Below are 72,089 nucleotides of genomic sequence, written 5' to 3'. Positions count from 1 at the left end.
AGTACATGAAACCAAGGGCTGAACTGCATCTTCCACAAATACAACATCACGGCTAACCAAAATGCGCTTTGTCTGTGGATGATACAAACGATAGCCTTTGCTCTCAGCACTATATCCAACAAAAATACATTTGACAGCTTTGTCATCCAATTTTCTGCGATGTTGCACAGGCACTAATGCATATGCCAGGCAACCAAAAACACGTAAATGGCCAACAGATGGCTTGCGGCTATGCCAAGCTTCATATGGAGTGACAACCTGTAATGCTTTGGTGGGACACCTGTTTAGTACATAAGTGGCACACATGACAGCCTCAAGCCAAAAACCATGTGGTAGACTTTGACTCTTAACCATACATCTTGCCATTTCCATGAGAGACCTGTTTTTTCTCTCAGCCACACCATTTTGCTGTGGTGTATACGGCACTGTACATTGGTGTTTTATCCCACGCTCAGCCAGAAATGCATTAAATTCTGAAGACATATACTCCCCCCCTCGATCTGAACGGAGGGTGCCCATCTTACTTTCTGACACATTTTCAGCCATAACCAAAAACTGTTCGAAGCACAAAAACACTTCGGACTTTGCCTTCAAAGGATATACCCATGCATGCCTGGTAAAATCATCAATGAAAGTCACGAAGTAAAGGTAGTTTCCAAATGATGGAGTTTGCATGGGACCACAAACATCACTGTGAACAAGCTGCAATCTGCGTTCAGCTCTCACTGATCCATCTTTGGGAAAGGAAGCACGCTGCATTTTACCCAATATGCAGCCCTCACAAACATGCTTGACAGGTGCTTCAAGCTTAGGCAAAGAAGACACCATTTCAGATTTCTGCAGGCACAGCAAACTTGCAAAATTCAGATGACCAAAACGTGCATGCCACAGTTTTGCATCTGAAATAGCCTGCGTATCCATAATAGCACATGCTGAATCCTCTACACATTTGCCATCCATATTGAGCTTATACAGCCCTCGACATAGTGAACCAGATGCTACAATGATGTCACCACAAGAGAGATCATGAACAGTACATCTGTCATCCACAAATTTTACAACCAAACCTGTTTTGGCAAATGCGGAGACTGACAGCAGATTCTTTTTGATCCCTGGCACATACAATGCATCAAAAAGTGTAAAGGTGTTGCCATTTGCAACATTCAGCACAATCTGTCCAACTCCTTCAACGGGATAAGAGGAGTTATTGGCACAAGTGACAGTATTCCCTGTGGGAGCAGACTCAAGGAAAGTGAATAAACTGCGCTGCGAGGTGATATGCTTAGTGGCACCACTGTCAAAGTACCATACATCTGAATCTACTGCAGACATACATGTGTCATGCAAAGATGGGTCATAACTGCACTGCGCATTGAATGCCCATTCTGTATCTAGCACAACATTAGCAGATTCATTGTTAGAAGGAGAGGCATCTGCAACAGCCATACCAGCCTCTTTCTTCTTAGCCTCTTTCGCAGCCAGCTTAGGACACGCTTTGATGACATGATCATTTCCCTTACAGTACTTGCAAAATGTCTTCTGTTTGTCACCCTTGTTCTCATCTTTGTCTTCCTTCTTTGGTTGCGCAGCATTTGCAGATTTCTGCTTACTAGAAGAAAAGCCAGCTTTACCTTTCCCGCTTCTCTGACTAGCAACGAAAGCTTGATCTGCGACACGCATAATATTCCTGTTTTGCCTTGACTGGTCTTCTTGCAGCAAAACAGAAACTAACTCCTCAAATGATAAGGCATTGGGATTGCCTTTCATCATCAAGCGAAGAGTGGAAGCAAAACCCTGATAAGAATCTGGTAGACCATTCAAAACAGTCTGCACAAGTGAACTGTCTGACAGGATTTCATCTGCAGAAATGAGCTGCTCTTTGAAATCCTTGATCTTTGTCAAAAAGCTATCCATAGAATCACCTTCGTTCATATGCTCACTCTCCAACTGTTTTCGGAGATAAGCAACACGAGCCTCATTTCTTGCCTGATACAATGTGGCAAGTACATCCCAAGCATCCTTAGAAGTCCTGCAGGAGCGAATATGTGGGATAATGGTACGTTTGACAGACAGCGCAATCAAGGCATGAGCCTGCGCATCTCTACCATCCCAACGAATCTGCTCTGCTGAAAGTGGTGGTTCTCGAACAGCTGCTACAACACTTGTGCCTGCACCATCATCAACAGTACCTGTTTCTGATGTGTTTGCAGCATTCCCAGCCACAATAGGACGTGCATCAATACCCTGCACAATGTTCCATAACCCCTTTGCTACCAATACATGTCGCATCATATATGCCCACAATGGATAGTTGGTGCCATCCAACTTATCCTCAGCAGCCAACATGCGGAATACATCATTGTTGTCAGCCATGGCCAATGACTGTACTACTAGATGTAAATGCTGTCTGTAAGAGGTAAACCTGTATAAAATCGACCTGTGCTATGTAGCACAGCCCAAAACAGACGAATGGGCACCTGTCCTGCAGATTTTAATCTTGACAGAAAATCTGCACAGTAGGACGATTTTGCCTGCGCAGTACTTGGAATGCAAAAACGGAGGGCGAAATGACTTCAGATCAAAATTCTGAAACGACCGAGCCCTACGGCCTCGCCCACGGCATATACTAACCTGCAGACGCTCGTGAAACCTCGTCGCAATCGGAGGAGATGAAGCGGCAGGTGCCGGTGATGCTGCCCGGGAGGAGGAAGCCTGCTCTGATACCAATTGTTGGAATTAGGGTTGCAGGAATGCACACACAACTTCAAGAAGATGAGGAAGCTTGAGCACAACACAGTAGTGTATTATGAGTGCCAAAAATGAAAGATAACAAGCCCTAGAAGATAATGGGCGTATATACAATGCACGGGGGAAAAAACCTCCTAGTGAGGGAAAAAGTGCCCCGGCGGTCCTAAGTGTGTTCACACACATCACTACTATAATATGGTAACAAGTCTGCTTTTCAAAATAAAAAATATAACTGCACCAAAGAAGTAAGGAATTTAACAATTTCTCTTTCACCACTTTTTTGGTTTCACCACTGCAAGGCGTAGATGTAATACTTGGCATGCCATGGCGACACCAGTATAATCCATATATTGATTATGACACACATTCATTGTATTTCATGTTCAATGATCAACATTTGTGTCTTAGGGGAATGATGGAAGACATGAGTGCACCTTTCGTTAGCCATACCCAGGCTAAGAGAGCACTAAGAAAGAGGGAGAAGACATTTCTCATCTTTGTGAATGAGATTACTGCTCATGAACCACCTCCCAAGGACACCTCGCATGTTTCCTTCCTTTCTCAGTTTTTTGATTGTTTTCTTGATGACCTACCCCCTGGCTTGCCTAGCTCTAGACCTGAAGACCATAAGATTGACATTATCCCTTTCTGGTAGTATACCTCCCTGCAAGGCACCTTATAGAGTAAATCCGATTGAGCAAAAAGAAATTCAAAGATAGATAGAAGACGTTTGAGAGAGGAAACTGATCAGGCCTAGTAAGTAGTTCACGCTACGGAGCTTCAATTCTTATAGTAAAAAAGAAGAATGGAACCTACCGTCTATGCATTGACTATAGAGCCCTCAATAAAATCACAATAAAAAACAGATATCCTATTCCTCGAGTGGACGATCTTTTAGATAGATTGCGAGGAGCAAAGGTATTCAGTAAAATAGACCTGAAATCTGGATACCACCAAGTGAGGATGGTAGAGGAAGATATATACAAGGCTTCTTTTAGGACATAGACGGGTTATTATGAGTTCTTAGTGATGCCCTTTGGACTCACTAATGCTCCGGCTACTTTTAGCCGCATGATGAACCGCATCTTCCTCAAATATCAAAACTTTGTGGTAGTTTTCTTCGATAATATTTTTGTATTCAGTGATGGTATTGTTGAGCATGAGAAACATCTGGAGATAGTGTTTAATATGAATGAGTTGTATCTCAATCCTAAGAAGAGCTCTTTCTTTCAGATAGAGATTGAATACCTTGGTCACATTGTTTCTGATGGTGTTCGTGTGGACCCCAAAAAGATAGAGACTATAGTGACTTTGGCCAAGACAAAAAGATATTCATGAACTTCGATCATTTCTTGGTTTGTGCAGTTACTATAGACGTTTTGTAAAGAATTTTGCTTACATTTCTCATTATCTCACTTTTCTTTTAAAGAAAACAAACAAGTATGTGTGGACTGATAAACAGGAAAAATCTTTTAATGCTTTAAAAGAAGCACTCACTAAAGCACCAATTCTGCAATTACCAGACTTATTGCTAGACCTTTCTTTATTGACTGATGCTAGTGGTACATGCATAGGGGTAGTATTAATGCAAGATGGTCACCCCATAGCATTTGAGAGTAGGAAACTTAGACCCCCCAAAATGCAAGTACAGCACTTATGACAAAGAATTGACTATTGTAGCCCATGCCCTAAAGATTTGGAAACACTATTTGATGGGATCAGAATTCATCATTAAAATAGACCAGCAAAGTATCAGGCACGTGCTTACCCAGCCTTTGATATCTGACCGACATATCAAATGGGCTACTTTTATTCAGAGTTTCTAGTCTACTATTCTTTATTAGCCTAGAAAAGAGAACGTAGTAGTAGACGACCTAGTGTTCATCACATCACGACTGTAGATAGCTCGACTTTCGATGCTATGAAAGACTCTTATGACCAAGACCCAGACTTTTCAGACACTTGGACCAAAATGAGAGATACTGGGTGGACTCCCCACTCAGATTACTCTTATCATGATGGGTATCTCTTCTCTTAGAGGAGATTATGCATCACGAGACCTAAGCAGTCTGTTATGGAGGAGTTGCACCAATCCCCATATGCAGGGCATAGAGGAGTATCCTCTACTTTACAGACCATTGCTCGAGACTTTCATTGGCCATCTACGAAGAAAGATATAGCCAAGTTTGTGGCCGAATGCATTACTTGCCAGAAGATTAAAAGCTATAAGGGGAAAACTCAAGGATTACTTATGCCACTCCCAATTCCTAATGAACCATGGGAGCAAATTTCAATGGATTTTATTATTGGTTTTCCGCTTACTGCTAATCAGAATGACATGATTTGGACAGTAGTTGATAGATTTAGCAAACAGGCTCATTTCATTGCATGTAAAAAGAAACTGACTGCTCATCAAGTTGCTCATTTATTTTTAAAGTATATATTTGTGCATCATGGTTTGCCTAAAGTCATTGTATCAGATAGAGATTCTAAATTGTGTAGCGATTTTTTGAGAACATTGTTTGATAATTTAGGCAAAAATTAGATTTTTCTACTGCTTTTCACCATGAATCCAATGGCCAGACTGAAGTGACCAATAGCACTATCCTAGACCTTCTTAGAACCTATGTTTCATCACAGCAGCCTAGGCAATGGGATAAATATTTACATATTCTCCAATTTGCCTACAATAATACTCCTCACTCTACTACTAAGAAAGCACCGTTTGAGATAGTGTATGGAAAGACTCTTCCCACTCCGATGACTCGTCTTTTCCACACTATAGAAGCTATTGATGAATTTACCAGAGACTTTAGCTCTATCCAAGTTAAAGAGGCTATTAGGAAGGCTCAAGAAAAGTATGTAAAGCAGGCCAATAAGAAAAGGAAACCCATGATTTTTGAAAAAGGAGACCATGTACTTTTGAGGATAGAAAAGAGGAGACTTTAGAGTGTAGAAAAGAATCCTATTGTCAAACTAGCACCTAGATTCTACGGTCCTTTCAAGATAGTAGACAAAATCAATGACTTGGCTTATAGACTAGATCTTCCATCCCATTGGAGGATTCATAACTCTTTTCATATTAGTCTATTTGAGACCCTTTAAAGGACCAATCCCTACTCATCTTGTTTATGAAGAACCTCTAGTTGATGATGAAGAGTAATTAATACCTGATGAAATTATTGACCCATGGGGAGACTATTACAAGAACTGGCAATTGTTATAATAGATATCTTTTGACCTTCAAGAACCATCCGAGAGAAGATGCTCGTTCGATGCCCGAGCGGTTTTTCCACACATGCCTTGACTTAATCCACTCCTTTCAAACACGCAATTGAGGTCAGTTGCTAACCTGAGCAAGAGGGATGTTACATTATTGGCCCTCTATGGTCTATTGGGGACGCCCATTCGACCATTGTGCCATGCTTGTAATTAGTATCATGAGTGATGTCATATTAAATACTACATTGTAAGTGTGATTGGCATATGCTTTGCGGGTCTATGCTATGTATGATGTGATTGGGTGATGCCATGTGTACGCATGCTAGTTTTGTTGATATTGGTGTTTGATTGCCTCACCTAACATGTTGACTTGTTGAGTATAGGTGTTAAGTACGAGGATGTCGAATGAGGTGTCGTACTCGTGCAAGGGTCACCGAACGAGGTGTCGCACATGCATGAGTGTGCAAGGGTCACCCAACGAGGTGTCGCACAGGCATGAGTGTGCAAGGGTCACTGAACGAGGTGTTGCACGCGTAAGGGTCACCGAACGAGGTGTCGCGCGGGTTTTGTTATGTTCATGGGCATTTACATCGCCTTGACATTTATGAGTTATACTTCACTATTTTTGGTTGGCCGCATGCCATTTATTTGTACTCGAATATTTATGCACCCCAATGTGCATGGGTGTATTGCATGTGAGCTAGAGCTTCAATATTATTTTTGGTACACACTAGATGTGTGTGAACATCCTCTAGAAGGATTGATTATTTTTGTAAAAGAGCCCTATTTTTGGCAAAAGCTTCACGATTGGCTTAAGGGCTATTTTGGTAATACATGATTAAATACTCATGTGGTGCAAGGAGCCACCACGCATGAGGGGGAGATGTAACCCAATCCTTGTTGATGGTGATGTTTATTTTGCGCATAGTTTTCAAGTCTATGGTTTATCTTCCATGCTTATTTCCATGTCTATGTTTAATATGTTTGAATCTAATATTTGTTTGGAGTTGAATAGTTATTCGTGATTATTGTGTGCAATTTTGGTACTTTGATTCTCTTTTGTGTGGCAAGTTCCTAACATTGAAACCCAATTGAAAGAGGAGTGCCATGGGAAGCTTTAGCCATTTTGATCTATTAGCCCCCCAATGTGTTAGATCTTTCTTTTCCCACACACACAATGCTCGTTGTGCTAAACTTTGACAACAATGAATGTAGATTGGCTAGTCCCACACAAGCTAGATCATGAATATGTCATGTGCCATTGTGTTTAGCATATGAATGCTAGTCACCCTTGTGAGATTACATGCATAAGAAAAACAATTTAGTAGAATGATCACATATAAGTTCTTTGTTCATTTTAGACACATGAATGCTAGTCACCCTTGTGAGATTACATGCATAAGAAAAACAATTTAGTAGAATGATCACATATAAGTTCTTTGTTCATTTTAGACACATGAATAACAAGATTAAAGTCCACTTTACTTGCTTATCTCACATAGAACCATTAGAAACTATGCCTCCTCCTCCTAAAGGAATGGAATCACCCTATAATTCACCTTTAGAACCATGTCTCTGTCAGCTCGTGTGGTTCTTACCCATCTTGTTCTTGGAGTCTTGGACATGGAGTTGAGCTTAAGGGGGACTATTGAGATGTTAAGCTCAACACGAGTTGACCATCATGATGTGCTTGAGTGACCATTCCACCTTTACACCACTTGCGCATTTGGTAGCTAACATGATGGATCTTCGCCAGCGATTCTACAACTGGACTACACCTACCTAGCCCAACCAAGTTATGGCATACTTATCTTTCCAACTCACCTACTTAACGTGTTCACATTATGGACTGCTTGTACATAGTACTCTTATGTTGGTTTTCACTTATCTTTTATTGACCTATTTTGAGAGAAACAAAGAGAATAAGATTTTAGCCTTCCATCTTGGTGTGTGTATTATTGTGAGAGTGTGTATGCTTACAACAGCTCAAACTCACTCTCCTCCCCCAATCTTTTCACATTTTGAGGATCTCTACTTCCCTACTTGTATTCTTCAGAGACAAAGATGGTATTATAGTCATAGAATTAGTGCCATGGTTAGCATTGAGATGTGGTTGGAGAACATCTCAGTTACAATGATTTTGATTCACATTGTCATAGTCTCAGAGATCATACTTTATTGACCTCTAAGGTGCGATCTCAAAAATTATCATAGGGCCTATAGAGGTCTTTGTTACAATATTCCAGCTCATAGGATTAATGTAGCCCATGTTTCTCAGATAGGGTTTATCGAGGGATGTTTAAAGGTATAATCTATATATTCGAGAGTCTAAACCTTTTCAACCAAATTGAAAGTTTTACAAAAATACTTAATATAATAAATATATGATGTTTCTTTCTTCTTTTGTGTGTATATTGTCTTCTGTGTTAAAATGTGTAAAGTAAATAATGCACCAATGCTTGTGACAGCAAGAAGCTATTGAAGTTGTGTTTCAACACATCCAATAATAAAGTGCCAACAGCAGAAGCTGCTTACTATTGGAGCTATAGAGAGTACTAGATGCGCCCAACACGAGAGGCAGTTACCTACATTTGGAGCTATACAGAGTACTAGATGCCCCTAGTAAGGGAAGTGGATGATGAAATAGAGTTAATTCATGGAGCACAACACAATTGCTAAGAGAGCCTACAAGATGGTTGTTCCTAAGGCTATCAAACTCAAAGAGCAATTGAGGAAACTCTTAGAACATAAGTTTATCTAGCCCAGTGTATCTCCTTAGAATGCACCAATACTCTTTGAGAGGAAGAAGGATGGGACCTTGAGACTGTGCATTAGTTACTATACAAGAGATTGAATTAATTATAAATGAAGAATTGTAATGTAGGAAATTATGTACACATGTAGGATGAGGGCCTAGGCACATGATATGGGGCATAGACTTGGGTTTATGGGCAGCCCATGTGTGAAAGCCATTTACACAAAGATTGTTTGCATTTGATGGTGAAGGAGTCACTTGCATGGGACTGGATTCGTAATTGGGGTGCCTATTTTCATGCCTTTCCTTATGGCCAAAGTGAAGAAAGTGACTTCTCATTTCAAAGTAAGAGCTAGATCTTAGTGGTTAAAGGAAATGCACAACTATAAGTGGGATTGGCAGAATTTGGCATATGATGTTGTGCAATACTTTGTGACCACCCAACAACAAAAATGCTTTAGAGATCGATGCATGGCATTCTTACATGAGGACTCTCTATCTAGCTATATGGAGAGATATTGGTACCTTTCCTTCTTTTCCCAACATCAAAGAGAAGAAAAGTATAGAGGGTTTTGTGCACAGATTAGGCAAAAACTTTATGCAAGTATCTCAAAGTATTTTGCAAATTAATGAGGACATTAGTCTTGATGAGATCGTGGTGTTGATGGGACTTGTCCACATGCATTATAAGGGCAAGTTTGTTGAGCTAAGGAAGATGGAAATGAATGAGTTGGTAGTACCCATTCTTGGCTATAGTTCATGCTTGAGAGGGGATGGAATGCTTCAACTCATATTAAAAGATTTGGATATCAAAAATGATAAAAGATATTACCTGCTCACTCAACATTTTGGTCATTGTATGGACTATAATTATGTGGGTCTTTGTGGGTTCATTGAGGGTATCCTTGGGGTTGACACAATTGCAGAAAATTCCGAAAAGCAAGTGATTGCAAAACCATACAATCAAGTACAAGAATTTTTGGACATTATCTCATGAACCAATTGTGTTCCGACATGAACCGATTGTGTTTTGGCATGCATAGATCTTTTTCCTATATTGGAAAAATCCATATGTGTTGATGTAGCGGCCCATTGTGAGCCAATGATGAGCTTTGTGATGGCTAGAAATTTACAGCTTGTTGATGATTGTGTGAATAAGCCTCTTTCACCTTCTTCAAAGACTTTTCACTCTTGGCTTGGTGATGCATGATGATAGTTATGGGCAGTATACACATGTGGATTAGCACCAAGTTTCTTGTGGTGACTTATCTTTTCTTTGGGTTGATATTGAGTCATCCTCAAGAGATATCGATATTTGTGAGATGATGGAGTCCATATGTGTTATGGAGGTGGATGGTTTTTCTTTGGGAACTACACCTTCTATTGATGCATGTATCCACCATGGGTATGATGACTTTGGAGAAGAGATGGATGCCTATGTTCACAAGAGATTGGATAGTTGTGCATCTACTTTGTGTGATGCTCATGATGTGGACATATGTGATATTCATAGTGTGGACATCCTTTTTTTTGATCCACCTATGGTAGGTGTTACACATGCATTGATTGGTATGGACAACCATACTAGGGATTCACTTATGGATGCTTTGAAGAATGGTCCGTAGACTATATTCATGAATCCAATTTATGATGCTTTTCTGAGCTCAGAGTGGAAAGTTTATGATTGTGAGCTCTATGAGACCATTTCATGTGTGGATGCCTTATCGGAGTCTAGTGTTGATGATGATTATGCTTGTGATGGTCTTGAGGATTGTACCTTGGACACGTGGGCAGATTACACATGTGGTGACGGTTATGCACATGATAAATGGACATGTATTGATCAGAGTGTTGTGCATTATAGTGATGCCTTACACACACTTATCGGAGATTCTTCTTGTTTCTGTGATGTGTATGGCGACTCTCCTTATACATGGGATATTGACAAGTGCTGTGCTCATTGCTTAGAGGATGACATGGAGAGAGTCATACCTATGGAGGGTTTGCCAAATTATCATTGTACTACCACTATCATGAAGATGGGGATGATTATGATGATGCATTCTTTATACTTGATGATGGAGATTTCAATATGTACAGTGAGCATGTGTATTTGGATGATCACACCTATGCCAATACAGATGTCATATATGAGGTGTGTATCTTTGGACTTTGTGGATGCCGACATGACATGATGGTTTATGCAATTGGGGCATTCATTTTTGGATGTACTTCACGCCATTTAGAGTGTGGTTTTGATGGAGAGCACATGACTATCTTCACCATAGATGATGGCCCTTCACATTTTCCATTTGATCCCGGTGGTCATATGGATCGTCATTTTGGTAGATTATTGGATGGTGCTTCCTTCAGTACGTGGTTATGCATGTGTGCATATGGACCACTGGTTCTTTGGACTTCCATTTGATCAAGGAGACTGTGTGATGATCGAGGATGCATGGCTACATCATCTTTTTGACCCGAGCGACATCATGTTCTAGAGCTTGGGAGTTGGTCCATGGAGTTTTCCATTCAATCTAGGAGGTTACGAGGACCTTTTGATGTTGATATTGTTTGCGCATCTACATTTGAGGGTTTACATTTGATGTTGGTGTGGCAACTTGGCTTATTATATAGGAACATGTAGTACTATTAGCACTTACTATAGTCTATGACTCCATGTGTTGTGGGCCAGTTTTGGTTTGTTTTGCACAACCACCCTTCAATTTTGAGGACGAAGTCATTGTAGGAGGGGATGGTTTGTAATGTAGGAAATTATGTGCACATGTAGGATGAGGGGCCATGCACATGATATGGGGCATAGACTTGGGTTTATGGGTAGCCCATGTGTAAAAGGTCCTAGGAGCAAGTGACTATATAAGTCACTTATGGGATAGTTTGTATACCTTTTTGATATCTTTGATACATGACTATATGGTTATCTCCTTGCCTTGAGCAAGATTCCATGGTGAGCTTCTCCCACATGAGATTCTAGGATGGTGACCTACACCCTTGTTGTCTACTCCATGTGATGAGTGGGCCTTCTTCTTGCAAGAATAAACATCCTATCCCCAAGATCAATGAACTTTTGGATCATCTACATAGTGGATAGATATTCACTAAGATAGTGAACTTTTGGATCGTCTACATAGTGGATGGATGTTCACTAAGATTGATCTGAAGTTTGGGTATTATCAAATCAAGATTAAGGGACAAGAAATCCCAAAAACATACTTCAATACAAGATATGGATATTACAAGTTTACTTAACGCCCTTTGGACTTATAAATGCTCCTACAAACTTCAAACGCATGTGATGTAGAAAATCTTCAGATAACATCTAGACAATTTTATCCTGGTATTTTTTGATGATATCTTAGTCGACTCTAAGAATGTTGCCGATCATGTGAGAAACATGTCCATAGCCTTTGCCAAAAAGAGTAAGTGCACTTTCTTTATTGATTGCATTGAGTACATAGGATTCATTGTGTCGAAAGATGGAATCTTAGCCAACCCTGCTAAGGTGCAAGGTGTCATTAAATGGCTTGATTGCATTGAGTACCTAGGATTCATCATATCAAAAGATAGAATCTCAGCTGACCCAGCTACAAGCTATCATTGACCCGCTTGAGCCAAAGACTATAAAAGAAATTAGATAATTTCTTGGTTTGATAGGATGGTTCTACGGAATATTTATCCCAAGGTATGCCAAGATTGCCTTAACAACTCTTCTTAAAAATTATATACCCTTTAAATGGACTTTGATGTGTCAAAGTTCTTTTGACAACCTTAAGGTCACTTTAGTAACCAACCGGGGTTAAAGTTATTGGAGTTTGGTAGGTCTTTTGAGGTTATCACAAATGCAAATAGATTTGCTATGGGTAGGATCATTCTACCCATAGCAAAGATCTATTTGCTATGGGTAGGATCATTCTATAGAAAGGATGACCTGTAGCTTATAAGTCCAAAAAATTGAAGCCTCTCATAAATAATTATGTAGTCCATGATCAATAACTTTTGGCAGTCGTACATGTATTGAAATTATGCAGGCATTATCTTCTTAGATAGATATTCACTCTGGTAACTGACCACAAGAGTCTAAAGTGGCTATTTGCTAAGAACAATTGCAACAGATGTCAAAGGTGGATGCAGACTCTACAAGAATTTAATTTTGAGATAAAGTTCAAGTATTGAAAAAGACAATGTGGTTGTTGATGCTCTTAGTCAAAAAAGCTTCCATACTTGCAATAATCATAATCTTCAATCTGCTGTCTATAGAAATAAAGGAAAAGATTGGGACAAATGAATGCTTTGCCCCAATCATTACCTTGTTAATGTAGGAAAGCAAGATCACCCAAGATTTGAGGAAAATTCAAGGATACAAACTTAAAGGTTGTTGTTTGTACTTCAATAACTGCATGTGTGTTCCTTGGGAAGGTGAATTTACTAGAGGATTTTGATTAAGGTATGATAGCCTAATTGTAGGACATCCTGGTTATGTAAAGACTTTCATGGCAATTTTAGCCAAGATCAATGTAGTATACACTTCAGCATGTTTATCAATGCCTTATATGCTAGAGAATTAAGGCTGAAAAAGAGTAAAAATGTTTGGAAATTTGTATCCCTTGGATATTCCACAAATGAAGTGGAAATGCATAAGCATGGATTTTAATATTGGACTACCATCAAATGTAGGGTATGATTGCATATTTGTAGTGATTGATAGGCTAACACATTTGATCCTAATGAAGAAAACCTTTACTGCACTAGATATCGATAAGTTTTTTCTGTAAGAGATATTTCGACTTCATGGGTTACCTTACAGAATAATAAGCGATAGGGATGCTAAGTTTACCTCTCAATTTGGACGATATGCTTTGAAGAAGTGGAGACTTCTCTTAATCTTAGCACAACTTATCCCCTTGACTGATGACCAAACTGAAAGAGTTAACCAAGTTATAGAGGATATTCTTCATGCTTTATTGCAACCATGAGCTAAAAAGATGCATATAATGCCTCTCATCACCATAGCATGGTATTAGTGTTGTGAGACTGACAAGAAACACTAAAAGGTAAGACTAGGAAAGTTAATTTATATGTAAAAGGTTTGCATATAAATAAGGTTCAGGGGATTTCAAATTGGAAATACCTAAGGAATGGTGAATATGAATTACATGAAAGTAAAAGGAAAGGTGAATGGTGTTAAGTGGAAGACCAATAGACAAAAAAGAGGGCGCCCTTCTTTAGGGTAGTTGAAGTGACATTGGCTAGTGAAAAGGCACATTTAGCCAATGAAGGGTCAAGGGGCTAAAGCTGGAAGGTCATACACCATTAGGGTCTATATAACCATGAGCTTGGGGTCCATTTGGGATATGGTTGGGTGGAGAATCAAAGCACTAGTCTTACAAGTCCTCAAGCTTATGATGCAAGGAGCATTACATTGGTATCAAACCCAAGCTCTCTCTCTTCCATGTTTCCATTGAGCCACTTATTGCTAACTCTAATTATACTTATACCCATTAATCTCTACACCTTTATCTCTTTTCTATTCATTTCCATAAGCTAATCCCTATATTTCTTAAATCTTCTCCATATAAAATACCTCTTGCCTAATAAATTGGGCATACTTTGGAGTTCTACATGGAGCAAGTGGAGTACAAGATAACCATGAAGGATCATTGAAGTAAATATCAAAACAAGGAGGAATCAGCGGAATTGTTCTTCACATCATTAGGGACAATTCATAATTACCCAACCAAGTAAGATCATTGTGACACTCTTTTTTTTTTTTTTTTTGCTTTGATTTTTTTTCTTTCCATTTGATTAGTGTTAGAGTAAATGGCTTCTCAAGGTGGGGAGAATGAAAATGTTGAAAAGGGGGAAAACCAAATGTCCTCTTCCCACATGGAAGAAGATAATACAAAACCAAATGAAATAGATCTGCAAGATATGGAGATAGACTTTGATAATTAAGAGGATATGGAAATGAAGGAGATGAGAGAAAAATCTCTAATATAGAAAACAAATGATGGGTCTTCTTATCTCCTTGATGGGAAGGGAAGGATTGGGATTAAAAGAAAAATCTAAAAGCAACATTGGTGAGAGAAGGGAAAAAACTCTACAAAAAGGGTTGAATAAAACCATAATTAAAGAGGGTCCCAAAACCAAAGACCAGGATATGGTATTCAAAGATTTAAAGGCACCAACTTTTAGTGGAGGAGAGAAGGAGAGAAATAAAGATTTTGTCCATATTTTTCTACAAAAATGGCAAGATTTGCATCTTTTAAGAAGTGTGCTTGAACATAACCACCCCATTGAAGCTAGCCTATCCTTACAAGGCAAAGCTTATGAGTAGAGGATGAGTTTAGCGGAAAGGTAGAAATTTACACAAAAAAAAATGATACCATGGATAATGGTAATCGTAAAGAAAAAGATAAAATTTCTTCATATAAACATCATGGAGAAAATTTTGGCTCTTAAAAAAGAAAGGGTTTTTTCTTTACAAAGAAAGAACCTTCAAAAAAGCAAAAATCCAATCTTAATAAGTTTCTAAAAAAAGCAAGATTTTGAGAGAGCGATCAAAGAAAAACTTTGTTTCTCTTGTCTTGAGCGGGACATGATAAAAAGAATTGTCATAAGTCCCGAGATATGAACTTACTGGGAATGGAAATGATAAACCTAAAGAAAGAACAGTGCACACGATTCAACTGTTGACACTTAAGGATTATCCTACATATAAATCGGTCAAGGTTTGTCATTTTAATGAAAAGCATTGTTGTATGGTGGCAAAATCTATGTGGGAACCATCATTTGGACCGCATGATTTGGTTTGAGTGCATGGAAATATCAAGGATAAAAAATTTAGAATCCTCCTAGATGATAGGGTCACACACACACACACACACACACACACACCATAATTAATTAAATATGGATAGTGCAATGAATCATAGCCGCTCAAATAAAAAGAGAAAAGCTTTTCAAGCAAATATCCTCAACCATTTGATGCTTGCCACCCTTAACGTAGGTAAATTTGACTGAAAAAGTTCTGCCTTGAACATATAGATCCTCCTCATCAGGGAGGATCAAAAAAAATGTAAGGGCAATTAACCAATGGGACCAAATAATAGTGTAGATGGTAGCGTCACGTGAGGAAGTTTGGGGTTGGTAGCGTCACGTGAGGATGTTTGGGGAAGAGTTGGGCGTCGTATACATGTGAACCTGCACCACTTTTTTTCCCGCCTTTTAATTCTCTTTCTTTCAGCATTGGGAACGTTTCCATGGTTGATTGGATGCTTCTGTGCAAGTATGTGCTCTGTTAGAGTGTACAGGTTTCCATCAAATTTGCACGTGTTTCTCTGCGGTGATGTCTACGCCTGTGTAACTGTGTTTTCTGCATTCAGATGATAACCTACCTAGAAATGGCGAACGGAAGGAGTCCAGATTTGCCACAGGAGGTGCTTGCTGTGCTGTCCTCGGATCCATATGAGCAGTTGGATGTGGCCAGGAAGATCACTGCCATGGCCTTCTCCTCCCGATTGTCCAAGCTGGAGACAGAATCAGGAGAGCTGCGGCAAAAATTGACAGAAAAGGAGCAAATCATCTATGGCTTTCAGGAGCGTGTTCGTGAGCTTGAACAGGCCCTTCAGGAGACCTCCTTTCGTCTCTCTCAGGCCCTTGACGAGCAGGTTATACCCCTTTGTTTTAAAGAAAATTTGGCATTTTTCAGGGGAGTGATGATTTTGCTGTTGATGATGGTTGTGACCGAATTGATTAGCTGCGCAGCCCCATGGGTGTTCAGGGCAGCCCAGAAGCTGCACCAGTCGGGCAAGGCAATCGGCAGAGCAGCAGGTCGGTTAGGCGATCGGCTGACCAGCCTATTTAAATAACCTTGTCAGGGGTTTGTTGCGTCTCCAAGATCCTCTACACACAAGACTTAAGCGTGGTTAATCCAAATTAGGTTTCACAGGCTGGAGCTCACCACCCAACCGTAGATCCTGTACATCGGATCATCCCCACTAATAGCCTTGGTATTGATCATCATGATAGTACAATACGATAACCCATTCATCACAGAAATTTTCTTATATAGCTTGCCAATAAAAGCTATACTTATAGGATTATCACATATGAGCCTTGATTCTTATAATTAGCTTGCTTTTCCTTATCCTTCGGTTCCCTAATCCCTAGATTAGGTCAACTAACCCTACGGTTAGCATTAGATACATAACATACTCTCCCTCCCTAGAGATTTATGTCCTCGATTGGGGAATCTATGCTTCAAACTAGCCACCACTGTTTCCCAAGTTGAGTTCTTCTCTGTTATATCTTTCTATTTAATTTATATCTAGGAATCAACTTATTTCTAAGCTTCTTCTCCCTGAAATCTACTATGAACTTTGGTTCATGTGAAACAAAGGACAAGCCCTCGATTAGGGAATCTATGATTCAAACTAGCCATTGTTTCCCAAGTTGAGTTCTCCTTTGTTATAGCTTTCCATTTCCCTGAAATCTACTATGAATTTTGGTTCTTGTGAAACAAAGGACAAGCCTTCGATTAGGGAATCTATGCTTCAAACTAACCATTGTTTCCCAAGTTGAGATCTCCTCTGTTATATCTTTCCATTTAATTTATATTCAAGAATCAACTTATTTCTAAGCTTCTTCGCCCTAAATCTACTATGAACTTTGGTTCATGTGAAACAAAGGACAAGTCCTTAATCTCATTAAGTTCTTCAGGTGACACAAGGTTATCCTCGCCACCCAGTTTCTCCTTAAGTCTACTCACATAAAAGATTGGATTTTTGCATACTTTTTTGCATAGTCACAAGAAATGTTTTGAGATTTTGAAGGTTTTTTTTTGAGGTTTCGTTTGTTGCTAAAAAAACCATGGGTTTCAAAAAGTTATATACTTATGTATATACATACATACATGTATGTATCTTTCAGAAACCACTAGAATATGGTGTCATCCCACACATTCTAGGTATTGTTGTTTTTGTTGCGGCTAGGCGTTGTAGAACGTGGGATTGTAATTATGGGATTAGGGAGACGAAGAAGATTGGAATTGGGATTAGGAAGAAAAAGAGACGGGAGAAGAAGAGGTGAAAAGAAAAGAAGAAGAGGAGGAAGAGAAGACTAAGAAAAGAAGGGGAGGAAGTGGAAGAAGGGAGGAAGGAGAAGAATCCTCACGAGCCATGGAGGAAGAACTCGGCTAACCTGTAGCCCCCCCGGAGAGAGACTTTGCCAAAGAGATCGTCGGTGATGTGAACGACGTCTCTCCTGTCGACTATGCGCAGCTGTAGAATGATGGCTACAGGATTGGGAGCAAAGCTCATTCAGTACATCCTTGCCCAGCCAAAGGAGTAAAAAATCCTCCTCCAAGATATTTTGCCACTTCGTCCTTGGAATCGTCCAACATTTGCTGCGAAGCACGGGCCTTTGTAGATTCTAGATTCAGAATACTAGGTGCTCAAGGTGCTGACTCCATTGTGTCGAGACGGGCAGATATAGCCTCCATTTTGAAAGAATGTGCACAAGCGGAAGCAATGAACATGAGAGAGAAAGATTGCAAGCACGAACTGAACTTTATTAGCTTGAGGTTACAGAGTACAAGAGCCAGCAAATACGGCAATGAATGATATAATGGAATGAATAAAGGAACACCTCTTATATACTTGTGCATGAAGCAGTCGGCTGTAGGAAAACAGGCCGACAGCTCCACGACAGCATAAAAGGAAGATGCAATATTTTAACACCCCCTCTGCATCTTGAAGTGTGCAAAAAAAAGTCAGAAGAAAACTGATGACGAAGGTGCGACCATGGACACCTCAGCATGGCCAGTACTGAGTACACCTCAGAAAATGCACATGTTAGCTTGTTGTCTTCAGAGAACATAATGCCACTATAGAGAGCAAAAGAAAATCTGCTTGGCTCCAAACTCAAAGTAAAACTGTGAACACATCACATCCAATAACCTCGAACAAATGAACATGGAACACATCCTGTCCATAGTCTCTGCTAACCAATAGTTCTGGAACTCATCCGAACCATGAAGGAAACTTGGTTGATCCTGGAACTCATCCGGACCATCAAGTGAACTTGCCTGTCTTTATACTTGGAACTCCGACACACGAGTCCCATGCTCCAGATTTAATATAAGAGAGCTTTTGAAAGCTCCCTCACCCGCCCACAAGCTGTTTTTGGAAGACAGCACGCGGGGGATGCCCTTAGGATCAGAGGAGGACACCAGTCATGTTCTCTTCAGACTGTAAGGCCTTGGGAGAGCTGGGGTTGTCACTAGACGAGTCTGTGTTAGTGTCATGTGACTTGTCTTTGCCCTTGTTTGAAGACTTGCCTTGTCCTTGGCTTTGCCTTTGTCCTTTGAGGACTGACAATCCTTTGACAGGTGGCCTTTCTTCCCACACTTGTAACACCGACTCTGAACTTTCTTCTGCACTGTCGAGAGTGCTTGATCAGGTCCAATAGACGATGAAACTTTCAATTTTCCTTGAGAAACTAGGATGGATTCCTCTTCCAAGAGGAGAGTACACAGATCATCAAACTCGAGGGAATGTGTTGTGATCTGAACCCGCAAAGCTCGGAAAACCATGTCATAATCTGCAGGAAGCCTGATGAGGAGGAGAGCAGCTAACTGAGAAGAGGTCAGGGCAGTACCCATTGCCACTAATTGGTCATGAATTAGCTTAACCTTCATCACAAATGACTGCATGGAAGTCCCTGCTGTAAACTCCAGAGAAAAGAGCTAACCCAATAGGTTGACAGACCGCATTGTAGAGTCCCGTGCATATAGGTATGTCAGCTTTCTCCAAACAGAAGCAGCACAATCCAATGTTTGCACGGCAGGGGAGACCTCTGGTGAGATGGCTTGTACAAGTGCAGAGTGAGCTTTTGAGTCTTGATTCTCCCAAGCTGAAAGTTCAGTGAGAGAGGCATCCTCCTGGTCCTGAGTCCACTTCCTAGAGCTGGTAGCGTTCGGGCTTTTGTTCGTGGCCTTCCAGAGACCCTTGTGTGTGAACCAGAGCTTCATCTGTAGCTTCCAGTGATCATAGTTTGTACCACTGAGCTTGTCCTCCTTGTTCGTGCAGGGGGGACCCATGTCTGCCTTAGAGAAGCTATGTCTCAAACAACCTCTGTAGCTAAGCAATCCACGTGCTCTCTCAAGCACCTTTCCACAAGATCCAACTAGGGACTAATAGCCCCCTCTGAAGATGCAGGCTGGACAGCAGCAAAAGAAACCCAAAAAACACACCACCGGGAACCTCCTACCAAAAGAGGGAGGGGATCTTGGTGGGAGAAGAGCTGATGTGCCACTTGTCTGATGCACTCACTGAATCTGCAGCTAGACCTCCTCCACTTGCCTCTGTAGAAGAAAACGCAGCCTAGGGGGCTGGCCGACAGCAGTTGGAGAGGTTGTAGAGCAGAAAACGCAGCTAAGAAAGGAGAAACGCAGCCATTATTTGAAAGGATCTACAGCCTAGAGAATCTAGGGAAGCAGAAAACTGAGAGAAACAGATAGTGCAGCAGCCAGAGCCTAGGCGAATGATACCATGAAAGAATGTGCACAAGCGGAAGCAATGAACATGAGAGAGAAAGATTGCAAGCAAGAACTGAGCTTTATTAGCTTGAGGTTACAGAGTACAAGAGCCAGCAAATAGGGCAATGAATGATATAATGGAATGAATAAAGGAACATCTCTTATAAACTTGTGCATGAAGCAGTCGGCTGTAGGAAAACAGGTCGACAGCTCCACGACAGCATAAAAGGAAGATGCAATATTTTAACACATTTTAGTTGTCTGCATGTCCATGAATGCCTTCATTCCGAGAAGCAAATTAGTAAGTTCGGTATCCATCACAAATATGAAGTGATCAAGGATCGGGTGAAGAATTTCAACCCTGCGCCGATGAGTTAAGGGTCTGGTGGGGCAAGGAAGCACAATATACCCCGATTAGCCCAGGTGCAATGAAGAGAACCCAAAGGGTGTGAGGGGATAGGGAAGCACAATATACTCGAATTAGCTTAGGTGGAATGAAGAGAACCCAAAGGGTCTGGTCGGGTAGGGAAGCACAATATATGCCAAGTAGCCTAGGTGCAATGAAGAGAACCCAAAGAATCTGGTGGGGCAAGGAAGCACGATATACCTCAAATCAGCCTAGGTGTAATGAAGAGAACCCAAAGGGTCTAGTGGGGCAGGGGAGTAGAATATACCCCAATTGGCCTAGGTGCAATGAAGAAAACCCAAAGGTTCTGGTGGTGGAGGGAAACACAATATACCCAAATTAGCCTAGGTGCAATGAAGAGAACCCAAAGGGTCTGGTGGAGCAGGGAAGCACAAGATACCTAGTTGCAATGAAGAGAATCCAAATGGTCTAGTGGGGAAGGAACGTACAATATGCCCCAATTAGCCCAAGTGCAATGAAGAGAACCCAAAGGGTGTGATGGGATAGGGAAGCACAATATACTCGAATTAGCTTAGGTGGAATGAAGAGAACCCAAAGGGTCTGGTCAGGTAGGGAAGCACAATATATGCCAAGTAGCCCAGGTGCAATGAAGAGAACCCAAAGAATTTGGTGGGGCAAGGAAGCACGATATACCTAAAATCAGCCCAGGTGTAATGAAGAGAAACCAAAGGGTCTAGTGGGGCAGGGAAGTAGAATATACCCCAATTGGCCTAGGTGCAATGAAGAAAACCCAAAGGGTCTGGTGGTGGAGGGAAACACAATATACCCAAATTAGCCTAGGTGCAATGAAGAGAACCCAAAGGGTCTGGTGGAGCAGGGAAGCACAAGATACCCAGTTGCAATGAAGAGAATCCAAATGGTCTAGTGGGGAAGGAACGTACAATATGCCCCAATTAGCCCAAGTGCAATGAAGAGAACCCAAAGGGTTTGGTGGGGCAGGGAAACACAATATACCCCAATTAGCCTAGGTGCAATGAAAAGAACCCAAAGGGTCTGGTGGGACAGGGAAGCACAATATACCCCAATTAGCCCAGGTGCAATGAAGAGAACCCAAAGGGTGTAGTGGGGTGGGGAAGGTGCTTCCTTGCCCCACCAGACCCTTTGGGTTCTCTTCATTGTTGCAACTGGGCTAATTGGGGTACATTGTGCCTAGGGAGCCTACAAATTTCTTTTCTTTTTTGACACCCGTGTGCATTGATTGCTTGGATAGGGTAGAGTACCTAGATTCCAAGAGTGCACAAGTTCGGGTTTGGAAGAAGTGAATATTTGGATTCTCTTCGGGCTAATTGGGGTATATTGTGCCTAGAGAACCTGCAAATTTCTTTTCTTCTCGCACCCATTCTTGTTGACTGCTTGGATAGGGTGGAGCACCTAGATTCCAAGAGTGCACAAGTTCGGGTTTGGCAAAAGTGAATATTTGGGTCCTCTTCATTGCACCTGAGCTATTGGGGTATATAGTGCTTCCATGCCCCGCCAAACCCTTTGGGTTCTCTTCATTGCACCTAGGCTAATAGGGATACATTGTAATACCCTAATTAGCCCAAGTGCAATGAAGAGAACCCAAAGGGTCATGTGGGGCAAGGAAGCACAATATACCCCAATTAGCTTAGGTGCACTAGAAAAAAAAAGAAATTTGCAAGTTCTCTAGCACAAATACCCCAATTAGCCTAGGTTCAATGAAGAGAACCCAAATATTCACTTTTCCTAAACCCGAACTTGTGCACTCTTGGAATCTATGTGGTCTACCCTTTCCAAGCAATCAACGCACAGCTGCCAGAAGAGAAAAAAATTTTGCAGGTTCCCTAGGCACAATATACCCCAATTAGCCTAGGTGCAACGAAGACAACCCAAATATTCACTTTCCCCTAAACTGAACTTGTGCACTCTTGGAATCTAGGTGCTATATCCTATCCAAGCTGTCAATGCACACGTGAGCCAGAAAAGAAAAGAAATTTGCAACATCTTAGGCACAATATAACCCAATTAGCCCAGCTAGGAAGAGAACCCAAATATTCACTTTCTCCAAACTGGAACTTGTGCACTCTTGGAATCGAGGTGCTCTACCCTATCCAAGAGTAGTCAACGCGCATGGGTGTGAGAAAAGAATAGAAATTTGCAGGTTCTATAGGCTCTGATGCCAACTGTAGAACACTTGCGCCTATGTGCTACAGACATAGAAAGAAGTGTGCGATAGAATCACACATGAGTCCTAAACTACTGCTTTGTATTATGTACAAGAAATATTTAATACAATCAAAATTCAAATACAAGATGTGTTTGAGAATGAAGACGTCAAATCCGAGCCTTATGACCTACTATATACTCCTGGCTAGCACTTCGCCCACAAAGAAATGCTTTGTGAAGTCCAACACTGAGGAAAGTAGTGTTAAATTTGCAGCAATGTGATGAGCTATGGTGGATCAAATGCAAGAATCAACATAATTAGCAAGTGATTAGATGATGATTAAGACGAGATTAGTGAGCAATTAATCTAATAGCTTAATTTAGGCATGGATACTTAAAAACCAGCAATTTCTCATTAGGCCTTTAATGGTTTTCTTGACGGGCAAGAAGTGAGCTTGCTTGCTAAACCTGTCCACAATGGTCCAAGTAGCATCATTCCCATGCTAGGATCTAGGCAAGTCCATAATAAAGTCCATAGTAATACTTTCCCATGGCTGTGAGGGAATAGGCAATGGCTGAAGCAAACCTGGAGGCTTTTTCCTGTCAAATTTCACCTTTTGGCAAGTAAGACATGCACGTACATATGCCTCAATGTCTTTACACATGCTTGGCCAAAAGAAATATCACTCAATCATGCGTGTAGTAGGCATGATACCTCGATGACCAGCATAAGGTGGAGCGTGACATTCCTCCATAACCTTTGGACGTATATCCTTTATCACACATAAGCAGTTATCCTTCATAAGATAACCCTCTTTGATCACATAAGAGGCATGTGAGTGACCAGCCCATCAAATCAATCCATATATGGCAAAAATCAACATCCAAATGATACAAATCTCGCATGGCAGATAAGTCTCCATGAGAGGCCACTGAAACTGCAGCCACATAAGGCCTCCTGGATAATGCATCTGCCACCACATTTTTATTTCCTGGAGTATGTACAATCTGAAAATGAAACATGGAAAGAAAGTTTGCCATTCTCATCTGCTTCTTCGAAAGCTTTGTTTGAGATAGAAAGTATCTCAAGCTTTGATGATCTGTTTTGACTACAAATTCAGCCCCAAGAAGATAATGTTTCCATATCTCTAAGGCATGAATTACAGCCAAGAGCTCTTTCTCATAGATATCCATATGAAGCTCGGCATCATGCAATCGATGGCTCTCATATGCAACTGCATGACCTTCTTGATTTAGGACAGCCCCTATACAATCGCCACAAGCATCACATTCCACTATGAATGACCTTTGCAAGTCGGGAACAATCAATACGGGTCCACATATGATAGCATTCTTGAGTTGCAAGAAGGCATCCTGCTCCTTTGGGGTCCATTTAAAAGTGGCTTTCGTCTTCGTGAGATCATGTAGAGGCGTGGCAATCATGGCGAAATGCCTTATGAAGCGCCTATAATATGAACATAAACCCAGAAAACTACGTACTCGATGTACATTTGCAACTCTGGCCAATTCCGAATGGTTTCAATCTTGGCAGGATCCATTCTTACACCATCCTTGGATACAATGTGACCCAAATAGTGTATCTCTGAAAGAAAGAACTCACTTTTCTTGGCATTAATGAAGAGTTTATGCTTCCGCAACTCTTCAAACACTGTGGCCAAATGAGTTCTATGCTCCTGCTCATTCTTGGAGAAAACCAAGATGTCATCAAAGAATACACCTGTGAATTTTCGATGGGGTCGGAATATCCTATCCATCATACGATTGAATGTGGCTGGGGCATTGGTGAGATCAAAAGGCATCACCAAAAATTCATACAATCCAAAAGCTGTCCTGAATGCAGTTTTGTGGACATCCTGTGGCACCACTCGTATTTGGTGATAACCACTCTTCAAATCAATACGGGTGAAATAAGCCGAGCCATCAAGCTTATCCAGAATGTCATCAATATGTGGGATTGGAAATCTATTCTTGATGGTGAGCTTATTTAGAGCTCTATAATCCACACACATGCGGAATGATCCATCTTTCTTTTGAACAAGAAGCACGGAAGAGCAATAAGGTGAGGAACTTGGCTGAACCAAACCTTTCTCCAAAAGCTCATTAACCTGCTTCATGATCTCTTCTTGTTGTGCGGCACTCACACGATATGCAGGTTTGTTAGGTGGAGAACTACCTGGCACAAGATCTATGCGATGATCCTCGGGCCTTTGAGGAGGTAGTTCACCAGGCAATGCATCAGCAAAACGATCTTTGTATGCATGAAGAAAATTCAGCCTATCCTGAGTCAAAACATCCACATTTTCATGACTTGGTTCAATGCTATCACGAACAAAAACCAAGTACGCAGAAAGACTCTTTTTCATTGCTTTATTAATCTGGATGTGAGATACAATTCGGATAGAATCCCCTTCCTTGCTAGCATCAATAACATGCATGCGGTCTCTATGCATAAAGGAAATCCTGTTTGTCTTGTACTCTTTGCAGGGCTCAAGCCTATGATGCCATGGCTTGCCAAGCAATACATCGCATCCATTAAGTGGGGCAAACAAGAAATGCTCATGATCAAGATAACCCTGAATATGTATGCGCAACTTCCCAATAAGTGGGGTAACCTGCACCTCTTTACCAACAAAGGTAGCTTCTTCTTCAATTTGAGGCCCCATGTCCTCAACCTCAATACCCAAGGCGGCTGCCATCTGAATAGAGATGAAGTTATTTGTTGCATAATCATCAAACATAAATAGAGAGGGCTGATCCTTGATTTGACCCCATGCTTTGCATACCATCCTCTCTAAGAAAAGCATTTCCCCTCCTTTGCATATTGCTCCCTTTGCTCGGGGGTCAAGCCAAATTTGTTCTTCTTTGGCCCATGATCCTTGGATGAGGTATTTTCAGCTTTACCTCCCTTCTGGACATCCCGGAAGCTCTTTTTAGGTGGCTGTCCACCTTTTTGCAGGTTTGGGACAGCCTTCTCTTTGCCCTTGGAACCCCCTTGATCTTGCTTAATTTTGAGCACCAATTGCTCCGTAGCAAGAGCAGAGGCTATAAGTTGTTGCAGAGTGTGTTTCGGGTGCAATTCAATGCCCGAACGATAAGCTGGTTGCAATCCGGAGCGAAACTTCCTCTTTCTTTCATCCTCGGTTGCATAAAGGGAGTTACCTCAAGTAACACTTTCCAAAACTTATTGACATATTGCTGCACACTTTCATTATCTTTTTGCTCAAGTCTATCCCACTTTTGGGTGAGAGTTTGCTCCGCATTAGGAGGCAAGCATTGGGCATAAAATCTGTCCTTAAACTCTTTCCAAGTGCAAATGGGATCTTTGGCGGTCTTTTCAGTGATCCACCAATGGGCAGATGCCCCCTTCGAGAACATGCTTGCATGACGAATTTTGGACTTCTCAGTGAAGTCTTCATCACTAAAAGCAATATCAAACTGGGCCACAAAAGCTAGCACCTTAGAGGCATCATACTCTCCATGAAAGGCATCAAATTTCACGGACTTGTCCCTTGCCTTGAGCTTCTTGGGATGTGGTACATGTTCTTCTCTTTTTCTCTTCTCCTTATCCAACGGGGCAGCTTTCTCTACATGGGCTTCATGGGCAACCAAAGATGTTTCAAAAGGCACGGTGGCATGTGCATTATGAATCTATGGCCCCGATGCATGTGACCTCCCCAAATGATGCAATGTCTCACCATGAGACAACTCAATGGGCAAAGTCTTTTGGCTTGCATGCCGACCATTGTCCCTATGATGTACATTCTTAGAATCCAAATGGCCTTGAGCATGCATAAATCTGTTTCCTCCTGTACCCTGAGGAGTGGATGCATGGCAAGAGGTGATCGAAACTTCTTCTTTATGCAAGTATGATCTCAACCTTTGAGAGGCGGGTCTCCATGCTGCAAACGGGGTGGATTCTTGAACATAAGCTGTCCATCCTCTCCCTCTTTAAGGTCACCCTTGCAGATAAGATAAGAGAGTGCCAGCTCCCTTGGCTGCTTACCCACTTCTCGAGCCATAGACTCAAAAGTCATGTCCACCATAGCATCAGCTTTCTTGGCTTCTATGACACTTTGTACATGAGGATCTTCATGCAAGAATTTCAGCTCTTGCTCTTTTGCCTGCAAGAGCCTCTTCATGTGCTCCAACTCAGCCCTCAATGTGTTGGGCTCTTCCTCGTGCATGGGTTCTTTACCACGTGATGGCTGTCCCATGTATGCACTGTCATAGACTCTCTCAAGAGGCTTATGCCTTCCATGCAATGCATCGGAATCCCGTGAAGCACTTCCAATGGGTTGCCATGGCTGTCCATTGAATTAAGTGTGCGTGCTTGCTTCCGATCTCAAAACTCCGTGTCTCCTCTTGAGAAAGAGAGACGACTGGGCTTTGATACCAATGTGGCCGCTCCCTACACAGGAGGCCTACAGATCGGAAGACAATATACACATATTTAGAACACTTAATTTAACCATTATTAAATAATGGAAACAACATCAGCAACACAAATACTGGAAATACTGAAAATACAAATGACACCAGCACTCGGGCCGGAAAGGGCCGCCCCCCCCTCAATACTTTTTGTATTTCGTGGAGTATTTATATTTGTACAAGTGTCACGGGCTTGATAGGCCAGATTTCTCCACAAGGAAGTGAAAACAACCAAATAAAACTGGTTCAAGTCGATGAAGAGGTGTTGGTCGGAGTAGCCCCAAATCATAGGCTCATTCCCACCTTCACTGGGTGTACACGTGCCTTTCATTGGTCTTCCGGGAGCGTGCACCAATAGGCACACCCGTACTAATGCAGGCCAAGGAGTACACCGCGGAGGGAACGTGGCCTGCTTCTCCCCAATGATGCTTTGCTCCCAAATTCCCTGGTGAGTCAAATTCACCGGCTCTCAGAAGCTCTGAGAGCGCGGTTAACAACACCACAGAAGGAAATATACTAGCCATACCAGGAAGAATTTCCTAAACATGGTCAGCATATACATGCCATGCTCCTGCACTACACAACTTAAAGCATTCTCTGAATTTAAATTAGCAAATTTCAGATTTACACAAATGAGAAAAATATGAGAGCACTCCACCAGCTGGGGGTGGAGAGAATGGTTGAAAAGAGAGTAAAAATAGGTTTAAATCCTAATCATAATTAGTAAAGTAATTAACAGGGTAATTAGGCTCAAAAATCAGATGAATCCTAAGCTTGGCTCTGATACCATGTTAAATCTGCAGCAATGTGATGAGCTATGGTGGATCAAATGCAAGAATCAACATAATTAGCAAGTGATTAGATGATGATTAAGACGAGATTAGTGAGCAATTAATCTAATAGCTTAATGTAGGCATGGATACTCAAAAACCAGCAATTTCTCATTAGGTCAATGCCTCAATTTATAGGTTTTACATCCACAAGATGCCAAGCATCTAATCCCATTGATTTCTCCTTGATTTGTGCCACCTCCCCTACATCTGCTGGGGACACCTTTTCCTAGAATCTTTCCACACCCCTATATTCACTCATGCTACCCTTGATTCTCATCAGTAGATTCCTCTCACCTTTTCATTGCTACCCACTTAATTACAGACTCCCTTTTACAGTCTCTTGCTAAGGGCTTGTTTCTGCACATACCCATTCACCTGCATATTTCAACAAGTAGATGAATATGACAATTTGGCTACCCACTTGTATATATGCATCAATGCTCCTAGTTGGCCAGTAGTAATGTTGTCAGCCGGTTGTACCCGACTGGCACGTTATCAATGCCACCTCATCATTGCCACGTGGCACCTGTGTTGTCCGCCCTTCCCACCAGCTGCAATTTGATGTTTGGCTCTGCCTTGCATACTCGTAGGTGTGTTACAAGCCCTTTGTCTTCATGCTATACCCAATGAAGATATACTTCTTTGACTTGGGTTCTAGGTTGGTCCGCTTCTTTTTTGGCACATGCACAAAAGTATCACATCCAAAGAGTCTGAAATAAGCAACAACACATGGCTTTATACTTGTATAGGCCTCCTATTGTAATTCACCCCACTGGGTGTGAACACGTATTGGGCACCGTCTCGTAAATAACAATCACTGAAACACTAAATGAATTGGACACATCACAAAACTTAACAAAGCTGAAAACTGAAAATTGCACATGCACACCACTTTGGGGCCGTAAGCTGGGCCGACCCCCCCCTCAATACCAAGTATATTATTGGAGTATTTTATTTGTACACTGTTACACGGGCTATGATAGCCAGATTTGCCATAAACAAAGAAACGAATACAGATATCAAACGTTGTCGGGGAAGAAATCCATCGGGGAATACTTTCAACAAATCCGTGTCACTCATTGGAGAGAAGCAAACGCGTCCCTAGCGTTTTGGGTCCACACACGACATTGTTGTGCCTATACTAGTGCTTGGCTTGCCCTCTCACAATGCGGGAATGTTGAAAATGGAGAATAGGCACCGGTGGATACTCTTGGGCACGATTTCAAGCAGCGGTGATGTTGTTGATGAATTTGTGTCACGTAAACTTCAGAGAGGATTGGTCATGGATGGGCGTTGCCCATAGGCACAAATAGGCACTATGGATCCCTGGAACAGCCCCAAATCAACACAACCAGCCCCCGAAATGGCTTGACCAGCTCAAAACAGGCTGTCCAGCAGCATGGGCAGATCGGGGCAGCACAAGGAGGCCGAACAACAAAAAAACCAGCTGCCTGATGATGACGTGGTGCCCACAGAAGCTGGCCTGATGAAGTAGCTGGAAAGCCACACGGAGGAATGTAGCAGGACGTTTTTATGATTCTGATCATAGAAATGTGCTCGGATTTGAGTGTAGCACCCCCAAAGAGCATAAACGATGGAGAGCTAGATGTGCAGGAAAGTGACGATTTGCTTGCAGAGTGGTGAAAATGAGTCGTGCATGAGATTTTAGTTGCCCACACCAACTAATGGCCACTTGGGTGGTCACCCCTCACCACCCCACACAGTGTGGTCACTAGGGTGCCCAAACCGAGTGCCCACCAAGTTGGGCCCCATGGGCTTTATAAAAATGTCCACCCATTTTAAATGAATGTGAACCTCCAAAGGTTATAAACATTACAAAGCATTTTAATAACTAATACAAGAGTTTTTGATTGCACTTACCACGTGTTCACATAGGCCACAAAACACATTAGAATGTAGGGCAATCACACGGTTCACAGGAAGGCGTCCCAGGCCCGTGCTCTAGACATTCATAGCAGTCAAACACACAAAAGCAATTCACTCGAAAACAGTTTCAAGCATGCAAACATGTGTGCATGTGCACTTTGTTAAGAGCAAATCTCTCGAGTACGGAACATTTGGGCACAAATGTGGCACATCGGAAAGGCCGGAACTAGGATTCAGGCACTCGGATCCACACACTGGCCATAAATAGGTGTGAGGAACTAGGATTCAGGCACTCGGATCCACACACTGGCCATAAGTAGGTGTGAGAAACTAGGATTTTGTGCACTCGAATCCACAAACTAGCCATTAACAGGCACGAGAAACTGGGTTTTCGAGCACTCGAATCCACAAACTAGCCACACATGGGCACAAGAAAGTGGAGAGAACCATTTGGGTGGCCAAATGGTCACATCCCCCCCGGCTTCTAGACAGTTGTCCTCATGTGGAAATCGTTGAGATACGCTTGAAGAAGCTGTGGATAGTTGAAGAAGTATTCCTCATCAGCCCACTTTGCATCAGTAGGAAGATAGTTTCTAAATTTCACAAGGTATCGCCTCTAAAGCTTGCCTCTAGCTCGCTTTCTTTCCTTGTGGAAAACTATCTGCTCTGGCTGAAGTATCTCTTCAAGCTCATCAACATCAGGTGGTTCTTCTGTGCGACAGGCTCCTGTGGATTTGGCTCCATATACTTCCACAACAAACTCACATAGACGGCATTATGAATCTTCCAATGATCAGGTAACCTAAAAGCAACTTCATTGATTTGCTTGATCACCTTGAAGGGCCCATAATACCTTGTAGAGAGCTTAGGACACGCTCCCTCTGTGCGTGGCCTCTTGCGAAGTCTTGCTTTCTCAAATTTCAGCAATACCAAATCACCTTCTTTGATGTCCATCTGTCTTCTATGCTTGTTGGCAGCCTTTTTATGCTTATCCTGAGACCTAGCAATGGCTGTCCACACCTATGCAAAGGTAACATCAAGATCTCGCACATAGTCATCTCGGCAGCAAAGATCTCATCCTTAGTGTGAAGGATGGGTGTCAAAATTACTTCTCCATAGACAATCTCAAACGGGGCCTTTCCCGTGGATACATGTACCGTGTTGTTGTAGGTAAACCCTACAAGCGGTAGATACTTCTCCAACGTAGTCTTTTGGTTTGCAACATAGCACTTTAAAGCTCCAACACAGTTGCATTTGCAGCTTCACTTTGGCCATTTATTTGTGAATGAGAAGGCATGAAAAATCCAATTTTGTGCCCATATTATCAAAGAGAGCCCCCCAAAATAGGTTGTGGAGTATGCACATGCGAAGCGTAGACAAGACGAGAGAGAAGAGGGAGCAAAGGAGAGAGAGCTTGTGGACAAGATCACCTTTTATAATAGCTTGAAGCTTTACAATGACAATAGCCAACAAGTAGTGTTGAATTGTGCTTGGAATGAACTACATCAAGTGAATATGAGAAGACCTCTTTGTAGTGCATATGTGAACCGGCCAACTGCCTCTAGAAACAGGCCGACTGCCCATGACTTACTAAAAATAGGAGAAAATGATAGAAGCCCATAAAATAGGCAAACCCTATATATACACTGAGATGCACAATTCTAACACCCCCTTTGAAGCTCATAGTGTGCAAGAGTGTGAGGAAGATAAGTTGATGAAGATGCAACCATGGACCCTCCAGTATTGTAGATACCGGAATCACCTCGGAGAGAGCACCCGCCAACCTGTTTTCTCGAAACAAAATGCCACCACGAATAGCAAGGCGCTTTGCTTGGCTCCGAATTTCCACACAAGTGTGCAGTGAACTCCAGGAATAAGATGATGAGCTGCTGGACACACCATGCTCATAATCCCCAACAGTGGAATGTGAACACATCACGTCCAAAAAGCCTCGAAACAATGAACTCAGAACATATCCTGTCCATAATCTTTGCTACACCAAAGATGACCATGTTCTGCCAGATTTTTAATGCTTGGAACTCCAACTCACGGTTCCCATGCACGAGATAATGGAGCTGCTACCAGTCCTCTCTCCCGCCCACAAGTCTCCTCTGGCTAGAAGCACATGGGCGAAACTACATATATACTAGAGAAGTACGCTATCTTGGTCCTCTTGATCCGGAAGCGCCCTGGGAGCCCTAGCTCTGTTACTCGAAGTATCTGTATCACTGTTGTGTGTCGTGTCTTCATGCAAAAAGAGGAATTCCCATGATATTTGAGAATCAAGTAATTAAATGGAAAAAAGAGGAATTTTTGGTAAATTTCCCTTCTTCTGAGATTAAGACTTGCCCTCGGTCTTGTTCTTCTTCTTGGACAAACAATCCTTGGACAGATGTCCTCTCTTTCCACATGAGAGGCAACGACTTCGACCTTTCTTTTGTATTTAAGTAAGTGCTTGATCTGAACTGTTAAGAGACACCTTCATCTTACCTTGGAAATGAGGACAGACTCTTCTTCCAACAAGAGAAGGGAGCTAAGGTTATCAAGATCCAACTAAGTGGTTGTGACCTGGCACCGCAAAGCTCGAGAAACCACATCATACTTCGGGGAAAGCTTGGTGAGGATAAGTGTAGCTAGCTAAGCAGAGGATAAAGCAACACCCATCGCTAGTAACTGGTCATGGATAACTTTGGCCTTCATGAGAAAGCAGTGCATAGAACTGCCAGAGTAGGAAATAACAAACCGTAGAGTTGCCCTTGCAAAGTAATTGCCCTCATCGACAAATCTCGAGCAAAGAGATCCTCCAATTTGGACCATACTTGGTGAGCACTGGTAAGAGTTTGCACAGCCGGTGAGACCTCCTTTGTGATGGTCCGTACAAGCACTGAATGCGCCTTCGAATCACAATTCTTCGAGTCTTTTATTTCCGCAAGGAATTTGTCCTCTTGATTTTGGATTCTTGGGTCCACCTTCTCCAGTTTTGAGGACGCTCAGGCTTCTTCTTAGTATCCTGAACAATCTCCCACAAACCCTTGTGGATGAACCAAATCCGCATATTTAGCTTCCAATGGGCATAGTTAGTTCCGTCCAACTTGTCATCCTTGTTCGTAATAGGGGGAGCCATATCCACAGCAACAAAGTACACAAATCTCAGCACTCCAAGACTCCTCTTGAGCACTCTCCAACGAAGCGAGGCACCAGGACCAATCAGCCCCCTCTCAAATCTGAGAGAGAAAGAGGCTGAACAGCAGCAAAACAGTCCACTAAATCACACGGAAATACCCAACCGGAGGGAGGGGAAGCCGGGGAGGAAGAGGACCTGAAAGAGCCACTTGTCGGGCACCTCAACATGCAAACAAAACACCTTCAGCGCTGTCCAGGACTGAAGAACAGCCCTTCACCTTGCGAAACTACTGAAAACAGCACTTTGAAGCTTGCCTTTGACGCTCAGCACGTGGTTGACCTATGCATGTAGTAGGCAATATACCTCTATGACTAGCATAGGGAGGAGCATGGCACTCTTCCATAACCTTTTGCCTCATGTTAGACACCACACATAGGCAGTTATCCTTCATGAGATAGCCATCTTTGATCACATATGAAGCATGTGCATGACCAGCCATCAAATCAGTCCATAAACTTGCAAAATCTTCATCGGAATGACACAAATCTCGCATGGTAGAGAGGTCTCCATGTGAGGCAACAGAAACTATGGCCACATATGGTCTCTTGGACAATGCATCCGCCACCACATTCTTGTTTCTTGGAGCGTGTACAATCTGAAAATGAAACATAGAGAGGGAGTTTGCCATCCTCATATGCTTTTCAGAAAGCTTGGTTTGTATGAAAGTATCTCAGGCTTTGGTGGAGCAGGAATAGAAGGTGAACTAGAAGAGAAAACAGTGTTACCTCCTTGAACACCAGAAGTCTGAGAGTGAATTGTACTCGTAGACCCTCCTCTATTTGGGTTCACATAATGCCAAGGATCGAGGGCAGTTGATGGTACCATATGTTGAACTTGTGCTACAGAAGGAGATACCCAGGTAGAGTTAGGAACATAAGTACTAAAAGGCACATACGAACCTGACGCACGCGGTCACCGGCAGGGTTGATGATGATGGATCTTTGAACAACCGAGGAGGTACCTGTCCTTCGTGAGAAAAGATCCCATACCGAAGTCTAGGTTGTCGGCTAGAATGAGTGGCAGGGCTCCAAAGATGAGGCTGAATACCTGGGTCCAATACTGGCACACTGGCTGTAGGCATGTGTCCTCCTTTGGAAGTGACGCTTGATGAGCTCGGAGAAGAAAGACGAGATGCCAAGGGTGTACAGGGTGAGTAGGTAAAAATGGGCTGGTCGTCTCCTAATGAAAGACCTTGAACGGGGCTCTCCAGTGAATAAGGAGTTCCATCCTCAGTGTGATCTATATAGAATAAGGAGAATCAATGTTTGGAAAAGAAGGCTGGTCCTCTGGAATCGTGGGTAGACAATCCATGCTGTGTGCTCTCAAGGTCTTCAATCCTTTTGCTCACGATAGCTCTGATACCATGTGAGGGCAAAAGAAACCAAAGGACCAAATATATGAGAGATCAGAGCAAATCACACAACATGCTGTGAGTATATATATATATGATAAAGTCTAGTACAGGAGCTCAGTGTGAGACTCCAAAGAAGCAGAGAGGGCTGCTATCCTGTGATAATGCAGAGGAAGTTTTGTAAGCGCTGATGTCTGCAGATGTAAAACACAGATCAAGTGCTGATGAAAAACACTGATGTCTGCTGATGAAGAACGCAGATGTCTGCTGATGTAAAACGCTTAAGACAGCCCTGTTGTAGGCGGCCAGCAGAACATGTAAATGCTGATGGTAGCCCTGATGTAGGCGGCCAGCGGAAGATGTAAACGCTGATGCTAGCCCTAATGTAGGCGGTCAGCGAAAGATGTAAACGCTGATGGTAGTCCTGATATAGGCGGCCAGCAGAAGATGTTCTTGTGATTGTGTTGAGGCTGAATAATGATGCGCTTCATATATATAGGCTGAGTGGGTGCTGGTCGGTAAGATATGGCCGTCGGCCAGCAGATAAAGCTAAAATAAAATGTCAAAATAGCCCTTTTGGGCAATGTTCCACAAGCTATGATAGCCAGATTTGCCGTAAACAAAGAAATGGATACAAATACTAAACTATGTTTGTCGGGGAGGAATTCAATGGATAAAGAACCAGTTCTAGAACTAGATTTAGGAGCTTGTGCAGCTAGTATGGGGGAAGACACTGATAGAGCCTAGGAGGTTGTCAACCAGCTTTCATGGAGGGCTATCTGTGTAGGCTGGAGCAAATGGGGGATTTGTCCAGGGGGACCAGGTCGGCCAGTCCACTAATGTTCTCCAAGGCCTATAAATAGCAAGGGCTGAGCTGATTGTAGGTATTCACTCCTGTAGGGAGTAGGATCAATAGATGTAGGACTCTATGAGTCAAGACAATCTTTTGAGGGGCAGCCAAAGGCTTGCCAAGACGTACACCTTATGAATAGATTGAAACTCAGCTCTCTCTCTCTCTCTTCTCTCCCGCCTTTTGCTTACAGCCTAGATTGCCCGTTCAAGATATCAGCCATTCAGAGCTGAATCGGGTGATCAGGATGGACATTGTGAGACTAGATACAGAGAGGACATGGGTCAGGCCCCCGCAGCCGTTGGGCACGAAAATGGCACACTACCATACTTATTTTCTACACCTGTCTTCGGACGGGTTTATTATACGCCATGCTTACATGGACACCTCTCACATGGTATTCGGAGTGCTATTGGACAGATTCGCACCTCTTCACACCGGCTGAGGATAGAGACAGGTCGATATGAGGATATATCACTAGAGGACCGCATATGCCAGCTTTGTGCCATCAGGAGGTGGAGTCGAAGGAACACTATATATGTCGTTGTACTGTCTACTATGAGATCCGAGGGAGGTACCACTGCGTGTTCCGTGAAGGCTTTGGACCTTTGCGTCGGATCATGGACTTCGAGGACCAAAGGTGCTTAGGGCTCTTCATACTTGAGCTTAGACGCCACAGAGAGAGCCTATTGAGGGACAGGAGGGCAGTGGGACCAAAGCCGCCTAGACAGAGAGTCCTCACAGATTTTTTCAGAGCTAGCAGTGTAACTCCACTAGCCTCTACTCCCCTATCTATAGGCCTACCTGGCAGACCACCCTCCAGAGGGGTCACCATGGACAGAGTCATTGCCATCTGTAGAGCGAGACGCCCACGCCCACGAGGATCGCGTCCACGACTCCCTCACCATCGGCAAATTCGAGCCATCATTGCCCGCCACCGGAGGAGTTTAACGCGACGATTCAGCGGTTCAGCTTTCAGTTCTTAGCTCTCTTAGGATGTTACTATTTTCATGATGAGACATCATCATCATCAGTTGTACCTTGTTTTGGTCTCATGGGCCATTTCGTCGTTTAGGAGACGTTAATATATCTTTCTTTCTTTCTTTCTCCATCTCTCTTACTTGCGTTTTGCATCAGGTTGTTCCATACCTAAAGCAATGGTTAATAGGCATTAAGGTTAAAGTAAAGGGATGTAGATGGTGCACAAGGGAAGCCCAAAGGCCATAGAAGTAGGCGCCCCCTTCTAGGGGTAGTTGAGGAGCCATTGGAGAGTGAAAAGGTCACACCTAGCCAATGAAAGGTCAAGGGGATGAAGTTGGAAGGTCATGCATCACTTAGGCCTATATAATCATGTGTTTAGGGTCCATTTGGGACATGGTAAGTTCTCGTCTTACAAGTCCTCAAGCTTATAATGCGAGGAGCATTACATTGGTATCAGAGCTAAGAGCCAAGAGATTTCTTTGCTGTTCAAGGTGGCATTGTGTTTTAAGAGACAGGTTGGTAGGTACATCTTTTATGGTGTTCAGGGTTGAAAGAAGACTCCTAGAGCTTTTGCATGTGACATTGGTATGAGAGCATTAGGCTCTACAAGGCTAAACACTGATTTAGTCCCAGATGAAGGTGCACAGTCTAAGGAGAGTAACACAAGACACGAAAGAAGTTCCTAGGAGGTTGATTGGTGGTGTTCCACAAGACCCAAGGGGAATGGCAGTCCTGTGAGTCGGATGCCACTTGGGGCATACCAACAAAGGGAGGATGATCCTCCAAGGGGTGGAGTGAGAGTGACAGACTCAATAATTAGGAAAAGAAGACCAAAGAAAGTGTTAAGGGACAGGGCATGAAGGGCTTGGGGACAATCTATGGAACAGATGTATAGATCTTCATCATATTTGGAGTGAATTTGGAGACCGGCAGGGTTTTCAATCAAAAGGTTGCCAGGAAGGGAAGGATGACAGGTTTGGGAATCCATGAAGAGACAAAGGGATGAAAGTCATCCAAGAACAGAAGTTGGAATCCCGTCATCAAGCTTAGCAGAGGGGGATGTCATGTGCATGCTCATTCCCAGGACTCAAGGATGTCATTTCCATGCGCAATAGATAAAGAACCAGTTTTAGAACCCGATTCAAGAGCTTATGTAGCTAGTACGGGCAGGGAAGACATTGGTAGAGCCTAGGAGGCTGTCGTCCAGCATTCATGGAGGGCTATCTGTGTCGGCTGCAGCAAATGGGGATTTGTCGAGGGGACCTGGCCGAAAGCAGGTCGGCCAGCCCACTAGTGTTCTCCAAGGCCTATAAATAGCAAGGGCTGAGCTCATTGTAGGTATTCGCTCTTGTAGGGAGTAGGATCAATAGATGTAGGACTCTTATGAGTCAAGACAACCTTTTGAGGGGCAGCCAAAGGCTTGCCAAGATGTACACCTTTTTGTACTAAATGAATATACTGAAACTCAGCTCTCTCTCTCTCTCTCTCTCTCTCTCTCTTCTCTCCATCTCTCTTGCTTGCATTTTGCATCAGGTTGTTCCAAGATGGTGTTTAGGGCTGAAAGAAGACTCCGAGACCTTCCGCATGTGACAAACGCGTCCCTGGTGTTTCGGGTCCACACACAACACTGGTGTGCTCGCACTAGCGCTTGACTTGTCCTCTCACAATGCGGGAATGCTGAAAATGGAGAACTGGCGCTAGTGGACACTCCCAGGCACGATTTCAAGCAGCAGTGAGGTTGTTGATGAATTTCTATCGTGTAAACTTCAAAGGATTGGTCATGGGTGCCGCCCTCAAGCACAAATAGGCACTATGGATGCCAGGAACAGCCCCAAATCAGCTCAACCAGCCCTTGGAATGGCTTAACCAGCTCAAGACAGAATGTCCAGCAGCATGGGCAGATCGAGGCAGCACACGGAGGTCAAACAATAGCAAAACCAGCCGTCTGATGATGATGTGGTGCCCACAGAAGCTAGCGTGATGAAAGCTGACGCGGAGGGATGTAGCAAGACGTTTTTATGATGTTGATCATAGATATGTGCTCGGATTTGCAAATGGATGAGTGTAGCATCCGCAAAGAGCATAAACGATGGAGAGCTAGACGTGCAGGAAAGTGACAATTGCTTGTAGGGTGGTGAAAATGAGTCATGCATGAGATTTTAGTTGCCCACATCAACTAATGGCCACTTGGGTGGTCACCCCTCACTTATGGGGTGCCCACCCCACACACACTGGTCAGTCGAGTGTCCAAACTGGGTGCCCCACTAAGTTGGGCCCTTCGCACTTTATAAAAATGTCCGCCCATTTTAAATAAATGTGAACATGCAAAGGTTATAAACATTACAAAGCATTTTAATAACTAATACAAGAGTTTTTGAGTGCACTTACCACATGCCCATAGGCCACAATACATGTCAGAATACAGGGCAATCGCACGATTCACGGGTAGGCGTCCCAAGCTTGTGAACTAGACATTCATAACATAACATACTTCCCCTCCTTGGACACCTACCCGTGAACTAGACATTCATAACATAACATACTTCCCCTCTTCAGACATTTCCACTCTTGGAACAAAATCTGTCTAAGAAAGAAACGTGGGGAATCTATGCACTATACTAGTAACTGTCTCCAAGTTGAGTCCTCCTCTTCCCTATCTTTCCACTTAATTTTATACTCGGGGATCAACTTCTTCCTAAGTTGCCTTTCCTTGAAATCAATCACAGCTTCTAGTTCATGTGGAACATAGGACAAGTCCTCAACCTCAACAAGTTCCTGAGGAGTTACAATGCTATCCATAGATCCCAACATCTCTTTCAGTCTGTTCACATGAAAGACTGGATGAACTTTCACATCCTGAGGCAGTTCTAGTCTATAGGCTACCTCTTCGATCTTTTTAAGGATATGAAAAGGTCCATAGTACCTAGGGGATAACTTCCCAACCTTCCTTGTCCGTAACATCTTTGAACTCTTGGTATTCGCAAATACACCAGCATTCCCTCAGATAACTCTCCTTGGCGAACACTGTCTATTAGCATAAAATCATGCTCTATCTTGAGCACTCTGGACAGAATCTCTAATTTGACTAACATCTCTTGCATATCTGCCAAGTCCCATAGCTACTGGAGATCTAGGTTGGTATTTGTACATCAGCATAAACGGATTGTACCCAGTGGCCGCATGCTTAGCACTCTTATGGGAAAACTCAACCATTGGGATTTACCTCTCCTAGTGTGATGGTCTCTTTGAGACGTATGCACGAAGCATATCCTCCAAAACTTGATTCACTCTCTTCGTTTGCCTATCGGATTGAGGATGATCAGAGGAACTCAAACTCAGCTTGGTCTTCAATTTTTGGAAGACTAGTTGCAAGAAGTGTCGAGTAAACACTATAACCTGAAAAGTTGCTCAACAAACTGCTGTGCCAATTTAGGAGTTGTTACTGCTTTCCTTGTGGGTAAAATTTTGCTATCTTTGTCAATCTCTCTACCACCACCCAAATGGCATCACTTACAGTGATAACTGCCGCTATAAATAGCTAACCCGCTATAGATAACTAGTAGCCTAGTTTATTAATTCTGAACCTTAGCCCATTGTATCTGCTTGCTATCTCCTTCCCAACCCTGTTGGACTAGGCTTGCTAATCTGATAACAAATATGGAAAAGATTGAACGCTTAATAGAAGAACATGCTGCTAGAAAGTATCTGATTAATGGACAGAAAGTACATCAAGTACTAAATACTATGTAATGTGCCCAAAAACAAGCGTAATGATAGCATTTAAGCAAGATCACTTTACTGCAGATTTTCAGCCTATGTCTTCTCTGTTTAAGCATAAGTGGAATTGTCGTTCTCCTTGAGTGTGCTTCTATGGAAGTCTTAAAAAAAAAACAGCAGTAAGAGTCTTTTACAAGGGCTGGATATTAGGGTATTCAACAAAGGGGAGGAGGAGATGAGCAAAACGATGAAGAAGTCTCTTTTTATATAGGCGATGGAGTAAGCTTTGTAGGAGGCAAGTGAGGGGCACCTATAGAGGTTACATAGGCATAAGGGCACATGACTGCACCAGGCGACTCCATTTCTGTCTTTGCAAGGATGTCAGGCTGCAGTTCGTGTGCATACAGGTGGCAATTTACTTCTTCAAAGCTGATGACAGTGGCAGGTTCTTCATCGAAAGCTTTAATTCGTCATTTTCAAGAAGGCTTTTACACCTTATAACCTTAATACTAAGGATATAAGCTATTTATGCCACGTGTAAGGGGTGGTTCCCATGCCCAACACAAAAGCCCCTAATTCTGGCCCTTTCACACACCTAACATGCTATATATGTATGAATGCTAATGCAAAGCCCTATCTCCTGGTCCCCTTTCCCATGCAAATGGTTCTTCCCCAAAAATGTCCCGTAAAGGGCTCACAACCGGGAGATGACCATGGCCATAAATAACCTCTTTAACAACTTTTGCTTTCAATGCATCTGACAACTTACCATGTAAATTGTAATCCTTGGGCTCCTATGCTCCATATCACTATTTCATTTTCTTAAAAAATAAATAAATTTGCGCAACTAATTCCTAGTTGATGAGAGTACGCATCTCAGGGCCCCGCATGCCCTTTTACACCCCCTACACACTTGCGGGCAACATTACAAGGTAGCATCATTCGGGGTAGCCAGGAGGGTTTGAACCCATAACCTCAGGCATATCACTATTCCATTTTCAGGAGGGTTTGAACCCATTAACCTTGGGCATGAGACTATTCCATTTTCAAAAGCCACACCTTGCTTTTATTGCGAGCCAACCCTACAAGAGAAATGAAATACCTCTATCCTGGAAAAATTAAATACAAAAATAAGTTCAAGGCAAAAAACTAAAAGCTCATTGTGGTTACTTCACTTTTTTCTCTTTGCTCTTCATGGTCAGAGACATACTTCTACTTTCATTCTACTTTTTTGAGAATCATGTATGTATATGCTGCAGGCAAAGTTGACAGCTGAGAAGAATACCCTTGCAGCTTCAGTCAGGAAGCTTACTCGTGATGTGGCTACGGTACATTTTCTACTCAGTTTTCTTACATGTACGGCAGCGGGCTATTGTCCGAGTTGTTAGTTAAATTCCCACCGTTCATTCTACTCAAGAGGTTGTGAGCTCAAGCCCCCACACCTACTCTATCACAATAAGTTGCAGGATTTTCCTGGAAAGGAATAATCAATGCGAAGATTGTCTTTGTCAACTTTTTAACTACATTATGTACAGCTCTTCATGTTAAACTAATGTTGGTGCTATGCAGCTTGAAACTTTCAAGAGGGCGTTGATGCAATCTCTGCAAGAAGATGATGAAAATCCCACAGTTAGTCTTCACACTCTGGTTTTTTCTACTGGTGTTTTTGGGGGCGGCTCAAACATAACCATGCATCATTTTAGTTACAAATCCAATACCTTCAAATTTTCAAGGAATCTGTGATTCTGTGTGTGTGTTAAATGTGTAACAGAGTTTGCAAGTCATGCTAGGTACAGAACTGCTCCACTTGTCACCATAGGCCTATCTTGGCTGCCTGTGAGGGATGAAGGGGCAATGCGTAACCAGATTATACCGGGTTAGGCTGGTTGCAGAATTGCTCCATCCTGGCTCCATCTTGGCCACCTGTGAGGGATGGGTGGGCGATCTTTAGTGAATGGTGTTAAATTTTAGTTCACAAAGTAATTGCTTTGAAATTGCAGCAATCGGGAAGCGTCGAAAAACTAACAGCGAGTCAAATAACATCTCTGGGCAGTTCATTATCGACAAACAGTTCACTTAGTGGTATGTACCTGCTTTTATCTTTACAGATATACATCTCCGACAAGCGGCTGCTTGTGGATGGGCAATAATGCCCACCAATAGGCCACCGCAAATGCTGTGAGGGTTGTTGCTTAAATTTCCTGGTCTTTACAACAGTGGCAGCATCACAGAATCACTGAAAATTCCCTGTGCAACAGAGGCAGACATATTAGAGGCTCGAGTGCAGCCACAGGAGGAGTACAAGACCGTTGGGGTTGGAGTTCGATCAGCACGAGCGGTTTCTCTGAAATACTCTTTAATGCAGGGGGATGAAGGCCATCCTGAGTCAGATGGTATGTTTTTCTGCAATTTTTTCTGTATTTGTAAGGTGTTTTTAATCTAGAGTGATTTCTAACCATGTGTGAAATGTTGCAGTTTCCAAAACTACATTGTCGCAGGCGTTTTCTCTGACGCCCCCTGGTTTGACGCCACAGCTTACCCCCACAGGGTCGCCCAAGAAACAGTCTGTGGCAAGCTCGCCTACTAGGCAGTACTCAGCATCTGGGTCACCCAGGCAGCATCCTATCAGTGATGTGAGGACTTTGTTTTCTTCATCTCAGCCCACAAGCAAACGGACAACGGCTCCTAATTCGCCGCCTAAGGACTCATTTTCAGGTTCGTTATATCCTAGTGCATGATATGTTTGAAATTGCAAACAGGAATGAAGCAAACACGAAACAACTCATCTGAATAAAGCTGCTGCCGTGTATGCTTGCTTCACTGTTTGACTGACCAGTGACTTAACGGCTTCAAACATCTCCTCTGCCTATGTTTTATGTCAGAGATGGTGGTAGTTGGAGCATGGACGAGCATCATTGCCCCTGTCGAGGCTGGCATGCTTTAGTCCTTAATTTTGCCTCAGGACTTGCCAATGTATCATTGTTCGTTATGTGTAGCTTGTTTACTCTTGTATCTACTGACAGATTGCAATATTAATGAAGGTTTGTAATCTTAGCGTTTGCACAATGTTTGCAGCAAAACGCACTCCACGAGTGGATGGAAAGGAATTCTTCCGACAGGCCAGGTACACATAAATGTCTCTGTTCGGGGCAGATATCGAGCAGCATCCATATATCTTAATTATACAACTGCCATGGTCATGGACTCACTCAAATTGATGCTTCAGGAACCGACTATCGTATGAACAGTTCAGTGCATTCCTGGCGAATATAAAAGAGCTCAATGCCCATCGGCAGACAAGAGAGGTATATGTGGAGGTGGAGATGGGTTTTCATGTTTATGTCTTCGTTAGCAGTAGACCTGACATGCATAACTTGTTATGCAGGAGACCTTGAGGAAGGCAGATGAAATTTTTGGATCTGAGAATAAAGATCTCTATGAATCCTTCAATGGCCTGCTGAGTCGGCATCTTCCTCCCCAAGCCTAGTGGTACATTTTGATGGAGGTTAGGGGACTGACTTAATGCTGGATGTGAAAGGAAATTGAGCCTGTCACCATGTTTTATATGGTGGGCTATCATTATTGTCATTTAATTAAAGAATTGGCGTGATTTGTAGGCACTGTTGCGGGTTGAGTGGAAATGCATGCACATGCACATTGGGTGTGCATGCATTTTGACTTTGCAATATGAAATTGCTCATCGTTTGTCTGTGAGGATGCACTATATCCATCGCTGCTATTATGGAGAGCAGAGAACACATAATCCGTGTGTGCATGGAAAGAATGAAATCATGAGTAGTCAGGATGCTTGCTGCATTCACAGCAAAGGTAAAGAGTACACAGTGAGATGAAGCCGGTAGAATTTTACCTTCCGTAGTCCATGCTGTGCATCTTTCAATGCTGTAAGGTTGCATAGCTGTGTAATAAGTGAATTCACAACTTATATCAAATTTATATACAGAGGAGACAGCACTTTGTCTAGGTCCACTGATGAATGCATGAACAAAAAGGATTCAATAGATAGGCTACGCACATGGAAGAGGGAGCTCTGTCCGAGTTCCGTTCAGTGAGACCCTGATGTCAGCAGCCTGTCCAGCTCCGTTCAAGAGAGAGAGAGAAGAGATAGTTTTTTCTGATGTCTGATTTGCAGCCGGAGGAGCTTCCACCGACCTGAAGATCTTAAGCCATGGCACTTAAATTTGGCTGATGCAACAACGTCCGGCCCACCTTTCCGTTGGAAATCCGCGTGTGCTAGAGATACTCCGTCCGGCAAGGTCCGATCGATCATTTTTAAGGCCGGATGGAGGGCATCGAATGGAGCCATGTGCGTAGCGTAAGAGGAATACATGTGGGGGAGCGCTTAATTGGGCTAGGAATTCAAGAAATTCATTTATCTTTTGACAAAGTCTGATATAGGGTACATTGGAACTTTTATCTAGTCATACCAGATTCAAGTTTTGGCCCTTGCTTTACTTGAATTCTTAAGATCCTATTTAGAGGGGCTAATGCACGCGCTTGGTGACAAGAGCATCTCTTTTGGTGCTTGGGTGAAGCTAGGTTAAATGATTATTGTTGAACTCTTTTTCAGGCCTTTGGATCTAGGATGGGTCATACGACAACAATGTTTCATTGTATGAAGAAATGCTCCATGCCTTTTTGGAACGACTGTGGATGTGAGAACTAAAGAAAGGGGATACCAGATTGATTTGGATATAGCCAAGAGACTTTCCAAGAAAGGCTTCAACACTTGGAAGGCGAAGAATGACTTAGGGATCTGATGGAGGTAAGAGGCTTCTTTTTTAATAGGACAAACTTTCAATTGGAAAGAGAAATACGAGCTCTTTGTATCAAGAAATGCATTATCCCTTGTTGGCGCGATGGTGGACGCGATACGATCAGGAAACAGGGAACCAATTTGGTTTTGATATAGTCAAGAAAGAAGGCTTCAATGCTTGGAAGGATCTGTGAATAGGGATGCACATAGATGGCAATCCGGATTAGGAAGGACCTACTTAAGATGCTGGAGGTAAGAGGCTTACCCCCTTCCCCTTCCGTTTTACACAACTGCACTAGTTGCTTGCTCTTTGTTGAAGTGATCGTTTTACACAGCTGCACTAGAGTCTAAAATGTTTTTTCAAAATTATATTTTTTTATGCATTATCTATTACATATTAACCATGGACAACCAAGGCACAAGGAGAAGAGAGAAAAAATAAATCGTGGATTTCTAAAAAATAATCCCTTAGATTGACCTTTTGTATTCCGATTGACCCTTGTATTCCATTCTTGCGTTTTGCTTCTTAATGTCTTTTACATATCGCAGCAACGTGCGGGTTAAGTACTAGTTTAACTTAAGCATTAAAGTTCCAAAAACAAACTTGATGATTTTTGGTTCTCATACAATCCCAAATATATCTTCCATGTAGAACTCTCTCTTTCTCTCTCTCATAGGGGACTGCCCAAAGGAAAGTGATATACGAAACGCTGAAGGAAGAGATATATGTCCAATTGAAGGGAGAAATGCAAGCCCAAGTACGGGTTGAGATGGCATAAGCCCAAGCCTTGATGCACACGGAAATGAAAAAAGAGATGCAGAAATGGAAGGATGACATGCTCCGAGAGATTGGCACAATAGTTGCATCGTACGAAGGCACTTTGAAGACATGTATGGCTGACCGCGAAAAAGACATCACAGAAATGCAAAACACTTTGGAATCATGTAAGGCAAAAGTGGTTGCAGGTGAGAAGGAATTGCATTCATAGGCTGAAATTGCCAGTGCCACAAAGAAACAAATTGAGGAAGTCAACCCATAGATTGAAGTAGTAAAAAAACAGAAGGATACACCAGTCAATAAAGTAGAGGTGATGAATGCTACATTGGAAGAGGAAGCCAAGAGACGGGCATGTGCCTTACATGTACGTGTAGTTGGGTGGGAAGATAAGGGAAATCCCCAAGAGGATGCAAAAGCTCTTGCAACAAAAATTGGAGGCCATTGATGTACCCATTACCGGAGCATGGCGAGTAGGCAGAGATGAAACTAGGGCGAAGATATTGATCATCAGGTTTGGTGACTTGGAGAAGAAGAAGGCCTTCCTCTCCAAAAAGATGGCCCTTAAGAGGGAAAAGATTTATTTGAATGAGGACCTTATACCGGCACAGATAGCACACCGGAAGGAACACATGCCGCGTGTGCTTGAGGCAAGGAAAGAGGGGAGATAGCCGAGTCATCATTACGGAGAGGAGGCCCGCTTGATGGTGCACGGCCTATGAGACCTTGCGATTCACGGTGTGGAATTGCAACGGAGCCCTTAGAACAGATGTAGGATACTTTGAGGATACTTTCAGACACAGTGATATTGCTATGTATACGGAGACCCATCAGTGCACAAACAAGACGCTTCTTGACGTTTGGGGTTATAGATGGGAATCAGTTTTCCGCCCTCAGCCACGCACAATGGGAGGTACCAGAGGATCTGGAGGAGTGGCAATACTTTACAGGGAGGAGCTTCGTGACAAAATACATGTGGTACATAGAGATGCAGATATCTGCGAGGTACATGTGGGTCCGAATATGCAGAGAGGGGCTCTGCGAGCTATATGTGGCAGTATGCTACTTTTCCCCAGCCCATCCAAGTTTGCACCATTAGGAGAGTCGCCCTATATACCACTATATGATGATGTCATGAGGTTTGCCACCATGGGAGACATTACTATTGGGAGACTTTAATGCACGTACAGGCACAGAGCAGACAGAGTTGTATGATACTCAAGAGGCTATGTACCGAGAGATCACGGCAGAGGATGTAGGGTTGTAGAGATCAGCACAGGATGAGGGGGAGATTACAGATTATGGCAAGCATTTTCTCACACTCGGGAGTGCACATGGGTTGGTCATATACAATGGCTTATCGAGATGGCAAGGATCAGATGCTCACACACACTGGAACCCTAAAGGGGGAGTGAGCACAGTGGACTACTTGATGGGATCTCCTTCATTGATACCTGATGTGCAGGGTTTCACGATTTCCAGTAGGCGTCTGGATTGTCCATTTTTGGATCTCACCCGCTCAGAGCAAAACCGCGTGATCAGGCTGGATATCATTAGAGTGGACACAGAGAGGACATGGACTAGCTCCCTTGAGCCCTTGGGCATGAAAATGGCTCATTACAAGAGCCATTTTCTACACCTCTCATCGGATGATTTTATCACCCGCCCGGCGTACATGGATGTACACCTATCACATGGGATACGTTGTGCCATTGGACAGATCCGGACCTCATCACACGAGCTGCGGATTGAGACAGGGCGATATGTGCATCAGATCGTGGATGATCGCATTTGTCAGTTATGCTACCAGGAGGTAGAGACAGAGGAACACTACATTTACCGATGCATAGTCTATTATGAGATCCGAGGGAGCTATCACTGCCTCTTCCGAGAGGGTTTTGGGCCGTTACGCAGGGTCATGGAGTTTGAGGATCAGAGATGCCTAGGATTGTTTCTACTTGAGCTCAGGAGACATAGAGAGACCCTCTTGGCAGACAGGAGGGCGAGCCATGATGTACCTAGACAGAGGACCCTGACAGATTTCTTCGGCACCAGCACCAGCAACCCAGCCCACACACCTCCTGATACCTCCTCCACTGGGCCATCAGGGCACCGACCACACTCCCAGGGAGTCACCACTGATAGAGCAGTTATTTTATGTCGTGCTCGTCGTCGGCCACGCCCACCAGGATCCCGACCACGGCATCCTCACCATCACCAGATCAGAGCCATTATTGCTCGGCATCGGAGGCGCCTACCTCGCTTCTACGACCTCTCCATTCTAGACAGCCCCATGGCGGAGATACTTGATCTAAGGAGAGGGCAACACTTCAACAGATCAGCATACATGGATCTACCTGATATACATTTTCCAGTATTTTCCAGTATTTTCTACTCAGTATCATCTCGGAGTCTTACAAATCTGTTCTTATAACTGTAGGACAATCAGTTTATTGTACTTTTTAGTCTCATTTAGTTGTTCTCTTTGATGAGACACCAACTTCAGATGTGCTCTTAGTTTTGGTCTCATAGGCCACTATGGCCTCTTAGAGACGTTAATATATCATTTCATTTCATTTCTCTCTCTCTCTCTCTCTCTCTCTCTCTCTTTATAGTAAGTTTGGATATGTGCCTGTGCTTGTGCCTGTGCCTGCATGTATATGCTTATATATATGTGTGTAGAAGCGTGAATGCGTATACACACGTGTACGTGTACATGTGCTAACAATTGCTTTGTCCCTGTTGTAACTTATGTTGTGGGGATTGTCCAAGTTTAGCTGAGCTCAAGCAATCAACCATCTTAGAGATCTCGTTTGTCATTGTTACATGTATTGAAGCTTCGTGTCTTCTTTCACTCCCAAACATCGAGATAGTGAGGTCTCGATGCAAAACACAAATAGTGAGAGAAGAGAGAGGGAGGGCTATGGTTTTAGTATATTATATAGTACATCAAAGTTGTACAAAACCTATGGCCTTTGACCTTCCAAAAGAGGAAACATAGAGCCTATCTATGATTTGCCCCGTCTGGGAGACATGAACTACAATGAACAATGCCTTGCCATTTTATAGGCTCTTGGAGGACTTATTCAATTGGTGTTGGTCAACTAGTTTCATGGATCCATGGACGCCTCCAGTACCTAGCCGATTGGTTTGTGGTCCATAGACAAGCCTTCACATGCTTGTTAAAGTTGCTAATGCTCAAATCCTATTGTTTATTTGTTGCCTAATCAAGGATTAGCACTGAAAATTTGCCATGTCCATGTGTGCACATGACATCCCCTCTTGCTAAACCTTTGACCTTGATCATCCTTTGACTCCTTGTGGACTCCCAAACTTGTCATCCTTCCCCTTTTCAATGAAAACCTTGCTAAACTTGGATTCCACTCCAAATCTAGTGTTGGGATCTGTGCATTTGCTCCACTTTTTCCCCTTGTCTTCTTTACCCTAACCTTGAACACAACAATGGTCTTTCTTCTTGAAGTTGATCATGGTACCCTTGGCTCCACCCCTTAGATGATCATCCTCCCTTAGAGTTGCTCCGTAAAAGCCTTCCTTGGTAGTCCCAAATGGTTATCAACTTTCATGGATGTCACGTAGGCTGTAATGCCTGTGACCGACGGCGGCAGACCGGATGGCCATGTCCGGGGTTCAGTGGGAGAGGACGCCCATGCGGAGTCATGGGCGGCCAGGCTAGTGTGGATGGCAGGCCACACACTATATAGCCTGGGGGATGAGGGGCAATCCTCATTCTTCCTCTATGGCTGGGTGGTGAGCCAGAGGCCGTCCCCTCCTGTGGTAATGCCCGTAGCGGCGTTACGGGAATGTAGCACTGGTATCAAAGCATCTTGTTATAGATGGTTATATATGGTACTCCCACTCGGGGGAGGTATGCCATTGGGTACGTAGTTACTCACAGACTAGTATGTCAATTTGTGTAGTCACTTCTTAGCACAAGTGACTTAAGCATCTTGTTATAGATGGCTGTATATGGTACTCCCACTCGGGGGAGGTACGCCATTGGGTACGGAGTTACTCACAGACTGGTATGTCAATTTGTGTAGTCACTTCTTAGCAGCAAGTGACTTAAGCATCTTGTTATAGATGGTTGTATATGGTACTCCCACTCGGGGGAGGTACGCCATTGGGTACGGAGTTACTCACAGACTAGTATGGAGCTACTAGTGTGATGATAGTGGGTACGTAGTTACTCACTACTACTAATACATAGCTGCTAATAAAATTAAGATCCTCGAGTGAAAGATACTCTAGATCAACATTTTAAATTACCGAACCACAATACATGAGTATCGAGGTACTCATACATATGTTGATGTTGCTCAAATCGAGGGACCGAGTTGTTCGATGGTATGGAATAAGCAAGGAGAGTGGAGTAACTTAAAAGTTACACATCACTAGTCCTAGTGAGTTGTCGAGGTCATCCGTAGTTTGATGATCCCCTCTACCTATCAGATAACATTCAATTTTGCAAGCCCTGGCATTTAATCCGTAGTGATTATGAGTTTGGTGTGAGATATGGTTATGAAGTTCTTACAAGAGTACTTGTTTATTTGCTTGTCATTGGTTATAGCTTGGTAGAGATTGCCACCTGTGATGGGTAGGTAGCTTTGCCGCTATAATGAGGAGGCAGCAAATAATGTTCTCATAGTTATACTTCATACCAACACCAAACAGGGATAGGATGAAATTCCTAAGTTCATCATCACGAAGTACTGTGATGTTTGCATTTATATTGAATGTATGATGTAATGAGACATTGGGCTTGTGTAATTACCATCAATTATCTAGCAACCTATGGCTTCGCAGCAAGCTCAGTCATTATCTGTGGATTGATAATGTGGTTATTAGTAGTTTGGAATTTTTCTTAATAGATGGTACAACCCACCCAAATGATTCATGTGTGTAACCGCTTATGAAAAGTAATAATATGCAACAATGAAGCACTTTGTTACAAGTGTGAAACCACTGATCTGTTGCAAAGCAGTTTATCAATAGTACCACCATATGTGCATAGACACTATACCACATCTTCGTTGCAAGATGTTTAAAAGTTTCTTGGAAGGACTCAAGAATATAACATATGATATTAAACACGGTCTAGATTTGTTCTTGGACCTATGACACTAGCGCGTAGTCCGCTTGAGATTAGAGTTTTTGAGGACAAAAACCTCAAATATCACATAAACTCGAATAGTTGTGTGAGTCCAGACAATACTTGAAGGGATGTGTCTGGTAATAGCAACAAAGAGTTGTAAGTGATTGGATGTAACTCTAGACACCCGTAGTGGTGCAAGAATCTTTATCAAACATCTCCACATACTATATGGTCTGCCCACATATATAGTATGGCATAAGAGATAGGAAGTTTAATTGTTATATTTGAAGGGAAATCTTCAAAACTTACATTTACTCGGCTTACGAGCGGGAGTTACTGGCCATCGTACATGCACTTAAAAAGTGGAGACACTATTTATATGGTGCCACTTTTGAAGTACGTACGGATCACGAAAGCCTGACATGGCTTTCGAGTCAAAACAAGTTGAAAGGTCGGAAAGCTCGGTGGACGGAGCTCCTACAGGAGTTTGACCTTCAGATTCACTACCAAATGGGTAAATATAATGTTGTGGCGGGTGCGCTTAGCTGCATGCCACAAATTAATGAGTTAAGCTTTACGGTTTTCAAGAATGAGTTCTTGGAATCACTCCGTGGCTTGTGTGAGCATGATCCTGTCTTTACAGAGGTCTGGCGCGCTGTACGCGTACGCACTTTGTCACAGCCGCGCCCACCTTCCTCGCCAGCACGTAATGCTAGTCCGGAGAGACTGGCCGTAGGTGCGGCAGATAGCGAGGCGAGAGTTAGTCCGGAGAGGCTAGCCGAGTCTTCGGGGTATAGTTTTGAGCCGGAGAGCTCTGACGTAGACCCTTCATCACCTTTGTTTTCTGACACGGTTTCAAAGGATGATGCTAAACTTTGTCGGGGGGAGAAATATGCTAATTACTCCATTGACGAGACGGGTACTTACTTTACAAGGGTAGAGTATGTGTACTAACTATTGGTGACTTTCGGGCTCAAATTAGTAAAGAAAGTCTTGATAGTCCAAGTGCGGGTCATCCTGGGATTCAGAAGACCTATGCACTAGTAAAAAGACGGTTTTATTGGCCTAGTTTGTTTAAGAACGTCCAGACTTATGTGCTGAAATGCAGTAAGTGCCAGGTCAATAAACATGAACGTCTTAAGGTTGGAGGACTACTCCGTCCCGCTGGAGATTCCTCAAGGGAAATGGGAAATCATTTCCATGGATTTCATTACCGGTTTACCCAAGACGAGTCGAGGGAATAACTCAGTGTGGGTGGTAGTGGACAGGTTAACTAAAATGACAAAGTTTATTGCCACGAAGAAAACTGTAAAAACACCAGAGTTGGCAAAACTCTTTATTGAACATCTCTACAAGCTGCTAGCACTACTATAGTCTAAACTGGTTCTGACAGCTCTTGTACTTGACTCCTTCTCTTCTTGTCAAACTGTGTGTCTATCAATAATGTATTAGCCAAAGCATTGATTTAGTTTTAAATTGGTTTTAACAGCTCGTGTCAGTATTCTTCTCCTTCAGTCAACACTGAACGTGTCTTTTTCTCCTACAGATAGCATTGAACCTGTCAGCACTGAGCTAATCAGCACACGGACTTAATTCTACAGCTACCTAACCCTGACTAGTTAGGTCCACCCTGACACAAAAAAACTCATGTCTTATAGAAATTCAAACACAAACTGACATTCTTGATAATCCAGAAGCAGTATTCAGTATGAATCAGAAAGACTCTTAGAGAAGGTAAATCAACATGAAGCTTTCCACACTCATCGAGAATGGTAAGCAAACTTAAACTGAACAAGTTCATCAATCCTTAACAAAAAGAAATTCATCTTATTGAACTGGTTACAGGGATCTTGCTTTTCAAACAAATCCACACAGTGAAAAGAAAGAGACTTGCCCAACATACATACTCAAATGTCTTACAAAGCTTCGCTCTCTTACTCTCTAACGTAACTCTGACTGTGCTTATCCTGTCAAATCTGTCTTCTCTCTTCTCCTCTTTCTCTCCTCGTCGCATTTGTGTATCCCTTGTTCATCCCAGCTGAATGACCTCTTAACAGGAACAAGCAAACTGTGCTTCCTACATTCTTTTCCAAAGGATACTGTCACACGTCGCCTTCGACCTCCATTCTCTTTCTTTCTTTGTCGCCTTCACTCTTCTGGTTCTTCCACGTGTGTCATCAAGACTAACTTCTCTTTAAACAAGGCACATGGCCTTTACATATCTAAAATAAAAAAAGGTTTTTAAAAAAATTACATCAATGTGTAGTTTAATAAAACACAACTCAATTCTACTAGAAATGCAAATGCAAGTTTATATTACACAAAAATATTAAACATCTTGTAAAGATCATACTTACTATAGTTTTATGTGTAGTTTAATTAAAACATAACTTATTTTTAGAAATGCAAATGCAAATTTATATTTAAAATCTTGTATAGAGCATAGTTATTGTAGTTAGATGTGTAGTTTAATAAAACACAACTCATTTCTAGAAATGCAAATGCAAATTTATATTAAACCACATAGTGAATTGTTAATGTGTAGAATGGTGGTAATATGTGAATATATTCATGAGATTATTCTATGTTAAAGGGTTATTTTCTCATAAAAAGAATTAGGAGAAACATTGTAGCAAAATGTGTGCACACATTTGTGAGATTGTTCTACATTAAGTGTTATTTCTAACGTGAAGAATTAGAAACAACATTGTAGAAAAATGTGTAGAGATTTTTTTATGGATTTGTGGTGAATGTGATAATCATTTATAAACAAAAAATCATGTCTTTAAATGGTTCACTCCAAACTACCTCTAATGTGCATTTGCTTTCTTGGTCGACTCTAGCAAAGTTAATCTTATGTTAACCTTGTGAGTATAAAGTACTTAATGTAAATAATCATGTGTGAAATGAAATGTATGAAAATAGGTTGTCAAAACCATAAAAATCCCTATGCATGCATTGATCTCATTGAGAGACCCGTGCATGTATAGAGAGCCCTAGGTCCCTGCATAGAGAGCCTTATGCATGCTCTCTATGCTACCCCCCGAAGCATGCATAGAGCTAGCTATGCATGCTCACTAATTGGGATCATAAGCATGCATAGAGCTCTCTTTGCACATGCATAGAAAAAGCTTAGGCATAAGCACTAGCCTATGCATAGCTAGCTTTTGGAAAAGAAAAACCATAAAAAATAGATAGAAATAAAACCCATGGCATTCAAGAGTGCATAAGAAAATTAGAAAGGCACAAGGCGAGGAAGGGATCCCAAAATAATTGGCCTAACTCCATAGAGAGCCCTATGCATGCTTTATATGCTAACCCTAATGGGGTTCATAGAAAGCCCTATGCATGCATAGAGATCATAGAGAGAGAGAGCCTAGGCATGCGTAGAGCTCATAGAGAGCCTTATGCATGCTCTCTATGCTAGCCCTAATGGCGTCTTGGGATTCTGCGCAAGCATGCATAGAAAAATCTTAGGCATAAGCGCTAGCCTATGCAAAGCTAGCTTTTGAAAATGAAAAAGCATAAAAAATAGATAGAAATAAAACCCATGGCATTAGTGCATAAAAAAAATTACCAAGGCACAAGGAGAAAGAAAATACATGTTAGTGGGAGCTTTGTGGTTAGAGATTGGAGAGACTAGATGGAGTCGAATCAAGCAAACTGACAAGACAAATATGACAAAAAAACCATAGATCCCAGGTAGGGTAACTTAAAAAAATAGAGCCCTTATTAGGGTGAGCATAGAGATTTCTGTGCATGCACAGAGCTCTCTATGAGCTTTATCCATGCATAGAGAGCTACATGCATGCATAGAGCTCATATAAATCTCTATGCAAAAAAGTGATTACAAGAACATAAGAGAATTGGAGAGTGTAGAGCCTTATGTTGACATAAGAGGGCTTGAGAAAGAAGAACCTACAAAAAAGAAAGAAAGAAGAGGGAAACAAAATTAGTTTTTAAAAAATAGACTAATAGCTAATTAAAACTTTCAAATCTTACCTTTTAAAAAGAAAAACAAATAGCTGAGTGAAAGCATGCTAAGGTGGAACACTATTTGTGCAATATAATTGAAAAATATGGTACTTGTGATTGAAACTATAATATAGTACCCATATTACATTTTATTCATAAGTTTTTTCATTTTAAAAATTTAAAATGAGAAGAGTTGTATCATTACTTCTACTAGAAAAGGTTCCATAACTCATCTTTGAACTTAAATTCTTGAATTGAGGCATGCAACTATTTTCCCCCTCGGGCGAATCCGTTTCCTCTACTAACCCATTGCTTACAGCCTCCCTTTGCTAACTTTTTCTCAACTCCTGCCAAGGCTTCCTCTATTTGTAGAACACTTGACAAAAGCTCAGCCCCATCCAAGATCATCACACAACAAACTCACTCTCCACCAACTTCTTCCATGTATTTGCCATTACCTCTGTCACTCCATTACTTTACCTATTAATTGCAATATGATTTTTTGTAAGTGGGTTGTTGCTTGCAATCTTACCTGAATAGCACTCTCCTCCCTTGTGGTGGGTAGCATGCAAACCAAACTTGCATGAATGTGTGTGTGTGTGTGTGTGTTTTAAAGAGAGCGAAACTTGTTGTGCTACAAACCACACATATAAACCAAACCTAGAAGTTTGTGTGTGTATGAGAGAGAGAGAGAGAGAGAGAGAGAGAGAGAGAGAGAGAGAGAGAGAGAGAGAGAGAGAGAGAGACTTAATAATGTTGTGCTGCAAGTGTTGTTTGTCTTTGAGGGAGAATGCAACTTTAATGTTTTGCAAATCAAAGGTTTCTCACAATCTATGCAATGTAGCACATGCAATATCATCATTCTGTTGTTTGAGGAGGCCACTAGTGTGGAGAAAGCAGAGAAGTATAAAATTGCATGGGCCACATTTTCTAGCCCAATCAAAGTCAAAAAATATCTTGTTATCAAGAAGAAGAAATGGGAAGAATCACAAGGCAAGAACAAAGTAACATCGTATGGAACACATGCATATACCATCCCACGGGATACTAGCATCAAGGCACTTTATGAGCAGGAAGAGTTGGATAATATGACCAATGAAAAAGGCTGCTCTTGAAGAGGCCAAACAATGTGTTGAGGATGCATGTAGGGATCTGCATAGGGATGAGGGCATGCTTAGGAAAAGTACATAATTGTCTCAGCTGAAGGCCCACATAAGCACATTGAAGGAAGGAGGAGAGTGAGCATAGCTTCTGCAGATGTTGCAAGAACTACAACCAGTTGACCTTGAGTACTTGCCAAAGTTACTAATGCCAAGGTATGTTTCTTCATTTGAACTTTCCATGGCATTCTAGCATGGTAGGGCATACTATGTACAAGATAGAGTGCACTTGTGTGTGCTATAAAGAAATGAGTTTGTTATATAGTAGATTGGTTTATTTTCTTGTGCTATATAGTACAAATTTTATAATATATAGTACTTGCATTAACCAACACGCTGTTGTATTGTATATAGTGAGCTATATAGAACAAGAGACAATAACATTGTGGTATATATCACAACTTTATAGCATTTTATGCTATATAGCTCATTATATACTCTTCTTGTGCTATATAGCACAATGATAGTTGATCCTTGTGCTATATTACATAGTTTATGTTGTTTATTATAAGTAAGGTCAATTTGACAGATGCTATATAGTATAATATATGCTATATAGCACAGGCTTACTTGGCATTATGTTCTATATAGCACATTTTCTGCTATATATCAGAGTGTGCTGCATAGTGTTGAAAAGATGCAGGGGGGAAGAGAGCTTGAGCTCTTGCAAGCACACACACACACTCACAAAACCCTAATAGAGAACACACAAGGTGAGAGGTTGAAATCTTCTTCTTCTTTACTCAACACTCAACACACCATATACAAGAATAAGAGTACACACAATATGAAAGGTACTCAACCAAATACATACACGGGTTCTCTATAGTATGAACTCGGCTAAATGAGCTGGCGCCAGTCTCTAGAATGGCTATCACACAGCCTGTCATCCCACTGGCTGCATATCACCCAAGATCTCACCAACCATGCCAGTGGTGTAAGTGTGGGGCCTATTCCCCAGGCGGGTCATCAGTGTCTACCGCCTCACTAGACGAGCTCGATATCTCAACACTCCCCCTCGAGCTCAACTCCATCTCATGTACACTAAAGCGAAGCCCTGAATCTGCGGAGCTTCTCTGTACCCAATGCTTTGGTGAAGATGTCAGCTACCTGATCCTCTGTGTGCTGACATAAACAAGGTCAAGATCTCCTGCCAAGACCTTCTCTCTGATGAAGTGGTAGTGGACCTCTATGTGCTTCGTACGAGCATGAAAGACTGGGTTCCTGGCCAACTGTATACTGCTAATGTTGTCACAGAAAATGACAACTTGTCTATCCACTGATAGACCCAAATCTGCAAGTAGCTTTCTCAACCAAGCTACCTCACATGCTGCCATAGCAGCTCCTCTGTACTTGGCCTCTGTACTGGATAGAGCAACCGTAGGCTGCTTCTTGCTGCTCCAAGTCACAGCAGCACTCCCCAAAGAAAACATGAATCCACTGTAGATCTTCTATCTGAGATACTACCAGCCCAATCAGCATCTGTGTACCCATGTACACATATCTCTGTCCCAGTCTCATAGAATAGTCCACAATGCAAAGTAGACCTCACATACCTCAGTATGCGTCTCACTGCATCCAAATGTGGTTTCCGTGGAACCTGCATAAATTGACTCACCAACCCAACAGCATAGCTCAAATCTAGTCTGGTGATCGTCATGTAGATCAAACTTCCTACTATGCGCCTGTACATAGTAGGATCCTCCAAGATCTCTCCTGAATCTGCACTCAACTTGCCATTCTGATCCAATGGCACAGAAATAGGCTTACAGCCTGTCATACCATACTTGGACAACATGTCCAAGCCATACTGTCTCTGCAGTAATCCAATACCATGTGGTGACCTAATCACCTCAATGCCCAAGAAATATCTGAGCTCCCCCAGATCCTTCATCTCGAACTTCTGTCTAAGCAAGATCTTTACATCAAAGATCTCTGCATCATGGTCCCCCGTAATGATCAAGTCATCTACATAGATGACAACAAGCACAACTCCTCTATCACCATGTCTCACATACAGCGAGAAATCTGCATTGGCTACATGAAAGCCAATAGTGACAAGATATTCAGAAATCTTGTCAGACCATGCTCTTGGTGCTTGCTTTAAGCCATACAAGGCTTTCTTCAACCTGCAAACATGCTCGGGGTGACCCACATCCTCATAACCAGGTGGCTGCAACATATACACCTCTTCTTGCAAATCCCCATGCAAGAATGCATTCTTTACATCCATCTGATGTAAAGACCATTGCTTTGACGCAGCCACTGCTATCACAAGTCTCACTGTTGCCATCTTGGCAACTGGGCTGAAAGTTTCCTCATAATCAATGCCATATGTCTGCGCATATCCTTTGGCTACCAATCTAGCCTTGTACCTGTTTATGCTTCCATCACTGTTATGTTTTACTTTGTACACCCACTTGCATCCAATGGCTTTCTTGCCTTCAGGCAATTGCACTAAATCCCAAGTCTCATTTCCATATAGTGCATCCATCTCCTCATCCATAGCTTTCTCCCAACACACATTTCCAATAGCCTCATCAATGCATGTGGGCTCAACAACCTGCACAACCTTTGCCATATATGCATAGTGATGTGCCACATAACCATCATAGGTAAATCTCTGCACAGGATTTTTCACTCTCCCAGATCTTCACAGCTTTTCATTCATGGCTTCCATAGCCTTCTTTACACCAGGTGTTCTCATAGCTGGGATCCCAAGCTCCTCATCAAGGCTCATATCTGAGCCACTAGACTCTCCATCAACATGAGAATGCCCTGCAGAAATGTCAGGCATACCAAGGGGCTCAACCACTTTCTCTTTTCCTTTACATGATGTACTAATCACATTTGCAGGACTGGTATTATGACGCAGCCTGCCACTCCATGGTCTATCAATAGACCCACTAGATAAGGACTCTCTTGGTCCACTCAAAGACTGTGATTGCTGACCTGCATTTTGTGCAACCACACTTCCACTCACATCAGCCCCAAAAGCTTCTTTTTCAACAGCATACCAGCTACTCATCTCATCAAAGACAACATCCCTGCTTACCCTCAACTCACGTGTAGCAGGGTTATAACACCTGTATTCCTTTTGCTCAAGGGAGTATCCAATAAACACACATTTTTCAGCTTTTAGATTCAGCTTAGTTCTCAGCTCATCTGGCACATCCAAAGACTTTCAGATGAGACAAATCTAGTTTTCTGCCAGTAAACCTCTCCTCTGGAGTTACATCATGTATGGCTGCAGTTGGAGTCCTGTTCATGATGTATACTGCTGTAGAAACAGCCTCAGCCCAATAGCTATGCGGCATATTCTTCTCTTCCATCAATGCTCGCGCAATCTCAGCAATGTGCCTGTTTTCTCGCTCAGCAACTCCATTTTGCTGCGGAGTGTATTTGCATGTAAACTGTCTCCGAATACCATTCTTCTTCAAAAATTCAGAGAACTCATTGGAGAAGTACTCTCCCCCTCCATCTGACCTTAGGCACTTTACATATTTCCCTGTTTGCTTTTCAACCAAAACTCTGAAATTCTGAAAGTGAGTGAACACCTCACTCTTCTCCTTCATGAAATATAGCCACACTTTCCTTGTGTGGTCATCAATGAAAGTCACATAATACCTGCAGCCTCCCATAGATATGGTCTTCGTAGGACCCCATACATCTGAATGCACAACATCTAGTGCATTTCTACTCACATATCTGTTACGTGGAAACACATGCTTTGTTTGCTTCCCAAATTGGCATGCTTCACATATTTTCTGCATACCTTCCACTTTAAATTTTGGCAGCCCTGTCACAATTCCTTTAGTCTGCATAGACTTCAATCTCTACACATTCACATGTCCAATTCTTTTATGCCAAATGTCTGTGTCTGCAACAATTCCTGAACCGTTTGCAAACATTGCAGCACTCATTTCAGGCATGTCTACATTCAATCTAAACATTCTGCCCACTCTGTTGCCTTTTGCAACCAACCTGCACTTGTCTTTAAAGTCTTCAACATAACAACCATCAGGGTTAAACCGAACCTGCAAACCCTGCTCAATCATCTGGCCAACTGAAACCAGATTCTTTGTTATGTTCGAAACATGAAGTACATCTGCAAGGTACTTCACTTTGCCATCCTGCATAGACAATAGCACATCTCCAACAATTGGATGAGCAGTGTCATCCCCTGTTTCCACAAAACCTGGTCTTTCCGGGTTTTTCATCTCCTTGAACCACTCCCCATGACTCGTCATGTGGTTCGAAGCGCCTGAATCCACATACCATACATTATCTTTTTGTGCTGCATCAACATTTTCAGACATGGCATTCACGACATGCTGCATAACAAACAACCTTTCATTATCCTCATTATTTCTGCTTGAGGATGCATAGTTGTTTTGCTGCACTTTACCATTTTGCATGTCAGCCTGCTTCTTATAACATTCTGCCTGCACATGTCCAGGCTTACCACAATAATAGCATTCACGTGCATCATTATATTGCATTTGCCAATTTCCACGTCCTCTTTGACTCCCCCTGCCTCTTTGCCTCTTCCACCTGCGTGTTGTTGTTGTTGTTGATTCTGGGACTGTTGTTGTTACTGCTGCTGCTGGCCATAATTCTGATTACCTGTTCGGCCACCTCCTTGACCACGTCCACGGCCTCCTCTACCTCGTCCTCTTCCTGAACTCGTGTAGAAGGCCTGTTGCTCTGAACTGTTTTTGCTTTGTGAAGACTGTTGGTCTTCACCCAAGCTCTTCTCTTCGATAATCAGCATAGACACCAAATCTGTAAAGTTGGGAATGTTTTCCCGAGTCTGAATAGACGTCTTGAATGCCTTGTATTGTGGCCCGAGACCACGTAGACAGACTTCCACCTTGTCATCATCATCCTACTGACACACCAATAGATGCAAGGGATTCCACAATTCCCTTTATCTTCAGCGCATAGTCATTCACAGACATGCTCTTTTTCTCCACAGTATGAAGTTCATTCTTCAACTGTATCTTACGTGCCTTGGTATTTGTTTCATAGAGCTTTACCAAGGTGTCCCACGCCTCCTTGGGGGACTTGGCATCTTGAATGTGCCTAATCATGGTGTCTTGTATACTAATGGAGAGCCAATACATAACCTTCCTGGCTCCTTGGTTCCAGTCTTTAAACTCTTTCACATATGTAGCAGTAGGATTTATGTCCGGTATGTCCGATGCCTCTTCATGTTCACCTTCTATGTAGTCCCAATAGCCCTTTCCCATCAGGAAATTCGTCAACCTGAACCTCCAAGAATGGAAGTTATTCTTATCAAGCTTCTCAGCCACAATCTGAGTTATCCCATCATTTGACATCTTGCCAAACACACAATTTTGCCAGAAACTGCACTCTGGTTCTTCTCTGCACAAACTGCTGTATTTTCTGCACAGCGGTACTGTAGTACTCTCAAATGTCACAACCAGTGACTTCAATGTGCATACATACACCCAATGGCAACTGTAGACCTCTTTGCAGCACCCACAGTGTCTGCACAGTCAATCTGTCTTCCTGCAGTTCTTAAAACAGAGTTCTGTAGAGAATTGATGACTTACCCGCAGTGCTCGAAATCACCTGCTTTCTGAAAAATGGAGGTCCAGACGCGCCCGAAATGCGTTTTCGGCCCAGGAAATTTAGTCCGATAAGACAGTATAGTTGCTCTATAGCTTTACTCCCGCGAAGATAGCTCCTCAATCAGAGATCGTTTTGCCGGTGCCTCCCGTAGAGCTCCCGACGACAAGGGTGTAGTTACCAACACAAATAGGGAAGAGTAGTTGCAGCTCTTACCCTCGTACCGCTTCTTGTGGTTCTCTTGCTTGCAGCTCAGCCCTTAGCACGAACAAAGCTCTGATACCATGAAAAGATGCAGGGGGAAGAGAGCTTGAGCTCTTGCAAAGCACACACACACACTCACAAAACCCTAATAGAGAACACACAAGGTGAGAGGCTGAAATCTTCTTCTTTACTCAACACTCAACCCACCATATACAAGAATAAGAGTACACACAATATGAAAGGTACTCAACCAAATACATACACGGGTTCTCTATAGTGTGAACCCGACTAAATGAGCTGGCGCTATAACTATGCCAGTCTCTAGAATGGCTGTCACACAGCCTATCATCCCACTGGCCGCATATCACCCAAGATCTCACCAACCATGCCAGTGGTGTGTGGGGCCTATCCCCCAAGCGGGTCATCAGTGTCCACCGCCTCACTAGACGAGCTCGATATCTCAACAAGTGTGGCGGTTGTGTGCTATAAAGGCATGCTATATGGTACAAGGTCAATATTATGAAGCCTAACAATATTGTAGTTTTTCTATTGAAAGCATCATTTTGAATTCAAAGGGATATATAACATACTAATGTATTGTGGAGTGTTGAATGATGCATTGTTTACGTTGCATATAGAAAGGGTTCAGCTATACAATATACCATTAGAGGCATCAAGTTCACATTTTTCTTCCTCTTGTTTATAATTGTTGCAAGCTTTATTGGCACTGAGAGAGAAAGCAATCAAGAAGGTGTCTAGGGCTATAACGTTTTATGAAGGACTTGTACAAAATGTGATGTTCTAGGGGGAAATATATGGTTGTACCTCTCTCACCCATAGTGGGAAATGACCTTGAAAATACAATCATGGTTGGTCACTTAGCTGGTGGGTGCAGTGGGTGTGGGTTACCTTTTGATAGTAATGCAGTAGATGTATTTTCCTTACCTTATGGGCATATCTATCACACCTGTTGTGCTTTGCACATATGGGTAGTAAGTTTGGTGAGTGTATGGAGACTGGTTGCAGTGCTAGGTGTATGCTAGGTCTCTTCACTCCGAAGGTCAAATTAGAATCTAAGACCACTGGTAAGTTACACACAATACTATCTCCTCACTATGCAATATTGAATTCCACTTGTATTCTTGGTATAAATTCTCTCATGTTTTTGTGCAAACAATGTGGCATCGACATTCTCTTAGATGAGGAAACATGCGATTTAATGTTCATGCATATCACTATATGTAGTGGTTGCTTTTTTAGTTTTGGTAGCACATCATTATATTATAAATTCCAAACTTTTCGTGTGTATTTGTAGAACAACTTTTGCGTGTGGGCCATTCAAAGGTGGTAGTTCTCGAATTTCTAAAAGAGTGCACATCACCATTTGAGCAACAACGAGTGAGTGAAGCACAATCTAGTGTGGCTAAAGAGATTGAATGCATGTCCAAAGTAGTGAAGGAGATTGAACACATGTCCAAAGAAGATGCCGAGCTTGTTGAGCCTTCTCCAAAGCATGCCTAGCCATCTCTAAAGAGCATACAATCGGCCCCAAAGAGTACACAACCATTCCTAAAGGGTTCCAAGGCATCCCCAAAGATGGCACAACCATCCCCAAAGAGTTCCAAGGCACCTGCAAAGATGGCACAACCATTCCTAAAGCAGTATAAGCCATCCCCAAAGTAGCCTAAGACATCACTAGGCCTCAAAGGAGCTGAAGAATTCAACATTCAGCTTTCTCATTTTGTTAAGACTAAGAAGCTTGGTGCCAAACAGAAACTTAGTCTCAATGGTAGGTTAACTAGGTCCACATATTCCTTGATGTGATACTCAAGAATATCCATATTTCTATTTAGCCTTTGGGTAATTTTGGATGTGTAATTTATTTCATTCTCTTTCACTAGCCTTATGCAACTTTTGAAGCTATGTGCATCTTCGTACATGCCTAGTTATAATGGTTGTTGTTAGAATGGTTTAGTTTTTGTTTATGGTGAAGTGTTATGGGTCACCCTAACACAGGCTTGAAACACATCCAAAAAGAGATTACCTGGTGAACCGCAACTATCGTGAGGATCTTTCCAATGGCTGAGCTCATAACCCTTGAGGTCTCCAAGGTCTACAACTCCTTGAGAAGCAATTCCACCCATCTCCCACCGCAAGCATTGTCACACTGCCGTGTTGCACTACGGGTCCTCGTCCCTCCTCTCACCTCACTTCACTCACACACACTCACTAGCATGCATTAGGGAGAGAGATTAGCAAGAGCAAGACTCAATTGCACAATGGGAGAGTGTATTGTATTATGAGAGAAATTCACTTATATACATGGCCATAAGTGTTCACACTCACTCAAACTATAGCCGGCCGGGCGCTTTAGGCTCATAAGAGGCCTAATGCTATTACAATGTGACTACTCTCATAATATATCCATGAAGTACATCACTTAGGACTTCATCCTAACTTGCTACCACATGCTCTTGAAGCGGGAATCACTATAAATACTCCGTCACACCATTACGGGCACCCATCCAAGTTGTAGTTTTGGACACTATTGCTTCATATCTTGAATGTATGACCCTTTGGTGTATCTACCGTGACTGCTTGATGTAAGATAATGGCGGTGGCTCTTGTTAATCCTAGAATTGGATTAATATTCCCCCCTTCTTGATGGTGATCGTGTCCACGTGATCACATTGAAGACCTTTGTGTGGGGAGAATGAACAAGCGTTGTCGATGGTGTTGATGTTGAGTGACGTTCAATAGTCTTTTTTCCTCCGGAAGAAATAAGAAAATCTAGTTAATGAATGAAGAGGTTAGTGGGTAATTGGAAATTCCTAACAGGGTGGGGGGGTTGGAGTTTTTTTTGTGAATGATTGCATTTTTATATTTGTGTGAGCCCCTTTTTTTTGTGGGCTCAATTTGTTTTTGGCAATCATTGGCAAGGTTACATGTGATTTTGTTACTGGGTACACTAAGAGATGTTAATAATGAGTGAGAAGAGAGGGAAGAATCCAGAGGAATGTAGACTTAATCATCAAAACGAGATGGTGATTCTCAGTTCCTCATTTGTTTAATTGAAGCGACATTTACCATTGACCAGGCTTTCGCCCACCATGGCCCCCCATCCAAAGATGTACTTGGAAGTTGTCGATGGTGATGCTTTGGTTCAAATGTTCTCTAGTGCATGAGTATGGATAGGTACTCATGGAGTAGTTGCTACATTAATTTAGCCGAAAGAATATTAAGCAATAAGCTTAAAAAATATATAATGGCTATTGAAGATCGTTGTTGGGAATGTGGTAATGCATGCTATGGCTTAATCCGTGATGAGGCTTAAATCGTGAATGTGCAAGCTCTTAAGCTGTGGGACTATAATTTGTGAGAAACTTGAACTCGTGAGATTGCTGGATTTTTGGTTGTGAAGGGTTATTTTGTGAGATGGCCTAATTTGGTGAAGTTGCAGGTTTTGACCCCCAGAGGATTTTTTTATTTTTTATTTTTTATATTGGGTCATCTAGGTCATGACTTGCAAGAAACCGCTTCTTATGCACTTATTTCTCACATCCAGAGGCGTGACAAGTGCATTGTTATTTTGTCCTTGATGCGCTCATAAGTCTCCATTTGTAGATGTGGGTATTGATTATGGAATTTGTTTATCAGATGTTGTTGAGGCAGTAGGGAAGACTGTTGATTGTTTGGTTGTTGAACACATAAGCTCTTGTGTTGGTGCTGAATGCACGAGAGTTGTTGAGTGATTTGCTTGTCATTGCTTGGGCCTCCATTCTTGTCGAACTTTAGGTGAAGTTGTTGGGGTTGAAGTCGGTGGCAAGGTTTTCTTCACATTGTTCGATTTTGGCAACCATATGATAGAATTACCATCATAGTATCCTTGTTGTTGAAGCACAAGCACAGACATCCATCTTTGATGAACACTGTAAACTGCCGATGTGCTTGGTGCTGAGGCTTTCTTCTTTGTGCAAGCTTAGGGGACTTTGTGATACGTAAATAGGGATAGATACGCTTAAATCCCTCCAAGAAAGGTTCAAAAAGCAACCTACATCAAGGGAGGCAATACTATTACCTTATAAGAAAAGTGCATTTGAGTGCCCACCACTAAATGTGCTCCCACCACTTCCACAACAACACTCTACACTTGTGCTAGACCTCAATGGTCTACTTGTTCACATTGTTGAGAGTTAATGAATAAGAGAAGTTATGTCATATCTTTGCATTGTGTTTGTTCATATAGATGTGGAGTCCTTTCTAGATTTTTGCTTTGAGTGGTTTGATGTAATATTATGGAGCTACACCAGGTTGAGGAAGGTGCTGGAAATTTTAAAAGATTGCTTCCCTACACATCATTAGAGGTTCACACGCATGCTTGATGCACTCATTAAAGGATGCATTTACAACAAAAAAGAAGAAGGGTATACCTTAATTATATGGCCTTCAATCACATGGCCGGCACAAAGATGATACAGGTAAGTAGAAATATATATCTATTTTTTATCGACTTTAATGTTGCTGACATTATGAATTTTATGTTTCCCTATTAATTTTTAAATTTGACTCTAGTCCATACTTCCCATGTCTATTAGTGGGTGTGGAGAAGAGGGAGTTTCAGAGTGCCATCTATAAATTAGGAGGAGTGGCAAGGTGACATCCATTCAAAATTATAGATTGGTGCTCTCACAACATATAGCTAAAGTCAATGCATAATTTTTTTAAATTTATCATTTTATTAAAGGTGGGTGGTCTAAAAGGAGATCCATCGAGATTCCATTTAGAAGGATCGAATCGCCTTGAGGTAATCGGGTGGTGTGTTGATGTGTTCATTCACTCCACTAGGGAGTGGGTCCAGTATTAGGATTATTTTGGGTGATCCACCTTTTCATGGAAGGCAGCCTATGGCTGTAGAACCTATGTACCTTTTTGTACCATATGAATATACTGAATTTCCAGCTATCTCTCTACTCTCCCTTCTGTTTGCGTTTTTTGCATCAGCATGTTCTAAGAGGTGTTTAGAGCTGAAAGAAGACCCCCAGAGCTTCCGCATGTTACAATTGGTACCAAAGCTTAGGTCTTTTGAGATCCTTTCCAGCCATGATGGTTGATTTATGGGCCATTTAAAAATAATAATAAGTTTAGTGAGCATCATAATGAGCGTGTTTCTTGGCATGGGAGTGGCTCTGACTACCCAACACAGAGAAAAACCATAGCAGAGCCTCAAAATGAGAATCAATCACAGACCACTTGAAAGATCAGATGCATTTCTGCTCTCACTCAAGGTATGATGAGAAGACCATAGTTGCTCTAGACACTAGTGCAACCAAAACCAGTCACCACTCTGGCTTGTCAAACACTTCAAGCTGATCATCATAATTTAGGTCCAAATGTGCTGAAGTATACTTCAACTTAATTGTACCTTGTGGTATATTTAGGAAACGAGGTGGCTATATGTGGTGTTGTTCAGAGCCGATAGAGGTTCTTTCTTGACTGATTCATGAAAACCATTAAGGAATTTGTGAGACAAAGGGAAAGGATAGAGGGAAGCATGATAGAGGGTTGGTTTGGTGCAATAATCCCTTATGTAAATTTCAAAATACCTTAAACAAATAGATCCCTCCATGCCACAATTTATGAATAATGATGAGGATGAATGAATGGTGTCACACATGTAACACACATGGGAAGGGAAATATTCAGAAGATGGATGAGTCCATACAAAATAAGGCACCATATGGGAATGAATGGTGTCACACATGTACCACATGGGAAGGGACATATTCAGAAGATGAATGAGTCCATGCAAAATAAGGTAATTACATTTTGTCTTCTTCATAATTCTGTGAAGGATAAGTGAATTGACAAATACTATCAGGATGCAAGAAAGATAGGATACAGGAGAAAAGAGCCTTTAAGAGATCAACATAAAGGTGCATAGTGTATCCACCAAACTTAGAGGCTCTTCGAAAGAATTGAAATATTGAATGGCTTAGAAACACCTTAGAGCAAGCTGAACATGCTGGAGAGGAAATTACAAGAGAAGAATGGGAGTACACAAGAGGATGCAACCACCATGCAAGTGAAGTTGTTTTCCTTAGTTAACATATATGTATTCTATTTTGGCAATGTAAGGTTCCCCAACCTAAAAAAGCTAATTCTCCATGAAGTTCACGGTAGACTCGCCACCGCAGTAGGGCACCCACGCTATGCAAAGACCTTGAATGCTCTAAGGAGGAGCTATCATTGGTGGGCAGGCTTGAAAAAAATAACAGCCTTTGATACTTGAAAGTAATGTCTCTCATGTCAAAGGATCAAAGCTGAAAGAGTCAAGATGCCTGGGAAGCTTCAACCCTTGGATATCCCTTAAATGAATTAGTATGGATTTTGTCACAAATCTCCCCATTTTACAAGGAGGATATGATTCTAATGTGGTGGTGGACTTGCTCACCAAAGTAGCTTATCTTATACTGGAAAAGAAAACCTTCAAAGCTTCTGATGTTGCTCGATTATTCATCAAGGAGGTCTTCAAGCTTCTGATGTTGCCCGATTATTCATTAAGGAGGTCTTCAAGCTTCATGGTTTACTAAAAAGAATAGTCAACGATCGGGACTCTGACTTCACTTCAAAGTTCTAGAAGTCCTTATTTCAGGACTTGGGTAATCAACTTTGCTTTAGTACAACTTATCATCCAGAGACCGATGGCCAGACTGAGAGAGTTAACCAAGTAATTGAAGACATTCTTAGAGCATATTGCGGGTGGGAGCCAAGAAGATGGATTCAATACCTTTCTCTAGTAGAATTTGCCTATAATACATCTTATCACCAGAGCATAGAGATTTCACCATTTAAAGCACTCTATGGGCAAGAATGCTTATCTCCTCTAAATTTCTCTGATCTAACCTCAATCAGAGCATAGGGATGTCACCATTTAAAGCACTCTATGGGCAATAATGCTTATCTCCTCTAAATTTCTATGATCCAAACTTAAGAGTCGAAGCCTCCAGAAAAACGCTTGAGGAGATGGAAGAGCAGAGCAAGGCTATCCAAAAAGATATTAAAGTTTCTCAAGATCGATAGAAACATTACACCGACACAAGGAGGTCTGAGAGGATCTTCAAGGAAGGAGACAAGGTTCTTCTACAAGTGCAACCCAAGCGTAGCTCTCTATCACTTGGGAAATATAAGAAGCTTAGCCCAAGATATTATGGACCTTATACAGTTATCAAGTGTTTGGACAAAAGTGCCTATAAGCTACAGCTCCCTGTTAATGTCCAGAATGCATTTCAAGTAAGCTTGTTGAAGCCTATGTACTTAGTCTCGATCATATTCTTGATGATGAGCAAGCTGTAATCCCAACTCAAGGAGTCCTTGAGTTGTAGCCTAGTAGGATCATAGATTCTAGAGAAAGGAAACTCCGTAATCAAAATCTTATAGAACATCTAGTACAATGGAAAGACTACCCTCCTAAAGAGGATGCAACTTGGGAAGATGAAGCTACACTCTTAAGAGATTACCCCGATTTAATGTGATGAGATGAGGACATTTTGATTCTTTAAGGGGAGGAAGGATGTAACATGCCCATCTTCAAATAATAATTTACGACCATTTAATAAATGAAATTCTGGTCCTTTTTATATGAAAAAATCATCATTTTTAATAATTAAGTATTTCCACTTAGAATCTTAAAATTTTGAGTCCAAATTTAAAATCTAAACATTATAAATGTCCACTGTGCTAGAATTTCAAGGAAAATATTTGGATAGCATGAAAGCACAATATGCAAATTTAGTAGAGTTTAGGACTCCACATAGTTTGGCCCTCAATTCAGAACCGTTGGGTCATTACTTCATCCAAGATGGCTGGTGGTTTTACAAGAACTAGCTATGCATAATCAAAGAGAAAAGACATGCACTTCTTCATGATGCCCATGAGGGGTCATCGAGGTATCAACAGTACCTTCTTGGTGGAGAAGTTAGAGCGATTCTTTTATTGGTCAAAAATGAAAAGGGATGTCTACTAGCATGTCCAATCTTGTCAAATATGTCAAAAGGTGAAGGTTCCACACTAAAAACAGGCTAGGTTGCTACAACTTTTGTCTATTCTCGAGGCACCTTTTCACCATTTCAGTATAGATTTCCTAGGTCCTCTTCCAACTGCTACAAGAACTTAGAATACCAAACCTAATAAGGTCATCAGTCCCTCACACTTGATCTAAGTCCCTTGACATTTCTTAGCAAAGGATCGTTTGCTAAGCCCCCCATTCTTTGTAGTGGAAGAAGCAATCCTGGGTGCATGAGATAGCCTATTTTGGCATTCTTCTCCTAAGTTTCAACACTATCCACACCATGTTGGCAACACTTTCATGGCATTACTCTCACAAGTTTTGGCACTATTTACGCCATGTTGGCAACTCTTTCATAGCACCATTTTTAGCATATCTTGTAGAGTATCGAGTCATAACTTTTTCTCATCACACACACACACACATACATGCATGCATGCATGCATGCATACATACATACATACATACATACATACATACATACAGACATACATACATACATACATACATACATACATATATATATATATGGAGAGAGAGAGAGAGAGAGAGAGAGAGAAGAGAGATCTATCTATCTATGTATATATAAATATGTATGTATGTATATATATGTATATATATATATATATGTATATATATGTATATATGTATATATATGTATATATATATATATATATGTATATATATGTATATATATATACATATATATATATATATATATATATATATATATATATATGTTTATACATATATAAGTATATATTGTTGGAATAGTTGGAGTCTAAATGGTGTGAAAGGTTATTTAGGTCTTTTGGTGTGAACACATTAGGTGTGAACCATCTCTTATTACCAAGACCAAAGATAGGGCCCTATTGCCTATAAAAGCATTGTACATAATGGTGGAAGTCTTATACATATAATTCATTCATCATTATGTTGTGCAATCTCTCTCTCTCTCTCTCTCTCTCTCTCTCTCTCTCTCTCTCTCTCTCTCTATGTAGTCTCAACATGGTATAAGAGCTACCCTTTCCATCTCTCACCTATGTTCTCCATCCCAACCATGCTCATGCCTGGCTAATCCTTTTTTTACATGCCATCTACTTCTCTGCATTTTTAGGGTTTCTACATTTTTAAGGTTTTTATATTTTTAAGATTTTTATATTTTTAAGGTTTTTATATTTTTAGAGTTTTTTATATTTTTTTTAGGTTTTCTACATTTTTAGGTAGAAGAGGCATTTTTGATACCTCTTCTACCTACCATGTAGTAGCGTCACACGTAGCTATTTTTTTTTGGCTACGTAAGCTGCATTTCTAAAAGTAATCTCATAGCACATAGGGGTGCAGCATTATATAAAAGAGCAATTGGGGTTTATATTTTTTAAGGTTTTGCATTTTCACATTTTTAGGTAGACGAGGCATTTTTGATACCTCTTCTACTTGCCATGTAGCACCACACATAGCTGTTTTTCTTACTAATAAGCTGCATTTTTTAAAAGTCATCTCATAGCACATAGAGGTGCGGCATTGAAGAAAAGAGCAATGGGTTTAGAGCTTACTATAAGAGAATGGGGAGGAAAATAGAGACTGCACAAAATAGATAGAAGACCTAGACATCAAAGATTAAACATGAGGTATACAAAAAAATCATGCATAAGAGAGCTTACGAGAGCTCATGCATAACTCATGAGAGGTCATGCACATAGATCTCTTTATGCATAGCTCATGAGAGGTCATGCATAAACGTGAACCCATAAGAGCTCATGAGAGCTCATGCATAACTCATGAGAGGTTATGCACATAGAGAGCTCTCTTTATGCATAGCTTATGAGAGCTCATGCATAAAAGTGAGCCCATAAGAACTCTCTTTTATGCATAGCTCATGCATAAAAGAGATCTCTTTATATTCTATGCATGCCCAACCTAGGGAATAGAGAAATATACTCTATACATGCCCAACCAAAGGAATATAGCATTTTACACTATGCATAGATTTTAAAGTAGAAAGATCATACTAAACCCTAAACATAAAATTTAAAAAAACATAACACCATAAAACAAGAACATTGGGCTTAGGGTTGGAGCTTACCTTAGGAGCTAGCCAAAGAGAGCATGTTCTAAAGAGTCTTTACATGAACACAAAACCAAACACATAAGAAATAATATTAAATCAATAAAGAGAGAGAGGGATTGGAGAGGAGGAATTAAGAAGAATATAGAAAATACAAATATTTTGATTGAAAAACATGGAAGGGAGGAGACATATACCTTGTGCTTTGAGAGCACTATGCTTGTGGAAGAGAACACTATATGCACACTAAGCTTGTGGAAGAGAGCACTATATGC

General features: G+C 42.0%; 1 protein-coding gene across 2 annotated transcripts; it reads left to right on the top strand.

Moving 5' to 3' along the window:
* Positions 1-15,917: 15,917 nt before the first annotated feature.
* On the top strand, positions 15,918-45,324 carry LOC147619873 (uncharacterized protein At4g15545-like). Of its 2 annotated transcripts, XM_086825722.1 has the most exons (11): positions 15,918-16,031; positions 16,129-16,413; positions 41,345-41,413; positions 41,655-41,714; positions 42,086-42,167; positions 42,344-42,478; positions 42,561-42,800; positions 43,161-43,209; positions 43,312-43,390; positions 43,471-43,590; positions 44,674-45,324. In XM_086825722.1, the coding sequence occupies exons 2-10, from the start codon at positions 16,129-16,131 to the stop codon at positions 43,570-43,572; spliced, it is 1,101 nt and encodes a 366-aa protein (XP_086681848.1). In that variant the 5' UTR covers positions 15,918-16,031; the 3' UTR covers positions 43,573-43,590; positions 44,674-45,324. The 2 variants fall into 2 exon arrangements, with proteins under 2 accessions (XP_086681848.1, XP_086681849.1); XM_086825723.1 differs by lacking the exon at positions 44,674-45,324 and adding an exon at positions 43,703-44,326 and having other exon boundaries at positions 15,936-16,413.
* The last annotated feature ends 26,765 nt before the right edge of the window (positions 45,325-72,089 follow it).

The sequence above is a fragment of the Cibotium barometz genome, chromosome 32, assembly GCF_041138505.1.
Source record: "Cibotium barometz isolate CiBa-2024 chromosome 32, ASM4113850v1, whole genome shotgun sequence".
Taxonomy (NCBI): Eukaryota; Viridiplantae; Streptophyta; class Polypodiopsida; order Cyatheales; family Cibotiaceae; genus Cibotium; species Cibotium barometz.
The sequence above is the reverse complement of the archived record's forward strand: the minus strand, read 5'-3'. Positions and strand labels throughout refer to the sequence as shown.

Excerpts from the sequence above, each read along its gene's own strand:
- LOC147619873 (XM_086825722.1), top strand. The coding sequence starts at position 16,129 with ATGATAACCTACCTAGAAATGGCGAACGGAAGGAGTCCAGATTTGCCA. Across the intron at positions 41,414-41,654 it reads TTACTCGTGATGTGGCTACG|CTTGAAACTTTCAAGAGGGC; the intron begins GTACATTTTCTA and ends GGTGCTATGCAG. Across the intron at positions 41,715-42,085 it reads AAGATGATGAAAATCCCACA|CAATCGGGAAGCGTCGAAAA; the intron begins GTTAGTCTTCAC and ends TTGAAATTGCAG.